At 46.2% G+C, this 53,728-nt stretch overlaps 2 protein-coding genes and 1 long non-coding RNA gene across 7 annotated transcripts; 1 reads left to right on the top strand and 2 right to left on the bottom strand.

Annotated features, from left to right (window-relative positions):
* Positions 1 to 6,350: 6,350 nt before the first annotated feature.
* Positions 6,351 to 40,042, bottom strand: NCAPH (non-SMC condensin I complex subunit H). Of its 2 annotated transcripts, none has more exons than XM_040496638.1 (18): positions 39,925 to 40,042; positions 35,388 to 35,607; positions 35,137 to 35,227; positions 34,122 to 34,214; positions 33,662 to 33,797; positions 32,869 to 32,993; positions 25,846 to 26,035; positions 24,108 to 24,199; positions 23,190 to 23,395; positions 19,328 to 19,476; positions 18,867 to 18,976; positions 17,886 to 18,008; positions 15,160 to 15,270; positions 13,787 to 13,969; positions 13,021 to 13,134; positions 10,749 to 10,840; positions 10,336 to 10,411; positions 6,351 to 6,877 (listed from the first exon to the last, which is right to left on the bottom strand). In XM_040496638.1, the coding sequence occupies exons 1-18, from the start codon at positions 39,941 to 39,943 to the stop codon at positions 6,818 to 6,820; spliced, it is 2,190 nt and encodes a 729-aa protein (XP_040352572.1). In that variant the 5' UTR covers positions 39,944 to 40,042; the 3' UTR covers positions 6,351 to 6,817. The 2 variants fall into 2 exon arrangements, with proteins under 2 accessions (XP_040352572.1, XP_040352573.1); XM_040496639.1 differs by having other exon boundaries at positions 13,793 to 13,969.
* Positions 40,043 to 40,161: 119 nt separating this feature from the next.
* On the top strand, positions 40,162 to 42,025 carry LOC121044401 (uncharacterized). 2 transcript variants are annotated; one of them, XR_005797290.1, is made up of 2 exons: positions 40,162 to 40,324; positions 41,835 to 42,025. It is a non-coding gene; the product is annotated as an uncharacterized LOC121044401 (long non-coding RNA). The 2 variants fall into 2 exon arrangements; XR_005797289.1 differs by having other exon boundaries at positions 40,162 to 40,457.
* A 1,659-nt stretch (positions 42,026 to 43,684) lies between these two features.
* ITPRIPL1 (ITPRIP like 1) lies at positions 43,685 to 48,341 on the bottom strand. Of its 3 annotated transcripts, XM_040496642.1 has the most exons (3): positions 48,060 to 48,341; positions 47,791 to 47,903; positions 43,685 to 46,950 (listed from the first exon to the last, which is right to left on the bottom strand). In XM_040496642.1, the coding sequence occupies exon 3, from the start codon at positions 46,934 to 46,936 to the stop codon at positions 45,293 to 45,295; it is 1,644 nt and encodes a 547-aa protein (XP_040352576.1). In that variant the 5' UTR covers positions 46,937 to 46,950; positions 47,791 to 47,903; positions 48,060 to 48,341; the 3' UTR covers positions 43,685 to 45,292. The 3 variants fall into 3 exon arrangements, with proteins under 3 accessions (XP_040352576.1, XP_040352577.1, XP_040352575.1); XM_040496643.1 differs by lacking the exon at positions 47,791 to 47,903; XM_040496641.1 differs by lacking the exons at positions 47,791 to 47,903; positions 48,060 to 48,341 and adding an exon at positions 47,275 to 47,784.
* Between the last annotated feature and the right edge of the window lie 5,387 nt (positions 48,342 to 53,728).

Below are 53,728 nucleotides of genomic sequence, written 5' to 3'. Positions count from 1 at the left end.
TTATAGGGTTTGAGTGAGGCTAAATTAAACGACTCCAGTAAACACAGTGTCCTATGTGGAGAGGGGATTCAGTAAATCCCATGTGCCTAGAACAGTAACCCAGTAACGCACACTTTTGAACTACTCCATTCATTCACTTCTTCATTCAGCAAAATTTTATTGTGTCCTATGTGCCATTCACCACGCTAGGTTCCAGGGCTGTATCAGCAACAAGACAGATATTATATGCAGATGCACGTAAGATTTAACCATGTAGTGACATAATTTATTTTCTAATTAATTTATCTGGTGTATGTTTCTCAACAGGATCAGCTACCTTTCCAGGTCTTCACCTTAGGAAGCAATGCCCTCTCATTAACCAAGAGGCAGTTTGATGTGGTGATTAAAAGCATGGACTCTTGTGTCAGACTGCTGGGGTTCAAATCCCAGCATCCCCCCTTACCAGCTGTGCAATCTTAGGCATCACTTGTGGAACAGAGATCGTCTTACCTACCATAGGCTTGCTGGGCACCTAGAACTCCACCAGGAAGTAGAAAGGATCAAGTGTTGTCCAACACAGCTGCATTTCTCAAAAGCATTTATGAAGTACTTTGTGTTTGGAGGCAGTTTGTGACTCGAACACAGGCGAATGGTCTCATTTTTTTTTTTTTTTTTTGTCATATCTTTGCTTTACTATAAATGGTCTTACCTGATGGCCCTGCCACACAGCAAACTTGGTTCCGAATGACTGTCGGCTCTTTCCTAGACTCTAGCCCCCCAACAAAGAAGATAACAGTTTGCCAGGATCAGGTGCATCCAGTAGCATGGTTGTAGGTTGGGTGGCTGTGCCAGAATGTTCTGTGTTTGGGGCCACATTGTCAGGCCAAGCGTGTGACCTCACCAGGTGACTTATTTGCAGGGCTTCCTGAGAACTCATGTGATGCGCAGGTTGCTTGTTCAGAAATGAAATGATGTCCTAACTATATACAAACATAGGCAGTCGTCATATGTCAAGGCGTGGCTCATACTGGTTCTGTGATGGATCCATTCCTAACGAGGCGGCTGGGGGCCTGCAGTTTTGAGGACTGGCTTCTGCCACAGATGGAGGACAGACTCGTGTAGCAAAGCTGACTCTCCTGCTTGTACTGGGCAGTACCTCGGCTAGGCTTTCCCTTCCCTACCATCCCATTCCCTCCAATTCCCATTGCAGAGCAGAAGTTTCTTTTAAAAGAAAGCACGGGGAGGCCTGGCTGGCTCAGTCAGAAGAGCATGCAGCTCTTGATCTCAGGGTTGTGAATCCAAGCCCCACGCTGGGTGTAGAGATTACTTACATAAACTTAAAAATGAATGAATGAAAAAAAATGAATGAATGAATGAATGAGAGGGATAAAGGGAGACACAGAACATACCTGCACTGCATGTTGCTGCATTCTTGCCCATCTTCCTCTCTGGGCCCCGATTTTCTTTCATCTTGGCAGCTCTAAGTCCGTGCCCATTCATCTCTCCAAGCCCCGGACTGCTGGTTGGGACGAAAGCCAGATCCCAAGCCCCAGTCACTTTTTCCTGAAGCACCGTGGCCTTCAGCACGGACGCAGTACTTGCCAGGCGCTTGTGACTGGGCCCAGGATGAGGAGGATAGCCAAGTGCAAGCTCTTCCCAGTGACAGACACCAGCAGCGGAGGGCAGGCTGAGTGAAGAAGGCTTGGAATGCTGATTCCTGCCAGAGACCCATGTGCCGAGGAGACGGGCACCGAAAGCATACCAGTGTGCCCCATCACACTGGTACCTCAGAAGCCGCTTGGGGCTCCTCTCCACATGCTCCTCTCCCTCTCTCTCCACCAGAGGTAACCCCTTCCCTGACTTTTATATTAGCCATTCTCTTGCTTTTCTTCGTAGTCTTACTAGTTACGTAGGATCTCTAAACAACGTATTGCTCAGTTTTAAGAAAATGAGTAGCAAACACCATACCCCACTGTGCAAAGAAAGGGCAATCTGGTCCCAATAGATGGAGGCATCAGAAGGTCAAAGCAGAATGTCTGCATCAGAGGCTGGCCTCGACTCCCCTGAGCATCTATGGGGCCACACCAGGCAGTGAGTGGGCGAGGCCACAAAGGAGGCCTGGAAGCACGGGGTTCAGGGCACTTGGGCACCTAGCAGGGTCTTGGTGTGGACCAGTACAGCTTCTTGGAAAGGGGTACGTGTGAGGGTTGTTCTGTTGTCTTTTAAACATCGCATGACCCATGGGGCGCCTGGGTGGCACCGTCGGTTGGGCGACCGACTTTGGCTCAGGTCATGATCTCACCGTTCGTGAGTTCGAGCCCCGCATCGGGCGCTGTGCTGACAACTCAGAGCCTGGAGCCCGCTTCGGATTCTGTGTTTCCCTCTCTCTCTGCCCCTCCCCTGCTCATTCTCTGTCTCTCTGGCTCAAAAAAAATAAAAATAAATTATAAAAAAAAAAAAAGATTTTCTCTGTTCTTTCTGGGCCCCCAAATTGTCATATGTGGGACCTACCTGGCGACCCTCCTAAGTCCTCTCCATTCTTTTCCAGCCGTTGACATTTTTACTCCAATTCGGGGACATTGCTTCTGTTTTATCCTTCAGTCTCAGTAGCACCTGCCACACCGCACACCCCTCACTCCACATCCCTGCGTCCCTTGTCAGCCTGGAACACCTGTGGCAGGTCTCAACCCTTCAAGGCAGATGGCCGCCACGTCTTCCTCAAGGCCTCCCTGGGCTTCACCTTCAGGGTCAGTTGAACATTTACCAGTATCTCACCGAAATAGGTGAACAAATAGGTGAACAAAGCCTATTTCAAAGAGAATCATGAAGGAAGGATTCTAGAATCCTTAGAGATGAGACCTACCCTGTGCCAGGTCTGAGGTAATCATCCTGATGAAGTCTGGGGGTGACAGTGGGGTGATCCGGAGCCGACGGCCAAGAAAGAATTCTCGAATACATCCTTGGTGCAAAGAGGTGACTTTATTAAAGCACAGGGACAGGACCTATGGGCAGGAAGAGCTGCATGGGGTTGTGACGGATAACTCATTATATACCCTCAGGTTGGGAGGGGGTCAGGGATAGAGTAAGTCTCTAAGGTATTTGGGAAGCAAGGTTTCCAGGACCTTGAGGGGCTCGTTGTTGCTAGGGAAACACCATTTATTACCTTTTAGTAAAACCTCAGGCATAAAACCCTTCAGATGTATAGGGGGGGGGGGGGCATAAGCTTGGAGTATGATTGCCAGCATATATCTTGGGGCAGTTGAGATAAAGGAAGTAGACTTAACAGGATCCTCAAGGTTGGGATAATGTTAAGCCAAGGTTCTCTTTTGCCCCTAGCATAGTGTCATCATCGAGGCAGCTGAGTTCCTAGAGAAGGTCACTCTGCTGGTCCTAAGGACTTGTCAATGGGCTACAGGCAGTAAGGGAATTTAATTTTACATTTGCCTTAGTTTCCCACATCATCATGGCAAGCACTTAAACCCCCTTCCTTTGTTCTTGGGTAACCGGGCGTGTCCGAGGACTATCACACACATTCCACCTGTGATGAGGGTGCTGTTAGCTTGTATTTTGCCCTCAGCCTGCCCCCCACGCTCTCTCATCAATCCCTCAGCTCCAACCCACCCTCTATTCTGTGCCACTCTGCAAGCTCCATTTCTGCTTTGCGAGCCACTCCCAGCCAGGTTATGCCAACGGGAGGCACTTGAACGAGACTGCAGGGCTGGAGAAAAAAGGACTCGCTCCTTCCTGTCCGCTTCCTGATCCTGTGAGCATCACCCAGCGGTGCTTCCTCACGTCAGTAGTGGCCCACCGATCTTCCAGCACCCACCAGCTTCGCCGTGTCCCTCTTAGACACCATCGTTAGCCGGGCAGCACCCTTCCTCAGGGGCCAGTTTCTGCTCTGCAGAGCCCTCTTCGAAGTTTTCCTTTGGTCCTTTTGTCTTCCCAGCCCTGGGGCCGCTGGTTGCTTCTAGCAGTTGCTACTTTAGATGCCCTATATACTAGCAAACAGTTCTTTATAGTAAGTTCTTTATTCATGTTCTAGGTTTCTGTCTCCTGACTAGATCCTGTTACAACTCCCATCTTTATTTTACAGAAACTATATTTTACAGGAGGTGACTGCAACCCAGAGGGACACTTTTAAGGCAATATCCTGAATTCAGTGTTCCTATTCATCTGTAAGAAGAGGGGATGGTTTCCCAAACGGGGCTTCCATTTTGGCAAAGGAGTAGTTCTCGCGTATTTTTGCCCAGGACACCCCCACTGGTGAGGCTGAGCATTTCAGCCTCGGTGGCTTCATCTGTCTTTTCCACACTGGCTGCATTTCCTCCTGCCACAGGGGGACTCTCCTCCATTGTTTTTGTGTCCTGATCGCACCTTCAGCAGGAAGAGGGAGGGCATTCTGATGCCTTAGTGTTTCCTTCCAGGGAATGGCCTCCTCCTCCTCCTCCTCTGATTCTGCAGGATTTTTAATTCCTAAGGAACTGTGACCAGATCTCACTTTGGAAAACCCAGTTGTAAATGAACTCCACTCATGCTTATCCAGGAAAAACAATCTCTAATGTTAGGGAAACGATTTCTGTTATGAAAAAGTACTCTGCACTCGGACTCAGAAGATCTGGAACAGCTTGCTCCCAGAGCCTCCTGACAAGCAGGGAAAGTTGGGAAACTGTTCTATTTCCTTCCTGGGGAAGTAAAAAAAAATATCTTGTTTAGCAGAGCTCCAGAAGGAAACTTTCCGTTCAGGCATCCCCAAAGGACAGAGGAAGTTTATCTTCATTGGAAATGCGACCACCACCCCACCCCTCACCGCAGCTCCTCGTAGTCTGAATTATCATTGCAGAGAGGGTGCAAGGACATCATAAGCAAGAAGAGACACTTAATCCAGAATGAACAGTGTTGAGATATCAACCTACTGAGAGAGGTACTACGTGGCCTATGACAGAGACACAAATGCAGCACCGTCCCATTTAACCTGACAAAGGTTTTTTTTCCCTCTGATTTGAGACTTTGTGCATATGGAAATCTTACAAAGGTATGCAAATGAAATCGCCTTTTCCTTCAGAATTTTTTTTTTTTTTTTTTTTTTTTTTTTTGAGAGAGAGGCCCTATGAGTGAGGAAGGGGCAAGGAGAGAGGGAGACACAGAATCCAAAGCAAGCTCCAGGCTCCGAGCTGCCAGCACAGAGCCCAATGTGGGGCTCGAACCCACGAACCGCAAGATCATGACCTGAGCCAAAGTAGGATGCTGAGCCACCCAGGCACCCCATGTCATAAATCATTTTTATCAAAAAGAATAAAATGTGATGAACTCAGCACTGTTGGAAGAATCCGAGGCGGCTTGGTGACTGGAGCCCAGAGGAGCACTTTGCTTCTCTAGTCATCTATGAGCAGTGCATGTGGTACACCTGATGTGCAGACGAACAAACACAGGCTCTTCCTTGCTTTACTGAACAGAATCATCCCTGGGAAACAGGACTAGAGAGGAGTGTACGGGCTTGGCTGGTTGCACTCCCAGAAGTAAGAGCAGAGCAGGAGAGGCAGCGCTCACCTGGCAGGGGAAAGGCATGGGGGGGCTTCAGCCCCAGCAGGACAGGGATCCTCACTCAGCATCGCCGCCTTTTCCTCTAACGCATGTTCACAAGTCTACCCTCTCAATGTGGCAGAACAGGTAACATTTTTTGGACACGATTTGGGAAGCACGTTCTGGGGTGTGTTTTGTGTGGTTTTTGGCTTAGAAATAAGTTCTTTATTATCAAGAGCTATCGCCAATCAAATACCTCACTGCTTCTGATCTAACATCCAAGATCTCTATTTACCCAGTGAGTGGTGACAGGGTGCTCTGATAGACGGAGGACCTGCCAAGGAGAGAATTACTTGGATCAATGTCTACAGGCAGAGCCTGTGATCTGAGCAGCATATAGTACCAGTGGCTAAGAACAGACTCTAAGAAGCACCTTAGTTCAAGATCAGTCTCCGACAGCTGTCTGCCCTTAGGCAGGTTCCTTTACCTTCAGGTCCCTATTTCTCCTCTGTAAGAGGTGAGTGATGAAACTATGTTCCTCACAGAGATGCTAAGAAGGCTGAGTGAAGTAATCCACGGGAGGTAGCCGCTTAACAAAGGTTAGCAATTTTTACCACCGTCACCCTCCAGCAGAATTCATAGGCCCAATGGACCCAATCTGGAAATCTGAACCTCCAGCCAGTGGTTTCTTTCTCCTCTACCGTTACAAGACCAATCTTCTCAGCCCTTAAGTGTTTCCTGCCTTTACTGACACACAGGTACCTCATCAAGCTAACAAGACTGCAACCCCCTTAAGGGAAAGCACCAGCTCTAAAACTTACCTAGAAGATAGTCAAATATTTTGTCAAGCATATGATTCAGAATGATTTTATTTAAGCAGACATAACATATATACATTTGTAAGTGCACAGACGATGTATCTTATGTACATGGCTTAGACAGCTGTTTAAAGACAACCAGTGCCTACTGGGAAATAATTTTTTACAAAAGTGTGGAAAAAAACAAAGATCAACTGAGGAGGCAAAAACTAGACATGAATTCAAAACATGGATATAGGTTTTCATAATCAAGAACAGTGCCCTCACCATCTCCTCCCTGTGGTCACTACAGGGCAGGAAACTTTAATCAAAGAGCTTCAGGGTGCTGGTTCCCAGACCGTGAGGAAGAGAAGGGAAGAGCAACCGATAAAAAACCTGGCACTTTGGTAGTGGGCTACAGCCTTGCCACAGGCCTGCCGCACTTGCAGCACCCAGAGTGGGGACGTCCTGGTCACCGAAGAAGCGATGAGCCCCTTTCTGCCAACTCTTCTCGGGCAAACTCAATCCCCTTGCCTCACAAGAATGTCGGAAAGGTCCTCAGTTCCTTCCAGCTTTAGATTCTGAAGGAAGATCAAACACATGAACAGATTCTAATCAAGGTAACAGGGTGGTGACTACAAAGAATGAACTTAGTCCCATGATTGTAAGAAAATTATGTTATAGCAAATATCACTTGCATAATAAAGCTAATTGCAAATCCTTGCCAACTGCAGGGGGAAAAAAGGCAAAAAGAAAGGCTTCCTGGTGCTGGTTCCTGCAACAACCTCTCTCTGTAACGGGCCCAAGAGCTAAGCTATTTGCTCTGGAAGGAACGAAAAGCGGATGGGGAAGCCACCAGGAGACACAACACATGCTTGTTAACCCTGTCCATGTGTGGCCTTGTCCAGGCCCTCCCCCTCCCTGCCCCATAACCTCATCCTTGAGGACGGCCGTGACAGCCCCCTCGCTCCATCTGCTCAGGCCTTTCCCTACCTCTCAGCTCTTCCCCCACCTAACACCCCCACTCTCCCACCCCATGAATTCCCCACCAATCCCAGGCACTTGTTTCCTTTAGGACCAAACAATTGCCAGAGGCCTGTCTTGCCTAAGCTCACCACAAGCATACCTCCCCTCACTTGGCACTGGAGGCAGGCACGATGTGCTGGCACTCAGCAACCACACCACCCTTTCTGGTGCACCTTCCTGTACTGCTAACGATGGAAAGCTGAAATCATACCCCCCTGAAGTGTGACTTCTACGACTCAGGTTCCAGAAGCGGTTCAGGTTTGGCTAATCAGTCACACCATATTGACACTCGGGCCCACAGAGGTAGAGGAGACCCAGCGTCCACCACTGCACCCCAAGCCCCGTCGCACTTCTCAGGGGAGCTCATTCCCAGAGTGGCTGATGAAGAGTCCAGATGGGAGTGAAAGACAGGGAGAAAGAAGGCCACAAAGGAGTCATGTTCTGGTATTAAGCGTTGTGAAATTTCTCTTGGTGGTTCTTTTTTTTTTTTTTAATTTTTTTTTCAACGTTTATTTATTTTTGGGACAGAGAGAGACAGAGCATGAACAGGGGAGGGGCAGAGAGAGAGGGAGACACAGAATCGGAAACAGGCTCCAGGCTCTGAGCCATCAGCCCAGAGCCCGACGCGGGGCTCGAACTCACGGACCGCGAGATCGTGACCTGGCTGAAGTCGGACGCTTAACTGACTGCGCCACCCAGGCGCCCCTCTCTTGGTGGTTCTAAACTGAGTTACCACAGACCCCTGCAGACTATCATGGTAACTGACAGGGTCACTGTCACAGTCAAATCTTCTCAAACAGCCCAAAGCCAAGACCCAGCAATGGCCTCCCTCAGCGCTTAGCCCAAGGGTTTCTGGTCTGGTGCCATCTCCCCATCCTTTAAATGCTGAGCGCTCTGGGCCCCTAAAGACACACTCGATCACAGCACAACAATACCGGCCCTGCTGTTGGGGGAAGCAGCGCAGTGCTGGAGCCAGAGCATTATGTGCCTCAGTGAGGCCACAAAATCACCGATGCTTTTTAGCAGGGTTTCCTCGGCCCGGTCTATTTGGGAACCGAGTGTAGATCATACAGCCGCTCTCTCACAGGGAAGAGGCAGGCTTCTGCAGAGACACACAGCCCAGGGCACCACCGATTCTCAGACTGGTGCAATTGAGTGAAATCAGTAACATTCTCAATTTGGACTCAAGATGAGGGTTTCTGAGCTTTGGGGGCACCCTGTGCTTTAGGAGCCTGTGTGTACTAGGAGAACACACCCAGAGGGAGAGTTCACCAGCACCTACGTCCGTAAAGATGGTGTGAGGTTCCAGGCCTCCCCCAGAACAGCTTTACAGTCACACTTCTGAATGTCAGACAGATGGATGGCTTGTGTGCCCTCCTCTTCAGATGGGGAATGCTCCTCAGAGCCATTTGTGGATTTCTTGTCAGGATGATAATATCTTTTTGGTTTTTTTTTTTTCCTCCTAGTTATTCTTTCTTCATGTAGTTTGCTTCTGACATTGAATAAGTTGGAACATGTCAAGAATCACACGGAGCCATTTTCACCGCCATCTCCCACAACCACGGATGGGGCTGTGTGTCCCCTAGCCTTGTCTTCAGGAGTTCTGAACAGGGCACATGACCCCTCCAGTCAGCCACTGCTGCTTACTACCTTTCACCCAGCAGCCATGTGAGTTCAATGTTCCTGGGTCAACAATCAACCACGGTAGCTCTAATGTATAAGCTCTTCCCGTCAGAAGCTAAGCTGGGTTGCTCTGTTCACGCCTCAGTAGTGAACGCCCGGGCCCAACAGTCAGCACCGTAGGTGCACACAGGCAGCACCTGTCCCGGCTCACTGGCTCTTCCACATCTCTTCCCCGCCCAGCCTCAAAACTAGCTTCTGCCAAATGGACACTTTCTTCTTCTTCAGTGAGGTCATGACCTCCGAAAGAGAAAACGTGGTCCCTGACTCCCAGTGGGAGGTCCACGTGGATAGGCTGAAGGCTATCCTACACGGGTCATCCTGCAAGGGAACCCCTCGCCTTCGGGCCCAGCAGTCGGTCCAAGCAAGCCCAGAGCCGCGAAACAGTCGATCATCATTGCGTCATTTTAATTACGAGGCCAGAGGTCAGGCATTGGCACACAGGAAATCCTGGGTGCTCCTGCAGCACCCCATTTTTGCTGGCATTCCAGTGCAATCTTATCAATCCTCTCAAACCACTCTTCAGTGTTCAGACAGGCACCACACTCTCGGCTCTGGGGCAGGGTTCCGGTCTTGGAGGAGGTTAGAATCCACAGCTGTGGTGCACAATAGCAGCGAGACACGCCCAACCCTAGTGATGCTCTACTTCAAGAGCCAAAGTCTATGTGAGGGACCAGCTGCCTAAGGACACGAAAGGATACAAAGGGTACAAAGCCTCATGCAGTGCCACTTGTTGGGGCTTGTTGCTGGCTGCCTCACCGGGCTGCCTCCTGGGTAGCTGCCACCACACTCTTGGGAAGATGGGTCCCTGCCCGCTCTTCTGGTGACTGTGCCACAGCTGCTCAGTTCTGCTGGCTGGCGTGGCACACTGCGGAGCCTGGCATTGTTGGTGGTGCAGCCCTGCTGGCCATGGCCTCCATGTCTCACTATCCTCTCCCTGCATCAATTTTCCTTTCATCCTCACCTGGCCCTCCGTCCTCCACCACATCTCCATGTGTCTTGACTTTGGCACCGGCAGGATTTGCACTTTAAAGCCTCCGACACCCCAAAATACAAAAGCACTTTATGTTTTAAAGTTGGGAACTGACAGATCACAATTCAGCACCTAAAAATTTCCCCAGTTGGGTCCTCCTCATTATTTTCATTGCTAATCACACCCAGTGGCCTTTTTCTAAGTTACTTCTAAGTGCATGGTTAATCGTCTGGGTTGAAAGTACTGCATAAGTCACTGTATTTAAGATGTCTTATGAGGTTGCCCGTAAGAGATCTAATTAAGAGCTCAAACAGGTTGCTATGAACAAAGAATACTCCCATGCTTACCAGATTTACCTACCTTTTCATTGGCTAAATGTAGGAGACAGGCAAAGGCCAGAGGTATAGAGAGGTTCTGAGCCATGAGGGGAGGCAAGCTATAAAACAAAGAGGCAAGTATTTAGCTGGGTCACTGCAGTTCTAGGAACAAAGGCTCTTTCATCAAGTATGAATACACATGTCCAGTGAACAAACTAAGCAGAAACAAAGAAATATTTCAGATGCATTTTATAAGCAGGTTCTTCTAGTTTCTCATTTGGAAATAAAATATCACTTGTCCCATTCCAGCCAATGGTGCAGAAAAATGCCTTTTTAAAAGTTGGTCTATATTAACTCATTTCACAATGCAAAGAAGACACAGAAAAACTGCCCCAAGTATTAAAAGAGCAGAGCGTGTGCAAAGGGTCTGTCAGCCCTGCGGTCACTGGCACGCACCTCTTCTGCAGGTCCTTTGTGAGCCCGCTGAGCATCTTCTCATCAGCCACCTTTCCCATGTCCCCTTCTTTTCCAGTTTCACTGTGGTTTGTCTAACAGAAGAAGGATATTGACAACTCCGATCTGTAGGACCAGTTCACTTTCGAGAAAGCAACATGAACCTAAAGATTGTATCCCCCAAAAGTCTACATCTGAATGAAACCACATTTTCTAAGTTACATCTTAAAGAAAAGGGACCCATAAGGGGACTCCATTCCTTAGCCCTGCACCAGGACACTGACTACCAAGTGATGGTAAATGTTGATGTCAATGTCAATGTAATCCCAGTAAAGGAAAAACTGCAAAAAGTCTTCTAGTTTTCTCTGAGGAAAAAAAATACAAACCAACAAAAGCCATGATCATTTATAGTTTCAACTGGCCTAACGCAGCCAAGGGCAGCACAGAATCCATAATCCATACGGCAAGCAGTTATCAAAGGATATCATGTCTCGTATTTGTGTTACAATAATTCAGAATGTGTACATGGTGGGTGGGATGGGGAGGCAGGACAGGATGGGTGACAGTATACATAAAACAGTGATAGTTATCAGAAGTAGGTGTTCACTATACTATTCTCTCTCTACTAATATGTTTGAGTATTTTCGTGATAAAAGACTTTTTAAAAAAGAATAAATTCTTAGTTAACCATAATCCCTGGAGTAGAGGGTATTCTAAGTTGTTTAAATTCAAAGTTTGGGGTGCCTGAGTGGCGCAGCCAGTTGAGTGTCCAACTCAATTTTGGCTCAGGTCATGATCCCAGGGTTGTGGGATCAAGCCCCACATCGGGCTCTGTGCTGAGCATGGAGCCTGCTTAAGATACTCCCTCTCTCCCTCCCTCCCTCTCTCATTCTCCCTCCTTCCCCCCACCCCCCGTCCCTGGTCGCGTGCTGTCTCTCTAAAAATAAAATAAATCTTTAGGGGCATCTGAGTGGCTCAATCAGTTAAGCATCCGACTTTGGCTCAGGTCATGATCTCTGTGAGTTCCAGCCCCGCAGCAGGCTCTGTGCTGACAGTTCACAGCCTGGAGCCTGCTTCTGTGTGTGTGTCTCTCTCTGCCCCTTCCCAGCTTGTGCTCTGTCTCTCTCTTTCAAAAATAAATAAATGCTAAAAAAAAAAAAACAAAAAAAAAAAAACTAAAAAATAAACAAATCTTCAAAATAAATATATAAATAAATAAACTCAAAGTTTACGTAGAACCCCTTTGTTACTTTTTTTTATTTTTAATTTTTTAAGATGTTTTATTATTTATTTTTGAGAGAGAGACAGAGACAGAGTGTGAGCGGGAGAGGGGCAGAGAAAGAGGGAGACACAGAATCCAAAGCAGGCTCTGGTCACTGAGCTGTCATCACAGAGCCTGACGCGGGGCTCAAACTCATAAGCTGTGAGATCATAACCTGAGCCAAAGTCGGACACTTAACCGACTGAGCTACCCAGGCACCCCACCCCTTTTCTACTTTGTAAAAAGCGCATTTCCCTTACATTTGCATCCTATTCAGTTTTAGGCATATGATTGGAGCCTTAGCTGATATGTAGGACTACACAACTCAGGGTCCTCAGTCAAAGCATGATTTTCACTTCTCAGCCAACAGGAGAAGGTATAGGAGAACGGGTTGGGTTTGGAAAGCTCAGAACATTGTCTGAGCATTAGCGGTCCAATAGAGAGGATGGAAGGATTCTGGTTAACTGAGAGTTCCATTTAGTTGGAAAGAGTCAGTCAAGGTTTCACCTTGTTCTGAAGGAGAAAGAGACAATTTGACAAAATTGTTTTTAACTATTTTCCTACTTTGATTATATTTCCCAAATCAAGAAGTATTAGATCAAAGGGCTTAAACATTTTATGGCACCTGAGATGTTAGAATTTGCTTTCCAAAAGGGTCATTTATCAACTTAAATGCAGTGAGTAAGTGCTCCAAGCTTTTCCTCAACGCTGTACTGAAAAAATTGTTTAACTGCTAAAGTTGCTATTTTAAAGGAGCCTAAAATGCTTTCATCTGTATTTTTTGATTACCAGCAAGGCTGAATAATGTCACGTGCACTAGTTTACCATCTGCATCGCCTTTCGTGTGACTTGCATGTTCATATACTTGGTTCATTTCTCTTTCAGAAGGTGTGAAGTTTCTTTGTATTTCTGAATGAGTGCTTTCTGAATTCACGCCATTGATCTTAGAGCCTTAACCATGAGCTATTCCCCTCCCACATGCCGGGCACCTAGAGAGTAAGCAGAACATGTTACCTCCGCGTCTGCATGCTTGGAGAACTCTGTCAGCAAACTCCACATGCTTTGCTTCAACTTCTTCATGTCCATCTTTTTGGCAGTCTTGGCATAATGAATTTCAATTTTATTTACCTGCAATAGATATATAACCAAGTAAAACTAAGTAAAATAAAAAAAAAAAACATTTACCATCAACCCATTGTAAAATCAAAAGTCTGGAGTTCAAATAAAGAATCTAGTTTGGTTTAATCCAAGGAGTTCTAGAACTTCCTTTGGATATACCAAAATAGAGTCCCTTCCTTTAACCTAATTTCTTGTTGATCAAGTATAATTTACATTAAGACTAACCTGGAAAGAGACATAGGTCAATCAAATATATATGAAATCACCAAGCCTGTCACTTGGTATGGGACAGATGCTTAATGCATGATAATTTAAAACAAATTGAATCTGGCCAAGATTTTCCAGAGACAAATAGCTAGCCTCACGCAATCAGCACAGAAACCGATTTTCCCCGCCTGCAGCCTTCATTCACATACTTTACCACTTTGCTCCTAGTTATATGGTTTATCACAATCTCTGGAGAGATGACTAGTTCTACACATACTTAATTAGCATCAGCTCATTCCCAACACAGCCCTACTTAAGAGTCAGCCACTTAGAGAGCAACGACTTAAAATGGAGGGGAAAAAAAAAAAAAAAATCAAGCCCAGACCAATATGACTCTCATATAGGAGGCAAATTAAATAGATCTCAGGCAAACAATATAATTCTCAGCTTTCACCTCTACCTTCTGAGGTTCAGCTACCAGATTCGACTCCCCATAAGTGGTGATGTCCAATCCTTGGACTTCAGGGATATCATCATTCTCTTGTGTTGTTTTAGGTGGATGGCAAGATGTAAGGTCAAAGGTCCCAACTGGTCCCACAAATAAATCATCCGACTCTTCATAATCACTGTCAGCAGCCTGGGCAAGAAAACAGTTCTTCAAGTTTGGCAGAAGCTGTCTGAGGCTTAGAAGTATCCTTGAAAAAGACTGTATTTACACATCAAGAGCAGAGCACCTGAGAGTTCATTGTGTGAGTCAAGCCTATGATGGACTTCTAGGTGCCTCTACTTATCTTCCTGTTATACATAAACCCTAAGAGGAAAGCTTCTGTTAACTAAGACCTCTAGAGCAAGTTAAAAGGAATTCAATAATCACAACTGCCAGTATCACCTTTGGCTTCAGGCCAACTTAAGATTTCATTTTATAGAAAGCATTCTTGAAACACTGGAGATCTGACCCACATCCCTCACCCAATGTGAGCACAAGAGTCGCCAGGGGTCTCCAGCTGGCCACAGGATTCCTGTCCGGGAGCCATGAAAAATTCATTCTTGGACCAAGGCCAGCAGGAATGGATCAGATCTCTGGGCTGGGACCCAGGACTTGTTTTTAGCAGTGATTCTTTTTTAGGGTGATTCTTAAACACCCGGAAAGTTTGAGAAGCACTCAAGAGGTCTGGATTTTCACTAAAATGTAACAACGCAATTCTCCACGTAAGATGGTAAGATGAACAAACTATTCTGCAGTTCTTGTCCCTCTCCCTACAGGGACACAGATGAGGCTTAATATTTCCCCCCTTTCTGTTATTTACATTTGCTATCTCATTAGTGGACTCACAATAGGAATACTGAGATTATTTAGCCTAAACCTAGATCTAAATTTGGGGAGTAGCTTGTATAAGTTTGCAATGTAAGAACCAAAATCAGAGCTAGAAGCCTGGTCTACTGAATCTACCCCATAGACTTTTTGCCTATCAGATCACACCATCTTCACATGTCTATGTGCTGTCTCCCTAGCCGAAATACTAGCTCCTCAGAGCAGGAAGAGTATTTTCCTTTGAAATCCCAAAATAGCCAAGATAAGTGCTTTGCACAGGCTAAAGATATTGACTGGTTTATTGGAGTATGATCATTTGTTTCCGCATGTAGAACTGGCGGCAAAGCAGGCCAAGGTGTTGGCTGTTTCCTCAGCTTTGCTCATTCCCTGATGCCTGGGGCAGGGCAGGCAGCCACAAACTCCCCACCTCATTTAGAATTTCCTGCAGCTTTCTACCATATAGGAAAGAAGGCTCTTCCGCTTAGAAGAGAGGACAGAGCCCTTCTCTCCTTTACCTGTAATCCAGGGCAAAAGTTGGAGGTGTCGTTAGGGTTGTTGTAATCATAGTCTCCAATTTCTTCATAATGTTCAGTTCCTGCCCTCTGGCCTTGGGCCATCTTAAGTAACTAGAATGAAGGAAAGAATAACAGTAGAAAGCAATTTCTAGGAAAGCATCTCTAAACTAAGATGGACAATAACCTTAGTTCTTATGATCAATCTCCTAGAATTATAGAATTTTAGGGGTGCCTGGGTGGCTTAGCCAGTTAAGCGTCTGACTTCATCTCAGGTCATGATCTCACGGTTCGTGAGTTCGAGCCCCACGTCGGGCTCTGTGCTGACAGCCCAGAGCCTGGAACTTGCTTCAGATTCTGTGTCTCCCTCTCTCTCTTCCCCTTCCCTGCTCATACTCTGTCTCTCTCTGTCTCTCAACAATAAAAATTTAAAAAAAAAAAAAAAAAAAAAAAAAAAAAAAAAAAATTAAAAAAAAAAAAATAGAATTATAGAATTTTAGGGTTCTAAGGGCCCTGAAAAGTCATCTTAATCCTGACAACTTCAACTGCACAGCTCTGTTCTAGAGCAAGCCCTGGGGTAGCAGGGCTTGGAGACTCCATCCAACCCAAATAAACCAGAGAGCTGGTGTGCAATTAGGTCTGTGCACAACTTTATTGGAAAGGGTTTCTTCATTAAAAACAAAACTGCCTAAAGCTATCTGAAAAGAAGTCAACTTGGTTGCTGCTCGAGCAATTCTGAGAAAACCCATTCACAATTTTAATTCACAGGCAGCCTGTCTCATTTCTGGGACAATCATAAGAAACATCCAGCTTTTTTCCCTGTTGTTACACACAGGGTCCTTGTTCTGCCTTCCAGAGCCTCAGAGAACAAGTCTGCCTCCTCCTTTGGGAATGCCTGTGACCACAGCCCTTCAGATATTTGCTGATCGTTAGACCAGTGATTTTTGCCTGAGGGGTTTCTCTGGGGAGAAGGACATGAGGCTGAAGGTATGTAGTTTACAAAGCATACTGAGTATTTTAATACAACTCTATACCCAAAAGCAGCCAAAAAAACCCTTCACAATGTTTTTATAATACAAATCCAAAAATAATATTCAACAATAGGCATTTATTGTCTACTTTCTTCCACTGTTCCTCCTATAACACTATTTCTAAATCTCTCTCCATTTAGGATACTCTCCTCGAGGCACACTCTAAATTGTCCACAGTCTACAAAAAGTGTTTCAGGAAGGGAATATGACAGCGGTTGCTATTAGAATCCCCTTGCAAGATATTAAACTGGATGGGTGGTTGATCTGTATAGTCTCTAACCAAATAGTGCTTATTAATCCAGCATCTAATTTCCAGAGTTTCCAGAGCTTAACAGTCATTTTCCCAGTGTAACTCTGCTGGGAAGGTCAGGCATCTCCAGCTCCTGCTGCCTGGCTGCCCTACCACACACAGTGAATGTGTTCCCATGGACAATCAGAAGCAAAAGTTCTTTCTTCTATAAGAGACAATCATAAAACAAAAAACAAAAAACCACCCCCTGGAATGCAAGGTCTCAATGACTTTGTTCTACCACCTTAACATCTGAATATGCAAATTCCCACCGAAGGCCACAATCTTCAAATGCTCACAATAAGGGCTTGAGGGAAAAGGGGGTGGCTTGTGGCCACAGAGAGCAGCTCCAGGCTGGGCAAGGTTTGAGAAGTGTCCTACCATCCTGCTCTTCCGCCACAGGGTTCCACTTTCTGATCAGAACGAGGGCGCTAGCATCTTACCAACACTGACCATAGCCATACTCTCTCGTACTGCGGTTTTGTATCTCTTTCTGCACTTTTAAGAGTATTTCTATTAAATAAACAGTGTTGATTAAAAAGGAAAATAAATTACTGTTGGTTTATAAAAACACAATGTGAGATATCAGTGATTTGGGGGAGCTGTATACATATCATTACGGTCTTGTACAGAAAGAGGCAAAATAAGGAAGAGGAAACTGAAGACAGTTTGTGTATATGACGCCACAAGACTAGAACCACCAGGAATGCAAATGAACGGGGGTCTAGATAAATGAAACCTAGCTTGAACCACTGACCGGTTACCCTGGCAACAGTGACATGCGCTTGCTACCAGCATCACCAGAAGAACCACAGGCAGATGAAGCGAACGGCGACTAGGTACAGCACCAAGTGGTCTGGAGTGCTCATCTTAACAGAGGAGCCAGGAAGGTTGCGCAGCACTGGAGAACTCCCTGAGGACCGCACAGTCAGACACTGGCCCCTACATCACCCCTCATGTCACAGTCTACACCCCGTCCACACCCTGACCATGAGGAAGGCAACGTGGGCTGGGGACAGCATCTGCCTAGTGAATCCACCACCTCAACGAGAAAGTAGAGAATCAAGCAATAACTAACATCTTGTAAGAACCTCAACAAAAGATTGTTTATCGCCCTAGCATTTCAGCGTGTAGGGCTCAGTGTCCATCCGGAGGTCTAACCAACTGATGTATTTCAAATCTTTGGTGTGCATCTATCCCATAAGCTTTCCCTTTAGCTCTGCTATTCCTACTGCGTCTTCCAGTAACTGCCCTGGGCTAACACACATCTCTCCTCTCGCTCTCTCCTTTTCCTTAAAGGCACTGTCTGACAGTCACACTACCCATCATCCGATACCTCTGATGCTATCAGCAGGTTAGACAACAGCAGCAGCCTAAACAAACCAAGAACAGTCTTATCCTGGTCTTACCCTGGTTCCTGGTTTGAGATGCAGCTGGACAAGATTATCAGTCTCATAGAGGAAATCCGTAGGAAGAGTGGTAGCTCTCCAATTCTGATTCTCCAAAGTGGATTTGGTCAGAATAGTAGCAGCCTATTAAAAAAAAAAAAAAAAAGTTTTTAGGCATCTTTAATAAGAATGTTCAAAACATATATATGTATTTTTTTAAGGAGCTTGGAAAGGATTTGGGCAGCACTAGTCTACTGTCAGAAATCCCAGTTCCATGTGAAAGAGTGATTTTGCCAGACATTATTCATATTCTAAACCTGATTCTATCTGCCACTGAGTTCGGGGTTTTTTCTCAATTCCTCTAGAGACTGAGGGAGAATGAAACCATCTATTTACTCTAAAACTTGTATTTGTAATTAATTGTTTAAAAAATCACATCTGTGGGGCATCTGGGTGGCTGTTGGTTAAGCGTCCAACTCTTGATTTCGGCTCAAGGCAGGATGTCGCCATTTGTGAGTTTGAGTCCTGCATTGGGCTTCATGCTGACAGCACGGAGCCTGCTTGGGATTCTCTCAATCTCTCTCTCTCTCTCCCTCCCTCCCTCCCTCCCTCCCTCTGCCCTTCTCTTGCTCACATACACTCGTGCTCTCTCTCTCTCAAAATAATAAACTTAAAACAAAAATCACATCTAGGGGTGCCTGGGTGGCTCAGTCGGTTGAGCGTCTGACTTTGGCTCAGGCCATGATCTCATAGCCCATGAGTTTGAGCCCCGCATCGGGCTCTGTGCTGACAGCTTGGAGCTGGAGCCTGCTTTGGATTCTGTGTCTCCCTCTCTCTCTGCCCCTAACCCACTCGCATTCTGTTTCTGTCTCTCTCAAAGTAAATAAATACTAAAAAAAAAAAAAAAAAAAAAAAAAATTAAAAAAAAATCACATCTGAAAAGAAAGAAGAGTAAAAAGAGTAATTTAAGAAAGCACATATGCTAATAAATCTAGCACAAACCTTTGTTTTTCGAAAATATATGTCAAAGTCAATATCATCATCAAAGTCAATTTCAAAATCTTTCTTTGTATTATTCTTCTTCTTGTTTTCTGATTTGGAGGCAGCATCATCTGCAGAAATGAACACAGACATCAATACCGTTCACCTCTGTGGACAATATTTACCCATTCTGCAAGATCCTTATCAATGGCAAAATACCATTTTTATCTGAACAACATAATGGCATTAGGAAAGGCAAACCACATACCTATTTCATCAACTGGTAATTTGTGGTCTTGCTAACAAAACACAATAAAAAATATGCTAATTAATCCCTTCCATTCAAAGATAGAATGCAAAACATACAACGCTGGCAAGCCCTTCAGAGTTCTAGAGTCCTGCCTTGTAAGCTTGTGGTCATTCCCACATATGCTGGATGGTCACTGACACTATGTGTTCAAGTTCCACCTAGAAGTACATACGTTTGAGTCGGGGTCTAAAGCGCCAGTGATCCGGGCCAGCCCACATCGACATGGTACGGGGACTAAAATAGGAATATTCTCCAGGTTTCATGGACAGAAGGGGGCACATGGTCCTAATGTCTCCATCCCCAAGGGGAATCATTTCTTCCCTGTAACACACATGAAATCACATTTTTAATGTACAACCATGTACATGTCAATATATATAACACAATCACGCATTTATATGTAAAGCAGCATGTGAGGCAACTGAAGACTACCTACTCAGTTTTCACAGATGGGCAGGATTTCTAAGAGTTAGTTCAATATAAATACTTCATCGTTAAAAATCCTTTAGTTTTTCCTTAGTCAAAGTGCTTTTGCTTCTCTTAATTTTATAACAATACGGTCATAGCTATACAAGGAGGTTTTAAAGTGCTTCATAAAATGCAAGTTTACCCACTTGAGAGACAAGAAAAGTGGCAGAGAGAAAGTTGGACTGCACAGTTAATAAAATGCCAGAGCTGGGAGTTGGACACAATTCTCTGAATCAGCTTCAAGATCTTTCCATATGGAAGATTTCCCACCACACAAGATGATAATCTCTCTCTCATTCTTTCTTCACCATCCTTCCAAAAGTGAGGGCTCCAATAACACTAGTGTAATGTCTACCAAAAGTGAAAAGATGTTATTCTAATTTGTCCCCCAAAATGATCGGGGTGGGGGAGGGGCACTTGTAATCCGTTAAGCCATCTTAGCTTTATTCTTTGCTGTGTGTGAAGTCTAACTGGCCAGTCCAGAATGGCAGTTTTGGGTTGATTTTTCAACCTTTCTACAAGGTACTAGTATGTGCGAGGTAGCTTTCTCCTAAAGGTCCCTGACACATCAGAAAGTATGTTAGCGCTGCTATACTGCCCTCTAAAGGTAAAGGTAACAAGGAAACTTCAGGCACCAAGGGGTTTTTCATCCATACTGTGCGATCCATATACACACAAATCCTCGTAAATTTACATTAAACCTTATGGAATAAGGTTAAAAAGTTTTAACAGGGGACTTCACCTGTATCTACAGAATATTTATTTAAAAACTAGGAAACTGGATTTGTATAATTATTGTGCAATTAAAACTTAATTTTAAAAATAAGAATATGCTCAAAAAAATTCACATTTCCAGTCTGTAGAACGCCCATGTTACTGATAACAACTGTACTACACTGTGAGCTCCGGAGGGAGAAAGACGATGCCTTCAGTAGAATCTCTGCTCAATTCTCACAGATACTGTTCTGTTTCGGCAGTCATGCTGGGAATTTATTGGGAACTTATAGGCAAAGCTATAAAGAGCTTGGCCCCCATCTCCTGAGAATCTGTGGGCCATGGCAGGGCTAAGGCCCTTGAGGCTTGAACTCTAGCCATTTTATCTTATGATACACAATACTATGTGGCAGGCGCCCTACTGGTCCTAAGTCCCTGACTCAACAACCAACCTACTTCATGATTTATCCAGTTTTCAAGGCCTACCCCCCACCCCCATCAAGCTTCTCTAATCCCCTCTGGGGGAACTACTTCCTTTACCTGCTCCCCCACCACAGGGCTCCTCCTTCAATTCAGCACCAGTTCAGCACATCACACTTTAACCTGCAGGGTAAAGGTCTCCTCCCAGTTGGCTTCTAGCACATCACCCGGCACTCAGCAAAATGCTTCATTCTTACATGCATGGAGCGGGCTGTGGTGGGCCCCGGACTATAGACTAGGTCTGTAACCACAGCAAGCACCTGTACACAGAGAGATTGGCTAGAGCACACGTGGCCCACTGCTGCAGGAAGAGGGAATGTGCCCAAGATGCTGCTGGACATACAACACTTCTGTCAGGCCTGGCCTCGTTAACAGATGATGTGCACAGTTGTCCAAGTGTTGCCATCCAGGGACCAATAACATGGGGCATCCTACAGAACACTGGAACTTCTAATTCAGCACTGCCATAACCCACCTTGAGCTAGAGAAGCCCTTAAAGACCTTTTAGTCCAGTACAGTGTCGTCATCACGGGTGCACAGTACAATCACCCAGGAAAAGTTTGGGAAATGTGACAAAGAGCCTGGCTTCAGGGACTCTCAGTGAAATGCTCTGGGGTGGAGCCTACTATCCAAAGTTCATTACATGCAGCCAGAATTGGCCAAAGGTGCTGAGTGATACCCAGCTCCATCCCAGTATTTAACTTCTCTGAGCCTGTTCCCCCATCTGTGAAGTGGGGATAACAGGACTTAATGATAAGGTTGTTGTAAGGCTTAAGAAATGACATTTTCTGCACTACGTAAATTATGTGAGGTAATGCAGGTAAGGCACCTGGCATGGGTCTGGCACAAAGCCAGAATAATACAGCACTCATGAGCTCAGACGTTATTATTATCTAGTCCAAACCCTTCATTTTCTGGATGAGAACACAAGACCCTAAAAGGTGATGCTACTTGCCTCTGCACCACATCTCACATCTATCAATGACAGAGTCAAATCTGTGCAGTTTAAATATTGACTGAGCTCTCGGGAAAGAACAGCACCAGGCCAAGGATAGGGATTTCAAGATGGACAAAACCTTAGGCTAGAACCTAAGCCCCCTGGCCCCAATGCATTCAGTAGGATGGACTCTACGATTTCGTTCTGTTTGAAACTGGAGAGAAATGGAGACATTTATTCAAAATACCAAAATGGAAGTAACTAAAGCCCTTTGTTACCATCAATTCCTCAGATGCCAGGAAAAGTAACAGTTGTTCTCTGACATTTGAAAATGATATTAAAAGAGCTAATCCCACCAACCTGCCTACCATTTCTCACTTTGTAGATGATAGGATAGGATGGGAACGGGGACAAGACTGCAAGTATAATAATAGTACAAATCAGGAGAAGAAAGGACGGTGCCAAAGGTCTTAGATGGTAGTTTTGCCTTGAGGTGCTAAATGTTTAGCCCATCACTATCTACTCCGATTTGAAGAGACATTATCAATAAAATCATTTCCCACATAAGCAGACAAATTATACGGGACAACTTCTAAGGTTTTACCCCATAGCAAACCAGCTTAGCTGTCCCCAGTCACAGGCACACAAAACTGCTGTAGGCACAGGGACTGTTCGTTTGTAGTCTTATGGAATCTCCCACACCCAAGCCTATTCATGACCTTTAGAGGCCCTTGGTACTACGTGATTATGATGCTTCCAAACCATATTCAAAATTAAAACAATACTAATCTCTTCAGTATGTATAAAAAGGCCCAGAAAGCTCTGATTTTCTCCTATGCCTACTCGAGTAATAAAAAATTTAAATTACTACAGGCTAATTCCTCCTGCCCAATATGCTCAGTTTTATTTGCTTATTTAGTTTCCCCTGCTTTGCTTATCCCTGGTCTGCCTATCTGCCTATCTGGTAACTGAACACTGCCCAGCCCCCCTTCTTTGCTTGACCCTGAAGAGGCAGGGGCCACTGTTTCTGTAAGCAGCACATAAGCCTGTTTGTGTCTATAACTGACATGTAGGGATGTAGCCAAAAGCCAGACTATGCATCATGTGTAGAAAGAAAGCACACTCTGCGCTACCAAAACACGTAACAAGAGACACCACTGAAGTAGCTCCTGTATCCCGGGTACTTTTTTCCAGCACTTTACATATTTTAGTTCTATCCTTACAAACTCCCACAGTGTCAGTTTTATAACCACTAAGTTGCTGAGCCAAATTCACAGGCAGGTGTGATTCCGTGAGTCAGAACGGCTCAGCCTGTGTGGACTACATGGCCAGCACACCAGCCTAGCCAGTCTCAGAGATGAAATTCGACTGTCTCAGCAGGGAAAGAACAAATGGAAAACTCCGCTGGGAACATCTGTGGCCCTGAGAGCCTTACGGGCAGCTATGAGTGTGGCAGGTTTCCTTCCAGCTCCTGAACTCAGCGTTGTCCCCAGTCATGCTGTGCTCAGGCTCGTCATTCGCATCAAAGTCGTCCTCCATGGGCCCATCAGGAAAATCCCCGCAGTCATCCTCCTCTACCTCGGCGTTGATGTCAAACACCTGTTCGTTTTTCTTGAACTTGTCTACCAGGGCAGACACGGACTGGAGAGGACAAAGAGAGGATTCTCTAGTACTCCCCATTCCCACGGACACCCCAGCCACCGCTGGAGGAACAGACTCCTTTCTCATCCCAAAATTCGAGTTTCCAGCCTCTCCTCCCACCTCCCCAGAGCCAACATTCTCACGATAGTAAAGCGCTGAGGAAGTTTATATTGTGCAGCACAGGATGAAGCTGTATTGTCATCAGGCACATTTTGTAAAACATGAAACAGGAATCTGTATCCATTAACTACATGTTTAGAGAAAACTGTTTTCCATGGAGACCATTTATTATGGAAGTGGTAGTATGTAGGCTAAAGGGGGCCATACTAAAAATATACAGAGGAAAGCTCTACACATGACAATTTCTCAGGAAACTCTGTGCCAAGGGACTCAACCCTGAAGAGCAGGAAATTCCTCGAGCCTGACAGCAGCCTGAGACCAGAGGACTGGAATTAACCATGTTAGAGGGTAAAGCTAATTAAAAAAATGCACACCCAGGAATGACAGGGCTGCCTCACCCTCCATTCCTAGCCCCCAGGTTTTAGTCCTTACAGAAGGGCCAAGGGAAATATTTTCTATACTCTTGGCCAAATAAAAATGATGCCACAGTTTTGGTTCTCACTGGGCAGGACTTGTCTTGGGCCATCTCACTGAAACCATGAGCAGTTGGACAAATGCCCAGAGCCCTTACAAGTCTAAAAATTGAACTCACCTCATTATGTGCCTCGCTGTCCCATTTAGTGAACTGGAACCCGGCCAGGGAAGGGCAGATCTGGCAATCTTCCACACACTGTTGCAAGGGCGCTGGAGAGAACAGAAGATGGCAAAGAGGGACGATGGCAAAGAATGTGGATGGAGCACACTCCTCCCTGCTCAGAACGACCAGAGCAGCACGATGGAGATGGGAGGCTCAGTTGCCTCTTGTTCTGTGGCAGAGGCTGGCTGGAGGCCAAGCTCCAGGTCACAGACTTCTGTCCAGGGAGAGGGTGGTGCTCCAAAGACATACCCACACTGGAAGCAGGCTCCACATTGGCATTCCAAGAATTACTGAAACATTAGGGCAGAAACCTGAAGCACAGACATTTGACTCTGAAATGGACTCTGTGCCCCTATGCTATAGCTGGGAAATCAAAAACCCTTCCAAAAAGTATACCAACTGGGGGTACCTGGGTGGCTCAGTCAGTTGAGTATCCGACTTCAGCACAGGCCATGACCTTGCAGCTCGGGAGTTTGAGCTCTACGTTGGGCTCTTTGCTGTCAGCACAGAGTCCACTTCTGATCTTCTGTCTCCCTCGCTCACTCTGCCCCTCCCCTGCTTGTGCTCACTCTCTCTCTCTCTCTCAAAAAAAAAAAAAAAAAAAAGTGTACTAACTGCACAACCAATCATGCAATGCTACTTATTTTAGTCCCAAACTAAACTAGTTACCTCACAAGATTAAAGTCCCAGTTGGGAGCATAAACTTGGAAATAGATCATGAGCACAAAACAGCTGTACTTAGAAAACTTTAGATGAGAATCGGGGCGCCTGGGTGGCTCAGTCGGTTAAGTGTCTGACTCTTGATTTTGGCTCAGGTCATGATCTCACAGTTCATGAGATCAAGCCCTGCATCAGGCTCCATGCTGGGCGCACAGCCTGCTTAAGTTTCTCTCCCTCTGCCCCTCCCCTGCTCACACATGTGCACGTGTGCACTCTCTCTCTCTCAAAGCAAAAAACAAAAAAAAGAAAAAAAAACTTTATACAAGAATAGAAAGGATGAAAATGGGCACCGTAACATCTGTGTGGCCCTGGGGGCAGGGGGGTGGGGGGGAGGACCAATTTCATGCAACACATAAAAAAGACTGCACACAAGTGTAGCTAGCTACCACATTCCCGCACCTGCCATCCTCCCACTCACGGCTGTCACAATTTCTCAGATGATTCAGAGAGGTATGGATGGTAGGATGGGAGGGGGGATAAAACCCTTTCCAAGCCAGTATAAGGAGTTAACAAAAGGACAGGTCCATTCTCAGACCACCACAGTGGAGTCTGAAAATAATTCACAATGCCCTCTTCTCCTCAGGACCCCCTAAATTGGTAACAAAAGAACAAGGCCTCCCTGGCTCACCAAAAGCCTATTTTAAAGCTCCTTTCCCAAGTCCAAACTGTGACAGGCCAGGCTTAGCCCAGGGCTCTAAAACGTGACTGTGCAAGCTGGCTGCTGACAGGGGCACACGAGGGATGCGACACATATAGACCAGGTGGGCATCAGCTACTTACTACTCTTAGACTCCATGCTGCAGAGAGGAAGAGAAGTTAGTTTCTCCCAAAAGGATGCCCAATTTGGCATTCCAGAGGCACCTTCTGGTAATTTAGCCAAGCAACTTAATGACAGGCTTATTACACTCCAGGGCTGTACGGAAACTTTTCTGATGACTGAAATGCTCTGGTGAGACGCACTATGTGTACTCACCCTTTAAATCTGTCATTTCTACCCAACCTAAATCTGGCAACTCCAGGGGTTCTTCAGTGGAGAGAGTCTGGACATCGGAAGGAAACAGCAGCTCACTTCTGTAGTCATGGCAGTGGAGGGTCGAGAGAAATACCCCCGCTGTGCTGCACTCATCGAATGAGGCTGCTGTCTTCTGAAACATGGGATCGATCTGAACGTAAAAACAGAGGGAACCGAAGAATTATGGAATGCAGCCAAAGCAAATATAAAATCTCATTCACTGGACCCTACTTATACACAACTGCATATGCTGGATTGAAGTATCTCTGCACATGATCCAAACAGGTCGAGGGCTTTCTGATAGGTAGAATCTCATCCTAGCAGATACCAATTGAAAAGGAAGCCTGTGTGTGGTCAGATGAATAAATGCATAGTGCTCAAGTACACGGTAAATGAGAACAAGCTTCTACTGTGTCAATCTGTTTATAATCTACACAGACAGTATCCCTCTGCTGGTCTCTTTCCATAAGTCACTGTTTTTAAATAGCTGTCTCTAGTAGAATGCTATCACAACAAATTCTGTGGACTTAGAAAACCTATATGAGGGATCTGTTCACAAGATCCCATTATTACTCTGAACAGAAATATTTTCACAGATTTGAAGGAACACACTAAGAGACTGAGGGGAAAGACAGGCAGAGTCAGCAGGACTAGATGGATGGGTAAAACATGGAAGAGGCTGTAAGAAGGCTCCCAAGGTTGGGATAAGGAGTAGGAGTGGCACGGCCACATGACACCAGTCCCAAAGGCAGAACAGGGCACAGAGCACGAGAACAAGGACAGAGCAAGGCACACGCACGTGTGGCAAGAGGTTAGAAGTCACCTGATTGTACAGGTGGCCCTGCGACAGGAAACAGGTTGGGTACTGGATTCACAGGTTTTATGTCTCAGGATGTAGCTACTACGGAGAGAAGAGGTCTCAGGTGGGATGACAGATGTGGCTCTCTGGCTCTTTCCTGGCCCCCTTAGCTCTGAGCCTGGCCCCACCAGAACCAAGACTCTCCTCTCGCCTTCCCAATAAACCTGTCTCACCATCCTCCTAGCCCGAGTATCACATATATCACCTCCACGTTCTTCCTGTCTCCCTACCGCTCACCCAGTCACACAGCCTGGCAACTTTTCCTCCCCGCACATCTCTACCATCTATCCCTTCCTTCTTCACCCCTATTGCCACCAATACAACCCACGCCTAAGTTAACCCTTGCCTCTGGTCTTTCTCATTTCCCATTCCAGAAATACTAGTGTTGCTATTCCCATTCCCTTCCTAAGATGCTACCCAGACCATCGGCTTCCCACCTGGAGCCCCACACCCTTTGAGGTCCTGTGTGGGTAGTTAATGAAACTCAGCATTTCAAAGAGTCAATGCAGAAACTGTAAATGCTAAAATAAAACTGAAAAACACTAGTTTTCCTCACTTTTGTCTAGAATTACATCATGCTAGTGTAAGAACAATGGTCTTGACTAACATCTTTGAGTAATTTGATGGGAAAATGAATTATTGCTAACTGCATAGTTTGGATAGATAAAGCTTTTGTCTTTTATTTATGTATTTATTTATTTTTTAAGTAATCCCTACATCCACCATGGGGCCGAAACTCACAGCCCCAAGATCAAGAGTCACATGCTCTAAAGACTGAGATAGCCAGGTACCTTGGGTAGATCAACCTTTTGAAACAAGGGTCCACAGCAAGGAAAAGAGAGAGTAAAAAGAGACCTTGGTAGACAACAAACTGCATGGTAAAGCCTAGGTGGTTTCAGCTGGGTGAGTAAATACTAGACAAACTCTAGTTTGGCTCCAGACAAACTTATAAACCACCCAGCTGCCTAGCTGCCTAGAATCACCTTCCTGGCAATCTCCATCTGAAAATACCTACCTTTCCTTTAAGGCCCAGTTTCAAATTTCACCTCTTCCATCAATTCTGACCTCCACCCACTCTGATTTCCTATACTATGTGCCTTGAACTTCCTTTCATTGTATCTATTTGTGCTCTCCTGGTTTAAAGAACTGGAGCATAATCAGGTTGGAATCTCTCATGACAGCAAACATTTTGCACACAGAGAGCTGTGTCCAAAACAGATCAGCTCATACACAAATAAGAGTTCTCAACTGGTCTAGACACACCCACAGAACATTTGCTTTCTCATCTCCATGCCATCTCCAAGAGAATGTGGGTTCAAGAAACAGTTGAAACTTCAAATTTTAGGTTTGTGACAACCTCTCCCTCTTGTTTATCTTCCAAATTGGGCTTTGGGCCATTACGGCAGATTACAGAGCAAAAAAATACTTTCTAGGATGGGGTACTTGGTGTTTCTTCAAGACTAATGATGGGGTTCCTGAGTGGCTCAGTCGGTTAGTCATCCAACTCAGCCTGGGTCATAATCCCAGTTTGTGAGTTCGAGCCCCGCATTGGGCTCTCTCCTCTCAGCACAGAACCAGCTTCACATTCTTTCTCTCTCCTCTCTTTGCCTGTCCCCACCCTCAAAATAAATAAACTTAAAAAAAAAAAAAAACAAACAAAAAACCCCAACAACGAAAGACAAATGATTTCACTTGGCCTAGATGTAGCTGACCACCACAGGCTTAGAGGGAGCAGCACTGCTTGCTCTCTCATTCTCTCTTTAGAACAACGGGAAAGGGTAGTTAGTGCAAGCTTCCTCGGGCTCCCTGGAACTGGGTCTACCTGGTCAGAAAAAAGATGATTGGAAACAGAATTTTCTGTAAGAGCTGAAGTTGGATGTAAGAAGGGGGAAAATGGAGAACTGGGGAGGGGACAGGAAGGTGGGAAAGAATTATATGGCTTCTCTTCAGATGTATGCAACATACTACTACGGATAAAAAGCAGTTTGCTAGGAACAGATTCACTACCACAAAACCCATATGTGGATGGGACTAATGTCACCTGTTCTCACAATTTAACAAAGTGAGATTCAGAGTCTTTTCCCAAACCACACAGCTAAGACAGTGGAACTAGGATCTGAACTTTACATCACCTGCCTAGAAATCTGGCACTACCCAAGGTCAATGCTGACACATCGATAAATACAACTCTCTCTCCCCAAAGCACCCGCCACCCTTGTTTTTCCCCCTCCCTCTTTGGCCTTGGCCTCAGTGGATCCACCTTCCTCAGGCCCCATCCTGCCAATTCACACACAGTCCTCACACTAGCACAGGCTAGAGCCTCCAGGCAAGTCCAGAGAAGAACTGCCCCACCACTCAGAATAAGACTGGCAAGGCTCCTCTCTCCTAGCCCCCCGCATGCTCAGCCTCTACCACTACCATCTGCCATGAGGCCACCAGGACTAATTTCATTATTACCCTCTATTTAGTTTATTTATTAGTTACGTATAAAAGACCCAGGACCCCCCAGGATTCTACATTTCCCAGGCTCTAAACCCTATACAGCTCTGACATCCCCTTTTTGGGCCCCACCCTCCTCTCTTAACAATTGATAATTTCTGCCAGGGCCCTCTAGACTCGGTCAGTCATCACCGAAATTCCCTACATTCCCCCACTTCTTTCTTCACCTACCAGCTGTAACTCATTCATTTTCAATGGGGGTGATATCATTCTAAAGGAAGTGAAAACTGGTTCTGGGAGAGGGTGAAAAAAAATCTCAGAAGTTATAATAACTTGTGGTTCTAAGCCTCAAACTTACCTGACAAAATCTTATTCCTTTATAATTCATTTCAGGGCAGGGGGTAGGAAGACAATATCTAAAAAGGCTCTGGAGGAGGAAGAGAATGACAAAACGCTGAGGGGCACTGCTCTAATGAAACCTGCTGTCTGCCCAAGGACACTGCTTCCCTGCAGGCTCACCAGTGCGGCTGCTCCCTCTTCCGCAGCTCTCCAACCGACCGCTGGCCTAGATGTGGGATAGGTGAAGTTCCTTGTTCCTCATCGCTGCTTCCAGATTACTCTCCTTCCCAAGTCCTAAAACCCTCAGTTTTGAACATAATATAAGGTCAGACCTCACCCCCCTCTGCCCATATGTTTTTCAATGTTTATTTATTTTTGGGACAGAGAGAGAGTATGAACGGGCGAGGGGCAGAGAGAGAGGGAGACACAGAAACGGAAACAGGCTCCAGGCTCTGAGCCATCAGCCCAGAGCCCGACGCGGGGCTCGAACTCACGGACCGCGAGATCGTGACCTGGCTGAAGTGGGACGCTTAACCGACTGCGCCACCCAGGCGCCCCATGCCCATATGTTTTTCAATCGCCTTCTAATCTCCAGGTCTACCCAATTCTTGGGAGATCTTAATATGCACTCTTGGCTCATTACTATTCTCCAATTTTACTGCTGTCATAGTTTTTGGTGGTTTCAATATCCATCTATCCATCCATCCAGCACTCTGGCCTCTCAGTTCCTTGATATCCTCTCCTTCAATGGTCTTGAGCTTCATCCTGAAAATCCCAGGACTTCCAGAGATCCCAGCATGAACCCCACACCTCCTGTCTTTTACTCCCTTTCCTCTTCTCTGAATTGAATCCTAACCATGACTGCAGCCTCTCTGTTGCTCAACTCTAAGTGCCCCTGACAGTCACCTCACATCTTTCCAGCCACCACCTTCTTGTCTCTAACACCAAGAAGTCTTTGACCCACCAGGCCCTACAACCACTGATCATACGGCTTTATGCTGTCCCTCTTTTCCCCACCAAAGTTCCATAAACACTGATCGTAACCACCCCTTCACACATGATCTTCACTCCAGTGCTCCTTTCTAGCTGTGTCACACTGGTTCAGCTGAACACAATCCTGTATTAAATCCAGCTTTCTGCCCGCTTCACGCTCGCACCCACACAGCTAACCACTGTCGGAGAAACACACAAAGTCACGTTGACTGAACTTACTTTATATCCATCTGCCACGGCCTTCAAGTCAACCATGAGTGTTGTCTGGCAAGCAAACTCTACTTCCCCGGTCCACTCGCTCACCCACCCTCCTACCTTTTTCTCTCCTCAAACCTTTACCTTTCCTCTTCCACACAGTCAGTTGATGGTCTGGCTTCCTATTTTCAATGGGGGTGGGGGGGGTGGGCGGGTGCTGGTGGGACACAACCAGAAGGGACTACCTGGAATGCTCCCACATGTGCACACTTGCATGCCATCTCTCACCAGCCATGGGTGCTCCTTAGCCAAATTCTGTCGACACTGTCCATTCCCTTCCCTTCTCATGAGCTCAAAGACTCTACTTGAGCAAGTCTCCTCCATTCTCCACTAGACTGTTCCCATCAACAAGTAAACATGCTGTTAATTCTCCCATTAAAAAAAGCAAAAACCAAGAAAACCCTCTAGACCTTACTTTCTTCTCCACTTGCCACCCATTACTCTGTTCCAAATTATAGCAAAACTCTTCAAAAGAACAGCTTATAGTGTCTTCATTCCTCTCTTGCCATTTGTTTGCCCCCATTTATTAAGAAAAATTTCAAGCCTACAAGAATGTTGAAATAGTAATAAGAACCTCTGTGTAACTTTTATGTAGATTCCCCATTGGGTAACATTTTGCATATCTGCTTTCTCTCCTTGCCACCCCCACCGAACCTTTTCGGAAGTAGATATTGTGACACTTTACCTCTCTGCCAGTTACTAAGGTATTGCTACTCAGACCCAAACCAACTTTGTATTGTCCGCTCTGTGATGCTAGCTCTAGGACCACATTTGGGCTTTGCCAGCAGCTCCCTGTTCGGCTCCACCAGTAGGGGACACTAGAGGGAGCTTGCAAGGCTACAAGAAGGGACTTGCTTCTTTCTGTAGGCTTCCTGTTGCTGTCACCCAGCAGGACTTCTTCGCCCCAGATGCACTAGCTGAGTTCAATTTGCACTTTTACTCACACTCACAGAACCAGCCTCACTGTGTGCCCCTCACAGACACCAGCACCAACCAGAATGCCTTCCTCAGAGGTCTGGGTCCTGGGTCCCACAAGCCCCTCTTCCAAACTCAGGGACACTGAGCCAAGCAGCACCCCTTCCTTGGTCTGAGTTTCAGCTCCATAGGCCCTTCCTTCTCCAAGAATACCAGTGGCCCCAGGTTGCCACTTTGGTAGAGCTGATCACTCCCTCCTCCCTGACACCTTCTCATTTGGGTGCCACACCCTCCTGGTCTTCCTCCTACCTACTGAATGTTTCTTCTTTGGCTCTTTGAATTCTTAAGATTGGGGTATCCCAGGGCTCGGTCCTTTTTCTACATATGCTCATTCTGGTGATCAATTCCAGTCTCTTGACCTTAACTGCCATTTACAAATGTCATGGAAGTAGGAGAATGTAATCTAGTCCACTGTTGGTGGCATAGTAGATTGGTACAACCCAATGGAAATTCTATGACTCAGAATTTTCTTACAGATACATCCTCAGAAGAGCACAAATATGTACAAGGATGTTCACGGAGATACTGTTTTTAATAGCAAAATTTTAAAAAAGCTTGTATCAACACCTTTGCTTTAAATTAACTATGCTAAAGATAAATGAAGCCTCTGGCTGCCTTTAAGCAGATTCCTTAGGATTTGCCAGATCGTAAGGCTGTTTACAGCAAGGACTCTGGAGCGAGGCCACTTAGTTTCAAATCCCAGCTTGCTTACTAGCTGTATCATTTTGGGCAAGTTACTTAACGCCCTGTACCTCAAGCGAGGTAACACAGCTCAGCTCACAGGCTTTGGGCAGTACAGGGTGCCCAGTAAATGCACACTAAAAGTTAGCCATCATTATCTTTGCTGCATGTACTAGGAAAGAAAATTAATGGTATGGTCAATTAGAGTCCTTGGTAATTTGCCATCTCTTTCGACTCAATCATTCTGAAATATTGTGGGGAAAGCAGGGACTTATACCTGTCAGTCTTCACTATAAAGCTAAGGGATGATAATGCAGATGCCACTTATATGTTTTACTCCCTTGAGGCCTAAGCAAACGCATACCGGGCAGGCTTGGCTCTGCCGAGTTTCAGCCACTGAGGCTCTGAATTAGTCAGAGACCACACTGCACACAGTTCCTCACCTCACACTTCCGATCTGCTTCAGAGACATTGAGGTTGCTTATATTCTGTTCGATGGTTTTGCAGGAGTGCTTCTTCTTTGGCTTTTGAGCCTTTTTGGTTGTTCCTGTCTCAGTAGCACTTCCATCTGAAAGAAGAAATAAGACTAGGTACTGCAAGGATTGCTCTGGAGCACGTAACTTAACTAATTAACTCATGTTCTTCAAACCTCTAAAGAGCAGTCATAATTGGAATGTGCCATTCTCTCAAAGCAACAGGCTCATCTAATCCGCAGCTTCAGGGACGCCTGGGTGGTTCAGTCAGTTAAGCGTCTGACTTGGGCTCAGGTCATGATCTCGTGGCTCGTGAGTTTGAGTCCCATGTCAGGCTCCATGCTGACAGCTCAGAGCCTGAAGCCCGCTTCAAATTCTGTCTCCCTCTCTCTCTACCCCTCCTCTGCTCATGCTCTGCCTCTCTCTCAAAAACTAATCCACAGCTTCGGGAGAAACCTTAAGTATTTGGCTTCTAACACAAGCCAATTTCTAAAGCCCCCCCAAATCAGAAGCTCCCCCACTTGGTGATGTTTACTCAATCTTGCCTAAATAAAAGCCAAAAGTTTTAATAAGGTTCTTCTCTTTTTTGAAGAAAAATAACTCTAGGGCTTAACGATCTTCTCATATACAATTCTGAAAATGTTCATGTCTTCAGTCGAATGAGATTATTGATTTCCTACGACTTCATTCCAACATATTACTCAAATCACTACCTGCTACATCCTTAAGAAAGCCCCTTAAATCCAGATCCAAACCCACATACCTGCATCATGGTTCTCTACCTCTGGAGATGGCGCATCTTTGCCCAGCCCCCCGAGGACTCTGTATACATCGGCATGGACAGCGTCCACCCGCACAGCGTAGATCTTGGTGCTGGCATCCAGAGTGCCAGCGGCCACCTAGTCAAACAAGCAGAGCTATACTCACTGGAGGCATAAAAAGGAACTGCTGAACAAGCAAAAACACAGCAAGCTTTGTAAAATATTTACTTGCTCTTAAGAAAAAATGACAAAGATTCCCCTAAGACTGACAGGGAATAAACAAAATATAACAGAAAGAGATCTCTATTTCATCAGTTTAGGAAAGAAAGTAAAGAAGCTAATAAAATGTCTTATACAAGGAAGGTTCTCATGTATTTGCAGAATTCAAGTACAGGGTTGTGCTAAATATCAGAAATAATCATCATTAATTCACATCCAAGAGAAGGTGAACATCCTTCTTACTTTAAAGTTGGTCGGTTCAGTGTCTTTCTGTTTAAGAATCTCTGACATGAAATCAATCAAGTGCAAACCAAAAGCATTCTTGGTAGTAATTTTCTGAAAACAGAAAAACGTAGAAAGGTTTGTTATTTATAGCCTAGGCTCATGTAAATAATGCTGCCCTAATAGAGGAAGCTACGCTTTTACAAAGTAACAGCCCACATCTCACCACAGGTATCAATTCCCACAAACACTTGATGACAGGGCTAAATCCATACACGTATCTCCCCATTCTCAAGGCCCAGAGGGTGACAGCACACTTCCTGAGTTTTCACTGTACGCAGACCCTGTTCTAAGCACTGCACACAAAGGGACTCGGTCACCCTCAGAACAACTCTAGGAGGCAGGTACTAGTCACATTCTCATTTTACAGCGGACAATGCAGCAGAGTGCTTAGGCGACTTGCCGATACTATACAGCTTGTGAATGGCAGGGGCTGGATTCCAACAGAGGCTAGCTCTAGAACTCACACTATTAACCCCTAAGCAATGCTGCCTCTCTAGATACGCTGCAGGTGGCAGGCAACCTTATCAAAAAGAGCATAAAAGGCCCATAAGAAACAGTAAAAGCATACAGAAAAATATTAGCATTAAGAAGAGTCGCTGGACAATGAAAGCACATAATTATCATCAATTGTGTGTTCTCCACAGGATCAAGGATAGATTTCCCTTGTGATCAAGTTGCAGTATCTTCACTGATAATCCAGCAGATACTCACATTTTTCTTTTTTTTAATACTTTTTTAAAAATTTATTTTGACAAAGAGACAGCACAAGTGGGGGAGGGGCAGAGAGAGAGAGAGAGAGAGAGAGAGAGAGAGAGAGGGAGGGAGGGAGGGAGAATCCCAAGCAGGCTCCGTGCTGCCAGAGCAGAGTCTGACATGGGGCTCGAACTCATGAACCAGCAAGATCATGACCTGAGCCGAAACCAAGAGCCGGACACTCAACCAACTAAGCCACGCAGGCGCCCCAGATACTCACATTTTCAGTGGATAGTTTGATACAGGTGGAGTAATGTTCTGTAATCTGTGTATTTGTAAATTTAGGAATCGTGGCTGAAACGTCAATATTCCTACACGAAAAACAAAAACAAAAAACTCTGGCAAGGATCCATGATACCCTAACTTTTCAAAATCTGGATCCAGAATCCCACATAGTATTGTGGAGATGCCAGACCCACGTAACCCACGTCAGAACAGCCACCCAATGGAGGCAGCCCCGAATGTACTCACCTGCTCGATGGGGAGGCTAGCAAATGAGGCGAGTCTGCACTGAACTGCAGGTCCAGGACTCGGGAGCGCCTCCGCTGCAGTCGCTCCTTTTCGTCGTCATTCTGGGGAAAGTCTTCAAGGACGGGGGTGCCAGGAGTATTGAGAGGGGCCTTCCGAGGCAGGGGCATCGAGAACACGCGTTCTGAAGGTGAGGAGGTACTGTGGGGGTGCCCACGGATTTCTGAAGAAAAAGGTATTCATTGTGGCTGACGATGATGGAGCAAAACACTTGCTCAACAAACCTTCCACGGCACATTTCCTATTCTAAAGTGGGCTTGGGGCCTCTCCTGGGGTGGAAGTTCACTGCACATTTGCCACCAAGATCTTTTCCAACTCGAATATTCCATGGCTAGAACCTCTATAGTTTACGTTTTTCTTGGCATGACGGCCTTCTGATGCTTCCTTGACAAATTAATGAGGTCTGAAAGGAGGTCAAATTCGAGAAGGGCTGAGAATCAATCAGTGGATTTAACCACCTGGAGGTTTATTGGTGACCTCGACAATAGCCATTTTCCTAGGGTAGCAGCGGGAGGAGAAAGTCAAACAGGCATAGATTCCAGGGAAGATAGAAGAGAAACTGGGAGACAGTAAATGGAGACAAGGTTTTCAAGGACTTATGTTGTAATAAGGAAGGACTAAAATGGGAGGGAAGCAGTTGAAAGGGAAGTGAGGTTGAGAAATTAATTTTAAGATGGGAAAACTCCAGCTTAGTAGAGAGAATGAAGCAAAGAAATTGTATTAGTTTCCTATTGCTGCTATTAACAAATTACTACAAACTTAGTGGTTTAAACCAATACAAACGTATTCTCTTGCAGTCCTGGAGTCAGAGTCTAAAATCAAGGTGTTAGCAGGGCTGTGTTCTTTCTGGAGGCTTCAGAGAAGAATCTCCTTCCCTATCTTTTTCAACTTTTAGAGGCTGCCTCCATTCGTCCCATCACTCCAACCTCTTGTTTCTGTCATCACATTGCCTTCTGACTGTGAACCTCCTGCATCCCTCTTATGAGGACCACTGAGATTGCACTGGGCCCATCCAGACTATCTGGGATAATCTCCCCATCTCAAGACCCCTAACCTAATCATATCTGCAAAGTCCTTTTCAAATTATAATCTTGTATTAGTGTGTGTGCATATATATATATATATATATAGTAGCCTCTACAACCAACATGGGGCTCCAACTCACAGCCCCAAATTCAAGAGTTGCACGCTCTTCCAACTGAGCCAGGCAGGTGCCCCAGCAAAGTCAGTTTTACCACATAAGGATACCATATTCAAAGGTTCCGGGTATCAGGGCGCCTGGGTGGCACAGTAGGTTAAGCGTCCTACTTCAGCCAGGTCACGATCTCGCGGTCCGTGAGTTCGAGCCCTGCGTCGGGCTCTGGGTTGATGGCTCAGAGCCTGGAGCCTGTTTCCGATTCTGTGTCTCCCTCTCTCTCTGCCCCTCCCCAATTCATGCTCTGTCTCTCTCTGTCCCAAAAATAAATAAACGTTGGGAAAAAAAAAAAAAAGGTTCCGGGTATCTTTGGTGGGGGGGGCACTATTCACAGCGATCATGCAGAATAAAGGGTAAAAGTCACTGAACAATGCATTCAAGGAACAATGCATTCAAGGAAGTAAGAGCATTGCTTTTCCTTACAGAAAGCCCATCCACAGCAAGAGAAAGGAAGCCAGGCAACACAGAGATACAGGTAAGGGAGCAAGCACAACGGTGCATTTGTGGATGTTCCTTTTGGACTGTTTTAATTTTCTTAGTAAAATAAGAAGCACATAAAAACCAAAACGCAGTAGCTAAGGGTGAGGGCCAGGGAGGAGGTACTGGAGATTTCAGGAGAGAAAGGAAGGTATGGAATAGCCATCTAGGAGAAGGAGAGTGGATGAACAAGGGAATACAGCATGACTGCTGGGCAGCTTTAGGGTCCCCTTGAGACCATCAAGTGAGCAGGGGCAAGGGGAGAGTAGGCAGAGTTGGAATTAATCAGGATTGTGATTTTATCAAGAAAGTATACAGAGGCCAGAAGAGGGCAAAAGGCTAGAAGGGGTTAGAAGCGTATGAAACAGAGTGATTGACCAGGGAATGTAAGCTAAGTAAGGAGGGGAACAAGGACATGAGAGACATGAGGGACAGACAGTGAAAAGTAAAGAATATAGGGGCTCCTGGGTGACTCAGTCAGTTAAGCATCCAACTTCAGCTCAGGTCATGATCTCATGGTTCGTGGGTTCGAGCCCCGCATCGGACTCTGTGCTGCCAGCTCGGAGCCTGGAGCCTGCTTTGGATTCTGTGTCTCCCTCTCTCTCTCTCTCTGCCCCTCCCCTGCTCATGCTCTGTCTCTCTCTCAAAAAAAAAAAAAAAAAAACAAACAACAACAACAACAAAAAACCACAAACATTAAAAAAAAAGTGATACACAATTAACACTAAGTGTTGCCCATGTAAGGGGAAGGGAACATAAGTGGCAAAGGGGGGGGGGTGCGGCGCTGGGTGGCTCAGTCAGTTAAGCGTCCCACTCTTGATTTCAGCTCAGGTCATGATCTCACAGTTCTGTGAGTTACAGCCCTGAGTAAGGCTCTGCGCTGACAGCACAGAGACTGCTTGGGATTCTTCCTCTCTCTGCCCTTCCCCGGCTCACACTCTGTCTCTCCCAAAAGAAATAAACTTAAAAATAAAAACATTAATTGGGGCGCCTGGGTAGGCTCAGTTAGTTAAAGTGTCTGACTTCAGCTCAGGTCATGATCTCAACTGTTCGTGAGTTCAAGCCCCACATGGGGCTCTCTGCTGTCAGTGCCGAGCCCCTTCACATCCTCTCTCTCTCTCAAAAAAAAAACATTAATTTTTTTCAAAAGTGGTGTATAGGGATAAAAGGGAATAAATAAAATACAAGAAGAACTTCACATGTTCCCCTGATAGCTTCCCACAAGCTGAAGAGTATGTTTAACATTAACTCTGAGGTGAGGTCAAAACAAACAAAAGGAACAGAAAGAAAAAATAGAAAAGGAAGGAGGCAAGAGACATATTTAGAGAATGAATCGAGAGGACTTGTTACTATCTGGATGAGGGCGCTTCCAGAGAAGAAGGGGAGTTGGACCTTGAGACAAAAGACTTTAACAGAAATAGGGAAGCACTGAAGGAGGAACCTAAGAGGGAAACTCAAGATGGGGATCAGAGGCACGCTTCAATTCTTGGAATACTCCTCAGATTTCTCTCATTCAGATGATTACTGAGCTCAAAGACACTTTCTACATCTACTTCCTTACCTCCCATTCGTTTTTCAAACCTCCATGTCTGGCTACCACCCCCACCACTTTATGAAAACTATCTTGTTACTATCACCTACAACTTCTGGCTACTTTTCAGGCTTCATCTCTCTGTAGGGTTTCAGCAGCATGTGAAACAGATGAAAACCCTTCAAGTGCTTCTTGAAACACTCCTGGTTTCTATGTCACCGCTCTCTTCTGACCGTTTTTCAAGCTCCCCCTTCTCTATCTAGCTTCTAAAAGCTGGTCCTGAGTGTCTTTTCTTACAGGGTCTTCCTAGCGTTCTCACCTGTTCCCATGGTTTTATGATCTATATGATGATGATGTCCGAATTTGTTCCTGATTCTGCGGGCCACTTCCCTGAGTGGCCCATATCACTCCCCGGAGTGTCCAACTCTTATCCCAATGTTTACTGACCCGTTCAACAGTCTCTCACATGAGTCATTTACCACGTCCAAAACGTAACTCTAAATTTCCAAACCTTTTACCGAGACCTGCAAAGGCCCTGCCTACCTCAAGGGTCTCACTCACTGTTCAGGCACAATGTTGCTAGTCCTAGCGGAGGCCAGGCTCTTTCCTCCTGGCCCTTTTATAGCACCTGCTTCTTCTACCTAGAACCCGTTCCCCAGTCTCTGCTCTAAGACCTTCCTTGCATCCTCAAATGAAAGGGGCCCCTCCCCTTACTCTATTCTCAATCACAGCACTCAGCCTCATGCGCAATTCATTCGTTTGTTAACTGGCTCCCCAACTAGAATACAAGCTCCAAGAGGTTGGGATCTTATCTGTTTTGTTCTTTACTGTATCTCTGCACCTGACAGAGGGTTTGGCCCAAAGGGAGCGCTCAGCACTTACTGAATGAATGCAAAAATACATGCACGCGTACGCAAAGCGTACGGCAGGCCCAGGGAAACCACCGTTTCAACGGAGAGACACTGCGCACGGCATAGAAGCCTACAGGAAAGGTCGCCCCACACCCAGCGACCGTACGGAGGAGTGGGGATCGGCCCACGCGCTCCGGACGCCGACTGAAGCCGTGTCCTGATTGGCGGGGCACACCCCTCCCCCACTCTTCCTTCCCGCCTCTTCCTCTCGGCGCCTGCCTCTCCCTCCACCAGCAGAGCCCAAGACCAACAACTAGGCCGAGAATATCCGCACCTCCCGCTCAGTCCGCCCGCCGACCCTGCCCGCCCGGAGCACCGCTTCACGCCGACCCCTTCCAGCGGCACCCCGCACCCGCTCAACCTCACCTGGGCAGGGAGGCCCCATCTCGCTCTCCCTGTCTGGAGCTGGTTTTAAATCGCGCGCCGAGACGCTTTAACGGCGTAACGGCCGCGGTGACGTTTGCCGTGGGCGGGGCCAGAAGCGGGCCTGCGCAGGCGGCCGCATCCTCCGTCTGTAAAGGGGGTGTGCCGGGCTGTGCGCTAGTGTGCTGCTTGGAATGGCTGGTTTCCTGCTCGGTTCCTGTGAGCGCACTGTAGAGGGTCCATGGACTCCCTGAAATAGCATGAAAACTCCCTCTTTTCGAGCTTAGACGCGGAACTGGGCACTAGCCCACTAGCTGGGCTCCAGCGCAGAGCAGGACGGGCGAAGACACTGCTTTCACGCAATTCACTTTCTAACGATGGGGGCAGATTACTAGGAAACAAGGTTAATTTCTCATAGTGACCTGTTTTATGAGGGCAGCAAAACACTAAGGAGGTAGAAAGCGATGGATGGGGTATGGGACAGAGGTGAGAAGGAGCCAACAACACAATGGACGGATCGGGCAGGCGAAGGACAGGTGCGAAATGTTGTATACACAGTTTTGAATGAAGGCCATCATTTTTACTCACATTCTTGTGAAAAGCTTAATGGATATCTACACCTCCCCCCCCCCCCCACTCCTACCCCTGCCACACTAAAGAAAAGGTTAAGGTCAGAAATGAGATGGGTATAATTGGCACCTATCCATTCTTCATCTGATCCCAAGAATCGTATTATGGGAGGAAAGGCCAGGGCAATTTCCCCAAATATCTCTAGAATATCCTATAATTTCTTTTTTGTTTTTTATTTATTTTTAGAGAGAGAAAGAGAATCCCAAGCAGGATCTGCACTGTCAACACGGAGCCGGACCTGGGGCTTAATCCCATGAGCTCTGAGGTCATGACCTGAGCCAAAATCAAGAGCCTAACTGGCCGAGCCACTCAGGCACCACCCTGCCCCCATTATTTCTTACAACACACATCTGGCATTTTATGCAGTGTTTCCCCTCAAGGGTGTTATTGGTATTCAGGGTGAAACAATTCTTGACACGTGGGACTCCGTAGGACTGTTCAGCAACCTCCACACCATTTGTCCGCTGAATGCCATCAGTGCCCCTCAGTCATTAAAAGTACTACCCTTTGTTGAAAACCTCTTCATAAGCCTATTTGCTTTTGCACAAATAGTGACCACCTTCAAATCTTTAGCGCAAGGCAGTGTGGAATAGAGAGAAGAACGCAGGTTTACAGTGTCTTTTAGCGAATGATTCTACCAGCCACCCAGGGACCCAAATCAGCACCCAGGAGCCATCCTGGATGCCTTACTCTCTATACACAATCTATTGTTGAACTCTTTTTACTTCCTAAAAAGCTCTTCAACTCTGCGTCTCTTTTTCATCCATATTACCTTCTTGCTGGTCTGCAGCAGCTCCACACCTGCTCGGACACCCTCCTCATTGCACCCAGGGTGGTTGTTGCTAAGTACCTGTTGCTAAGTACCGACCTGTCACTTCCCAAAGTCTCAAACCATTCAAAAGTTCCATTGCTCTGGGAACTTCTAAAGTGGTCTAGAAGGCCCTACAGGGTCTGGTCCCTGCAGCCTCTCCAGCTTCATCTTGCACCTTGCCTCCGCTTACTTCCTGCCCTCCAGACACTTGGGCCTTCCATCAGACTCTCCCTCATCATGCCCATTCCCATAAGGCCTCTGCACGTGCCATGTGCACATGTCCTCCACATAGTATCTCAACCCCATCTTCACCCAGTTGGCACCTGTCAAGTTTCAGCTCACATCACTTCCTCAGGGAAGCCTTCCTTCCTTGATACGCTCAAGTGTCCTTACTGGAAGTTTTAGTGGAACTTGTCACCTTTGAAATTTCACATCCGCTGGTGTGACTATTTCATGTCTATCTCCTCCACAGGTTGTCAGTTCCATGAGGATGGAAGCCATTGTTTTCCCAGGGCCCGGTGCTAGCCCTGGACACAGCAAGTGCTTGAATATGTATTGAATGTGTGAAGTGGGAAGACAAGCTTAAATCCTCGGTTGGGCATGTGAACCTCTCTGGGCCTCATTTTCTTCTGTTTATAAAACATTGAAGATAATACCCCTTCACTGGACTGCTTGGGACTCCCTGTGCTGGGAGGGAGAGCCAGCTCCACCCCCTGGAGGGTCATTCACCTCCAGATCTGAATGCCGTCTTTGTTTCTCGAGGGGTTAGTTGGGTGGAGGGTGCCAAAAGATTGAATGATTTATCAGTGGTTTGAGTGGTATGCAAAACTCAATTGCTCTGCACACACCCCAAGTAGTGCCTCCCGCCCCCACTCCTGGTCTGCCAGAAAAGCAGTACTGGGGCCATTCCCCTTCCCCATTTCACTCCTTACCAAGATCTACTTCCCCAAATGAATGGCAAAAACCTTTAGGTGAGGAACGATACTGTTATCGGTTGGCGACCTGAACAATCTTCCGGCTTCAAATTGGCCCTGACCTTCCATCCTGCAGCTGGCTTGTATCATAATGTAGTTCATGATATAAACAAGTCACTGGGGCTCAACAGGCATGTAGTGCAAATGGCTTTACATTCATTTTGGCCTCTGAGCAAATGCCTTTAATTTTTGTATGTGATACGAAACTCCTGACCTAAAGACTGGGCTAAGGACCAACAATTTCTGTCTTCTAGAATTTCTAAACAACATACCACCCTTTATCTTAATGTAGTGCTTTTAGCTTTTCAAAGCATGTTAACTCCTACATCTTGATATTCCCAAGACCATGCTGGAAGGTTGCTAAGACATGCACTTTCCTCCGGGCTCTGCCTTTTACTAGCTATGTGACCTTGGGGAAGTTGTGTACCATTTCTTTTTCTTTTTTAAATTTATTTTGAGAGAGACAGAGACAGCGCGAGTTGGGGAGGGACAGAGAGAGAATCCCAAGCAAGCTCCCCACTCTCAGCACAGAGCCCAATGAACAGTTCAAACCCAGGAACTGTGAGATCATGACGCTTAACCGACTGAGCCACCCAGGTGCCCCAGTGTGTACCATTTCTGTGCCTCAGTTTCCTCATAGGTAAAATGGAAGGGATAAAGCCCTCACTTCATGGTGTTATAGTGTGAGGACTAAATGAGTTACCTCACTTAGAGGTAACTTAGCATTAAGAACAGTGCCTGGACCATTGGCAATGCTCAATGAACGTGAAGTATAACCATTACTAGAACTCCTGTTGTATCCTGGGTGCCGGCCAGGAATTGTTTTAGAATAAAGTTCAGCTTCCTCAATTATCTAGAGAAGTTTCCCCTTTCATTGTAAGAGTATTCCCAGAGCACAACAGCTCTGTTCTTTCCATTACTACTTGTTTTTTCTATACTCGTTCTTAACACCCTCTGCCCCACCCAAGCTTCGCTGACTGTTCCCTTTGTTGTCTTCTGTTCGCTCCTGTTTTCTTACCTCTTACTAGACTGGAAACCACAGAGCTCTAGAACATCATACTACCTTTCAACTTGACAGATTTGTGCCTCCTACAGCTTCTCAATGTTGTTTGTAGTCTTTTAAATTGGCTGATATTTTGGTCTGGGCACCATGAAAATGAATCACATTCTGAATTATTCTTTCCTGGCTACTGGCCATGCCACTGGGAAACCTCAGGGCAGACTGGTTCAAGGTGCATTGAGAAATAGCAGGATGTACTGGATGAAGCTATCGGGAGAACATGAACATCTTGGGAACAGGCATGTGAGAATACTGGTCTTCTGTGTGTGTTATTATGTAGATTCCAACTGACACACAAAATAACTTCCTTTATTGATTCAGAACTAAAACATCAACAAATTGTTTTCTAAACAAAAAGAATATGGATGTTTCTAAAACATCAAAATCCCAACGAGCATGGAACCAACCATCACTGCATCTTAGCTTGAAAGCAGTACCTGGCAGGTGTCAGCAGATAACACGGGAGCACAGCCATTAATGTGTGGTAGGAGCCTCAAATATTGACTCGCATCAGCTTCTGGGACATAAATTTGTAATTTAATTTTGCCATGGGAGGGGTGTGGATACAGCAAAAGCCCACAAGGCCAGCATCTAAACCCCCCTGTGATCGAGTTAAACGTGCGGCCAGGTTCTCCTCCCCAGATCTTCCTGGCATGCAGGGAAGGAACAGCATTGTTATTTCCAAAACAACCACACCCACAACTACAGTCACTTTTCTTAAGCCTCCTCATCAGGATGCCCAGGTTTTTGAAAGAAGGGAAAAATCCACCAATCGTATCTTCAGAATCACGACTTTGTTGGAGCTGGACTGCTCCACAGTCCCTTCCTGTCCGACCCTGGCAACAGGCCTGGATTGTGATGATCCTGCTTTGCAAAACCGCAAACATAGTTCAAAAAACTCCCTTTGTCATCTTTGAAAAGAGAATACAAAGGCATTAACAGACTGAGAAAAAGCACGGCTACACATGGGGGTTAAACCTTTTCATTTGACAAAACAAATGGCTCCCTTTAGAAACACTAATTGTTCATCTCAGAGCCACCCGCCCCCCACCCCGCCAAAAAAAAGACTGTCCTCTGTAAGGGTTTTATAACATTGGTTCCAGGCTTGAGAGGCTTGTTAGATGCTGGCTATGTCATTAATTTTAGTAAATACACTAAATTTACTAAATTTACACAATTACGAAATAGATCACCATTGACTTAATATTTGTGAATCAGTGCTAATGAATTCTTTGGCTAGTAGTGGGAGTTTTCTTTCAGATTCATAAAAACAGCTGTATTATATTCTACTTCATATGTTATATGAAAATAGGGCTAAATTAAGAAAAAGGAAAACAAACATCTTGGTTATATCTTCAAATAGAGAAGGTCTGAAAAATTAGATCCTAACACACGAGCAATTGCCTTCACAGGTATTTAGGATAAAATGATGCGCTGTCAGCTTGGATGTGAATTAAACTAACAGTTCAACCAGGAAACCAGGTTGCAAGGAATGTTGCTGGGAGTCATTCACAAAAAGGAATAAGCTGCGACGGAGGTATTCTCTGGTTCTCTTTCACTTCCAGTGTTGATACAAAACACAACTTCACAGGCCGCCTCTGGATTTCAACTCTAGCTGCGAGATCCTCCTATAACACCTGTTTCCCTGGGCCCTCTTTGGGTCATGCTAAAAGGCGGGAGAAGAAAACCTCAGAAGACACACTGTAGATCAGACCCTACAGGTTGGACCCCATCCTTATGAGCACTTCGGGTACCCCGTAAAGTGTCTTCATCTATCATAGCCCCCCCACTGGCAAGGTAAACATCACACATACCATTGACGTGTCCTGAAAAATAAACTCTTTGGCAGCCTGAGGAATCAGAAATACCTTCTCCCCTTTTTTAATGGCCTTTACATTAATGTGCCCCAGCCAATGGGGCACAGGGCAGCGTTTTCACTTGGGTCAGAAGGTTGTGGAATTCTTCCACTGCCTGTGAGTGTGCCATGGGGTTTAGCACTAGGTGTTGGAAGAGATTGACAGGCTCGGCATTCCGAAATGTCTTAGGGATCGGGATGGTCAGGGGCAGGAAGGTGTTACCAATGAGGAAATGATGGAGGGACCGTTGCTGGAGGCCACGGCCCAAGAACCAGAGGATGTCCTGGAGCCGCTGGGAGAGCATGCTGTGCTGCCAGTCTGTTAGGGGCAGCCGCAGCAACAGGTGCATGAGGGCCGTTTTGAAGTGGTAAGAGGTGAGGATAGGACGAGATGCTCCCTGGGGTAAGCTCTGAAGGTCCCGGAGACTTAAAATGATCTGGAGGCACTTGAGGTGGCAGGTGTTCTCCGGAGCAAAACGCCCTACCAGCTTCAGGAACAAGTGTTCACAGGCTGCAAAGGACTCAGGCCAGTCCACACTGGTGAGCTGTTCCTGGTCAGGAGCCTGACTCACCAAGTAGACCAACGTGTCTTCCCTTTGCACCCCCAGAACCAAGTGGATCGAGAGAAAGCGGCCTGAGCGGTAGTCCAGCCTGAGCTTGCAGGAGGTGGTAGACGGTGGGAGGCTGAGCTTAAAGTCATACTTGTGGGCCACAAGGGCCCAGGCATTGCCCATCATGTTCCGGAACCACTGTACTGTCTTGCACACGTCCAGGTGGGAGCCAGTGCAGAGAGCCACCTTGATGGTGCTGCTACACTTGCTTAGGAGAGCCGAGTGATCCCTGTGGTGGTGCACCAGGCACAGCACGTCCCCCAGAATCTTCTCACGCTTGCACACACATTCCGACTCCACCAGCACAGAGCCACAGCGGCGGCCTGGGGTCGGATCCCTCATCTCCAGCACAAACATAGTGCCCTGCGGAGGGACAATGGGCACCAGGATATCAAATTTCTGAGTCTCGTGAAGGGTTCCCCATTTCTCAAAGGCAGCCCCGATGCCCAGGCAGTCCTCCAGCTGTGGGTGAGCCTCCCGGCGGCTGAGCACCCGACAGGCCTCAATGAGGTCATCCACAAAGCTCTCTACGAATTCGCAGGTGCAGGACAGATCACGGGTGACATTCTGGACGTAGTGTTTGTAAAAGGATTCCAGGGCCTCCCTCGAGGGGAAGTCAGTAAGCCAGTTATAGGAGGTGACGGGCACAACACGGACTTCCTCCTCCTCCTCATCGCTGCTGGAATCAAAGGCCGGCTCATGCTGCATGTTCTGTCGCAGGAGCTCAAAGACGAGAAAAAGGCAGAAGAGGCCAGCATTCCACAGGTTTCCCAGCAGCCAGCCCAGTGGCCCCTCCTGGCCATCAGCCTGGAATGGCCACCCCATGTCTTGCTTCCCCAACACTAACTGGTCACTGGATGTGTCTCCTCTCCAGAAGTTCTCTGCCTTCTGCTTCTGCTCAGCTGCCCGCTTTCTCTCTTCAAACTCTAGCTCCAACTGGCGCATCTCCTCGCTCATCCGCTTCTCCAGCTGCCGACTTCTGGCTAGTGTGTCCAGGTCCATCCGGTCGCTGACCATCAAGGGGTGGTGAACAACATACATCACTGCCAGGAACAGAAGGCTTATCACAGCCATGGAGGCCTCTGCATCTGGAGAAGTTAGGAGGGTGGGAGTCAGTGGTGATCTTCGGGATTCATCTGCTCTCCAGTGCGTACTCCCCAGAGCCCTGGAACCCCAAATCCTGGAAGGTACTCAGGACAAACAGAAAGCTCACAGAGCTGGGCATGGACAGAGCAAGGGTCTGCCCAGGAGGTGGTGTGGGAGAAATGGGGTCAGCAAGATGTGCCACTCAGTCTTTCTGCCTTCCTTCCACATGGTGTGGGTGGTATTTAGGCTTCCAGAGTATGGACCCAGGACTGTTTTCATTCCTGTGTAGAATAGGGAGGGGGACCCTTGTGGTAGGGTGGCCTCACCCGACTCATCAGTCCACCGTGGGCACCAGGAAGGCACCGTGCCCTGCTGATCCCAGAGGGCCTTCCACTGGCAGAAAGTACTGATCTTCCTGGGCAACACCTTTCCTCTTGCCAGGCAGCCAACCCCAGGCCCCCAGCTGTAGCATCCCACTTCTGTGACTTCACAATCCTCATTCTGCTCACCCTGTGTCATCAGACCACTCAGCCTCTCCTCCCTCGCGCCCAGTGGGGCAACTGCCAGTGGGCACCAGGGAGGCACAGTCCTGCCATCATCCTCTCCACTGATTCCTGCTGTGCTCTCTCTCTGAGGTCCTAAGGCTTATTATGCTGTATGCCCCTTCTTCGATGGGCCAGACGCAGAGGCAGGGAAGGCTCCACCTCTCAGCCCAGGAAAGTTCATGAAGAACCAGCTGCCCAAAGCCACTTGACAGTCAGCAGTCATCGGATCCTCTGCCTCCCCACCCACCACGAGGCCGGAAGCTTCTTGCATTCACCCCCACAAATTACTGGGCTTACCGAGATTACGAGATTACGAAGGACTATGCCGTGTGGGCGCTGAAGCCAGGTGGAGGGACTCTCCTCCCTTTGGAACTTGGCCTTGCTTAGTCTCACTGCCCGCTCCAGGAGCTCTGTTAAAATTTACAAGGTACGGGGCTGGGCTGTGGTTCAAAGCAGGGTGCCCCCTCCCATTCATAACTTCCCCAAATTCCACGCCCAGAGATCTCTATTCCCATCCGCCCACCCTTCTGGGGGTTTCTCCCAGGACTTGGGGCTAGGTTACTCACCGTCGGTGTTAGCGGGAACACGGTCTTAAAGAGACAGTGCGGCCTGACCGCCCCCGCCTTTTTCCCGGCGGGGTGGGAGCTCCGTGTGCCTCGCCGGGGCCGCCCGGGGGAGTAGCCCCACTCTCCTCTCCCGGGGAACGCACCATCTTGTCCGAGGGCCCGATTGCCAGTGCGCGGCCCGCCTGGGAGACCCCACCGCGCCGGGCGCCGCTCCGTGGGCGCGGGCCCCGCACCGCGGATCCCGCCGTCCAGGCTCCGCCCCTCCCAAGCTCCTCCTACCCCAACCCCACCGCCCAGCGCGCAGCGGGAGCGCCGCCCTGGGGCCCCGGTGGCCCTGATCGCGTACGCGCGCCTTCCGTCCGCCGCTCCGACTCCTGCGGGGTCGTGTGCAGAGCGGAGGGGTTGCGGTCTCGGACTCACAGCCGAGGGGCGCACACGCCCCTGGGGGTGGTGCCAGGGGCAACTGCAGTGCCGGTTGCCGGCTTCACGCAGCTCGGTTCGCCGAGGATATACTTACTGGGAATTTAGAACGCACCGTACATGTACAGCGAAGAGGATCGTGGCATGACTAGGAATTGACGGGTGGGGGGGACAGTGCGCGTCATTCCCTCTTCGGGCTCGTCCTGCGCAAAACGGCACAGGAGCTGAGGTGTGTTGACAAGGTCCATAAGGTGCCTCTCACCCCCAGCCCACGCCCAGGCTCAGGTGTCTTTCCCCACCTCCTTTCTCCTATGGAGGTGGTTGTCATTAAAGGACCAGACAGAACGCAAAGACCTGGCTTGAGGCCTTACTTGTCACTCACTACGTAGGAGTAAGAATCCTAAACCTCCGGGGTAGCTCTGTTGATGAGATGGCGTATAAAGGAAAACTTCATGAAGTGTGGAAACTGGACAAGATTTATAATACACTAAGATATCCCAACAGAAGGGATTTCCCAGAGAGGCTGAAGAACCCCCAGCCTTCCTGTCCTGCGTCAGCTAACCAAGGAGAAAAGGAAGTGATATCTTTCCATGCTTATTAACTAAAGTCCTTCTTCCGGAAGACAGTCAAGTTTCAGGCCTCCTTATCCAGTGGCAATGTAGAAGTGGCCCCAAACAACTTGGACAGTGCTTCCAAAAACACTTATTTCCCTGTGGAGGAGGAAAGACTGTCTTCTGGCTGACCATGACTGAAGTTCCAAAGTCAATTTTTATCAACTTGAGGGCTACTACCAGTAAGCATTAGCGCTATCAGGCAGTGACAATGAAATTTTCTATTATTTTTTTTATGACAACGTTGGGATGAAAAAAATACATTTCAGGGTGTGCGAAACAATGGTGTTTAAAGCCACATGTTTAAAAATGTGTCATGATCAAATAAGGGTTTGTTTCAAAAGTGATAGTCATGTCAGAAGACATTTGCTCATTCGCGCTCATGAAGTTGGTTGCTATAGCAGATAAACTCCAAGCTGGAGAAATATTCATCCATGTAAATATCACACTTAAAGCAGCAAGAAGCCCTCTAGCAGTGAACACTTCTTGGCCTGTTTTTGGTGATTTTTCTTCTTCAGCATAATGTGAAGTGATTGCTGGCTTAGTGAGATTAAAAGAAAATCGAGTCACTTGGACACCTTGGCATTGATGCTAATTGGTGATTGTACACAAATGACATGAGGAAACTGGCAGTGGCCACTCATTTTAACAATTGAATTCCACTGTGGTGGGATTGACCCTTGTCAAGGAAGGAAACATGGTAGTTTCCCCCCCAAATAGTTTTATTTTTATCATTGGAAAATAAGACCTAGAACATAAGTACCTTCATAACCTATGTACGATTTTGCCTCTTGGCCTGCAAAACCTAAAATGTGTTTGAGACTATTAGTGTTTTTGGGGGCACCTGGCTGGCTCAGTTGGAGAAGTATGTGACTCTTGATCTCAGGGTCATGAGTTCGAGCCCCACATTGGGTGCAGGGATAACTTAAATAAACAAAAGTAAAAATAAAGACTATTAGTGTTTTGGTGAGAAGAGTTGCTCAAAGAATTGAGAATGTGGGTAGAAACATCAATAATCAATTTAGGGGCTCCTGGGTGGTTCAGTCAGTTAAGCGTCCAACTCGTGATCTCAGCTCAGGTCTTGATCCCAGGGTCATGAGTTTGAGCCCCGTGTTGGGCTCTGTGCTGGGCATGAAGCCTACTTTAAAAAAAAAAAAAGAAATCAATTTAAAAAACAGGTCACATGATTCTGAGTGATTTTTGGTGCTGGGCATGAAGCCTACTTAAGAAAAAAAGAAATCAATTTAAAAACAGGTCACATGATTCTGAGTGATTTTTCTTTGGCTTGATGAATCGGCAAATGTTACTAATACTGCTCAGTTATTGCTGTTTTTTGTTGTTGTTGTTGTTTGTTTGTTTTTGAGAGAGAGAGAGAGAGAATCCCAGCAGGGGCAGTCCCAAGATGGGCAGAGAGAGAATTGGAGCTTAGCTGAAACGGGGCTCATGTTTTACCTGAAGGCGGACTCGTGTTCACCAGATGCGGGGCTTGAACTCACAAACCATGAGATCATGACTTGAACGGAAGTCAGATGCTCAACAGCTGAGGCACCCAGGCGCCTGAGTTGCTGCTGTTTATTCAGGAAGCCAATGCAGAGTTTGCAATTACTGAAGAATTAGACTTTATGAATTGTCTGCATGGGACAACCAGGAATATTTCTTAAAAAAATTTTTTTTTAATCCCTATTTATTTTTGAGAGAGAGAGAGGAGAGACAGAGTGCGACTGGGGGAGGAATGGAGAAAGAGGGAGACACAGGATCTGAAGCAGGCTCCAGGCTCTGAGCTGTCAGCACAGAGCCCGATGCCTGGCTCAAACTCATGAACTGTGAGATCATGACCTGAGCTGAAGTTGGACGCTTAACCAACTGAGCCACCCAGGTGCCCCAAGAATATTTCAAAGCTGAGAAAACACTAATTCAATACAACCTGACATGGAATCTGTTAATATATGTTACAACCGATGGTAATAAAAAAACACGGAACAGAAAAAGGCTTAGATAGGCAAATTTACAAAGCTTGCGAAAATGTCAGGTGTTTCAAGCCTATGGTTATTCGTCCTATTATTCATTGGCAGGTACTTTGTGGAAAATATTTGACTCTGTCATGTATTTGTGAACCACTAGTGTCAATGGTAAACTTTGTTCATTTTCATGGACTTAAAAATCGTCAGTTCTGGGAAGTTCCATCAGAAATAGATACTGAGTATCTTGACTTGCCCTACCATCATTATCAGTTTACAATCTTTTCGAGCTTGGGGATGAGATTAAAATTTTTCTAAACAAGGGGCACCTGGGTGGCTCAGTCGGCTGAAGCATCCGACTTTGGCTCAGGTCATGATCTCACAGTTGGTGGGTTCAAGCCCTGCATCAGGCTCCCCGCTGACAGTGCAGAGCCTGCTTAGGATTCTCTTTCTCCCTCTCTCTCTGCCCCTCCCCTGCTCATGTTTTTTTTTTCTCTCTCTCTCTCAAAATAAACTTAAAAAAATGTAAAACACATTTTTTTCTAAACAAGAACTGCCCCCAGCTAGTCTTATCAAACACTGAACGACTTTGGAAATCAGCTTTTTGTTGTAGATTTGAGACTGTTTCTTAATGAAGTCAACATAAATTTACAAGTCAAAATGGCATTTACATATGAAATTTATTCTCGGACCAAATCATTTTAACAAACAGTCACAAGTAATAGCAAGCTGCTTTTTACACTTCCAGCGCTGTCAAAAGATTAAACAAGAAGCAAGATGTCCATTCCTACCTAAATTTGTAGCAGATATATTTTCTGAGCTCAAACTACAGTTCCAGCAGAGTTAGTCAGACATCAGTGCAAGTGGAAAGAATACTTCTATATTTCAAAATCCATTTAACTTTGCAATTGAGGATCTTCCACACAATCTTCAATTAGAAGTCATTAATCTGGGGGGCACCTGGGTGGCTTAGTCGGTTAAGCTTCCAACTTCAGCTCAGGTCATGATCTCGCCATTCGTGAGTTCAACCCCGCCTCCGGCTCTGTGCTGACAGCTCAGAGCCTGGAGCCTGCTTCAGATTCTGTGTCTCCCTCTCTCTCTGCTCTTCACCCACTCACATCACACACTGTCTCTCTCTCTCAAAAATAAGTAAACATTACAAAAATTTTTTTTAAAGAAGTGATTAACTGGGGGGGTGCCTGGGTGGCTCAGTTGGTTAAGTGTCTGATTCTTGATCTTGGCTCAGGTCATGATCTCACAGTTCATGAGACTGAGCCCCGGATCCAGCTTTGCACTAACAGTGTGGAGACTGCTTGGGATTCTCACTCTCCCACCTTCCCTCTTTCTCTCTTCCCTACCCCACTCATGCTCTCTCTCTCTCTCTCTCTCTCTCAAAATAAATAAACATTTAAGAAAAAGAATTGATTAATCTGTAGTGTAATGACATACTAAAAAGGCAAGTAAGAATCTAAGAATGCTTTCAATTTAATATGAATACATTCATATTAATTCATAATATGAATATGTTTAATATGAATATGTTCAAAATAATATTTAATATGTTGTGGATTAATATATCAATTTTTGTTAGTAACTATTGAAAAACATTTTCAAAGAGGTAATATGTAATATCTCATTACGTATCAGCATTAACAGATGAACATTTGCAATCAATGTGGATGATAGGAAACATACACTTTGAGCCCTAATTAAGTGACATGTTATTTCCAAAAAATAAAGGAATTCCATTCTTTTCATTAGTAGCCCCATATTACAAAAAAAAAAAAAAATGCACTTAACAATTATTATTGTACTTTGAATTTTGTCAATAGAATTTTGTGGAAATGTATTTTCTCTCTTGTTATGTAAATGCCTACATAACATCCATGATTCTGCCTCTTGGCTGGTAAACACTAAAACATTTACTATCTAGATGGCCATTTACAGAAAAAGTCAAGTGTCCTTTACTCTTTTTTTTAATGTTTATTGATTCATTTTGAGAGAGAGCGTGTGAGCAGAGTGCAAGCAGGGAAGGGGCAGAGAGGGAGAGAGAGAATCCCAAGCAGGCTCCATGCTGTCAGCACAGAGCCTAATATGGGGCTCAAACCCACTACCTTGAGATCATAACCTGAGCTGAAACCAAGAGTCGTATGCTCTACCGACTGAGCCACCCAGGTACCCCTGTCCTTTGCTTTTAAGTAGCAAAACGTGCACATTTCCCCCAAAATTCATTTTTAAAGTTTTGTCTTTTTGTAAAAATGACACATGTTCATTGTAAACATGCATATTCTATAGGAGGAATAGGAAAAGAAGCTACCCTTATCCCACACTACTCAGAGATAAGTGTTACAGATTTGGGGAGTACCTTCTAGGCACGATTTGTGCCAGTATTTCCAAAAATTTGCCCCTTGAAACACTAGTGGCTCAAGTTGACCCTCATCAAAAAGATTTGTATGATGTTTCTTAGTATCATTTTAAAAACTCATAAACACAAAAAAAATTGTGAAAAATTTGGAAAATACAGAAAAGTTAAAAAAAAAAAAACATTAAAATAAAATCACCCTGAGCCTGGGTGGCTCAGTCGGTTAAGCATCTGACTTTGGCTCAGGTCACGATCTCAAGGTCAGTGAGTTCCAGCCCTGCATCGGGCTCTGTGCTGACAGCTCAGAGCCTGGAACCT

The sequence above is a fragment of the Herpailurus yagouaroundi genome, unplaced genomic scaffold (assembly GCF_014898765.1).
Source record: "Herpailurus yagouaroundi ecotype Mexico unplaced genomic scaffold, PumYag 188, whole genome shotgun sequence".
In the NCBI taxonomy this organism is placed as follows: Eukaryota; Metazoa; Chordata; class Mammalia; order Carnivora; family Felidae; genus Herpailurus; species Herpailurus yagouaroundi.
This window is presented reverse-complemented; position numbering and strand designations above follow the sequence as displayed.

Coding starts and splice junctions, on each gene's coding strand:
- NCAPH (XM_040496638.1), bottom strand. Junction 23,396..24,107: donor ACAGCGAGGCACATAATGAG/GTGAGTTCAATT, acceptor TGTCCTCTCCAG/TCCGTGTCTGCCCTGGTAGA. Junction 18,009..18,866: donor TATATTTTCGAAAAACAAAG/GTTTGTGCTAGA, acceptor TTTTTTTAATAG/GCTGCTACTATTCTGACCAA.
- ITPRIPL1 (XM_040496641.1), bottom strand. CDS start 47,467: ATGACACAGGGTGAGCAGAATGAGGATTGTGAAGTCACAGAAGTGGGA. Junction 46,951..47,274: donor ACGGTGGACTGATGAGTCGG/GTGAGGCCACCC, acceptor TAACTTCTCCAG/ATGCAGAGGCCTCCATGGCT.